At 38.0% G+C, this 64,499-nt stretch overlaps 6 protein-coding genes and 2 long non-coding RNA genes across 19 annotated transcripts; 6 read left to right on the forward strand and 2 right to left on the reverse strand.

Moving 5' to 3' along the window:
* Positions 1 to 2,496: 2,496 nt before the first annotated feature.
* Positions 2,497 to 6,833, forward strand: LOC133729895 (uncharacterized). 8 transcript variants are annotated; one of them, XR_009856539.1, is made up of 7 exons: positions 2,498 to 2,668; positions 3,159 to 3,296; positions 3,385 to 3,460; positions 4,747 to 5,204; positions 5,284 to 5,363; positions 5,776 to 5,932; positions 6,448 to 6,833. It is a non-coding gene; the product is annotated as an uncharacterized LOC133729895 (long non-coding RNA). The 8 variants fall into 8 exon arrangements; XR_009856536.1 differs by having other exon boundaries at positions 2,500 to 2,668; positions 4,747 to 5,059; XR_009856534.1 differs by having other exon boundaries at positions 2,497 to 2,668; positions 5,284 to 5,932.
* Positions 6,834 to 8,307: 1,474 nt separating this feature from the next.
* LOC133729896 (uncharacterized) lies at positions 8,308 to 13,412 on the forward strand. Of its 2 annotated transcripts, XR_009856541.1 has the most exons (9): positions 8,308 to 8,930; positions 9,175 to 9,399; positions 9,639 to 9,720; positions 9,795 to 9,902; positions 10,767 to 10,925; positions 11,048 to 11,293; positions 11,401 to 11,922; positions 12,615 to 12,700; positions 12,909 to 13,412. XR_009856541.1 is itself a non-coding variant. In XM_062157523.1 (6 exons), the coding sequence occupies exons 1-6, from the start codon at positions 8,505 to 8,507 to the stop codon at positions 11,254 to 11,256; spliced, it is 1,209 nt and encodes a 402-aa protein (XP_062013507.1). In that variant the 5' UTR covers positions 8,308 to 8,504; the 3' UTR covers positions 11,257 to 11,373. The 2 variants fall into 2 exon arrangements, 1 of the variants encoding a protein (XP_062013507.1); XM_062157523.1 differs by lacking the exons at positions 11,401 to 11,922; positions 12,615 to 12,700; positions 12,909 to 13,412 and having other exon boundaries at positions 11,048 to 11,373.
* Positions 13,413 to 22,196: 8,784 nt separating this feature from the next.
* Positions 22,197 to 23,228, forward strand: LOC133729897 (protein S40-5-like). The gene has a single exon (XM_062157524.1). It carries the CDS (start codon positions 22,362 to 22,364, stop codon positions 22,989 to 22,991), a length of 630 nt encoding a protein of 209 aa, XP_062013508.1. The 5' UTR covers positions 22,197 to 22,361; the 3' UTR covers positions 22,992 to 23,228.
* A 4,596-nt stretch (positions 23,229 to 27,824) lies between these two features.
* LOC133729898 (calcium-dependent protein kinase 21-like) lies at positions 27,825 to 31,591 on the forward strand. Its single transcript, XM_062157525.1, has 8 exons — positions 27,825 to 28,767; positions 29,289 to 29,432; positions 29,527 to 29,679; positions 30,156 to 30,271; positions 30,548 to 30,715; positions 30,831 to 30,958; positions 31,137 to 31,236; positions 31,313 to 31,591. The coding sequence occupies exons 1-8, from the start codon at positions 28,023 to 28,025 to the stop codon at positions 31,382 to 31,384; spliced, it is 1,626 nt and encodes a 541-aa protein (XP_062013509.1). The 5' UTR covers positions 27,825 to 28,022; the 3' UTR covers positions 31,385 to 31,591.
* Positions 31,592 to 35,708: 4,117 nt separating this feature from the next.
* On the forward strand, positions 35,709 to 39,879 carry LOC133733571 (uncharacterized). Of its 3 annotated transcripts, none has more exons than XM_062161197.1 (6): positions 35,709 to 36,300; positions 36,734 to 37,576; positions 37,933 to 38,123; positions 38,249 to 38,455; positions 38,677 to 38,740; positions 38,983 to 39,879. In XM_062161197.1, exons 1-6 carry the CDS (start codon positions 36,079 to 36,081, stop codon positions 39,508 to 39,510), a joined length of 2,055 nt encoding a protein of 684 aa, XP_062017181.1. In that variant the 5' UTR covers positions 35,709 to 36,078; the 3' UTR covers positions 39,511 to 39,879. The 3 variants fall into 3 exon arrangements, with proteins under 3 accessions (XP_062017181.1, XP_062017182.1, XP_062017183.1); XM_062161198.1 differs by having other exon boundaries at positions 38,986 to 39,879; XM_062161199.1 differs by having other exon boundaries at positions 36,739 to 37,576.
* Positions 39,880 to 40,158: 279 nt separating this feature from the next.
* LOC133729901 (peroxidase 42) lies at positions 40,159 to 42,014 on the reverse strand. Its single transcript, XM_062157527.1, has 4 exons — positions 41,728 to 42,014; positions 41,438 to 41,626; positions 41,154 to 41,319; positions 40,159 to 40,890 (listed from the first exon to the last, which is right to left on the reverse strand). The coding sequence occupies exons 1-4, from the start codon at positions 41,950 to 41,952 to the stop codon at positions 40,481 to 40,483; spliced, it is 990 nt and encodes a 329-aa protein (XP_062013511.1). The 5' UTR covers positions 41,953 to 42,014; the 3' UTR covers positions 40,159 to 40,480.
* A 975-nt stretch (positions 42,015 to 42,989) lies between these two features.
* On the reverse strand, positions 42,990 to 49,700 carry LOC133729899 (tRNA wybutosine-synthesizing protein 2/3/4). Of its 2 annotated transcripts, XR_009856542.1 has the most exons (10): positions 48,961 to 49,700; positions 48,416 to 48,818; positions 47,132 to 48,310; positions 46,699 to 46,828; positions 46,341 to 46,576; positions 45,695 to 45,830; positions 45,444 to 45,520; positions 45,206 to 45,312; positions 44,920 to 45,111; positions 42,990 to 43,297 (listed from the first exon to the last, which is right to left on the reverse strand). XR_009856542.1 is itself a non-coding variant. In XM_062157526.1 (9 exons), the coding sequence occupies exons 1-9, from the start codon at positions 49,640 to 49,642 to the stop codon at positions 45,005 to 45,007; spliced, it is 3,057 nt and encodes a 1,018-aa protein (XP_062013510.1). In that variant the 5' UTR covers positions 49,643 to 49,700; the 3' UTR covers positions 44,722 to 45,004. The 2 variants fall into 2 exon arrangements, 1 of the variants encoding a protein (XP_062013510.1); XM_062157526.1 differs by lacking the exon at positions 42,990 to 43,297 and having other exon boundaries at positions 44,722 to 45,111.
* Positions 49,701 to 55,684: 5,984 nt separating this feature from the next.
* On the forward strand, positions 55,685 to 59,455 carry LOC133729902 (uncharacterized). The gene is made up of 3 exons (XR_009856543.1): positions 55,685 to 56,050; positions 58,475 to 59,104; positions 59,305 to 59,455. It is a non-coding gene; the product is annotated as an uncharacterized LOC133729902 (long non-coding RNA).
* The last annotated feature ends 5,044 nt before the right edge of the window (positions 59,456 to 64,499 follow it).

A 64,499-nucleotide genomic window follows, 5' to 3' on the forward strand; every position in this document is an offset into this window, starting at 1 on the left:
CACTCGTCCGGTGGCACTCCGACTGGCAGAAAGGTTGACCTTGGTCGCGCTGCTATCATGACGGTGCTGCCGGATAGGTAATGAGTCCTATGGCTAGGCCCTTGGGTTGGCTCTGCTTGGAGGCTGGACGTGGCTCCAGTCTGGTTTCTGTTTTCGTTGCTCCGAGGCGGTGATGGATGGGAGCACTGGTTTTCGGTTCATCGTTAGGCACGCGTGGGCGGGGCTGTTTCCAAGCGGCGGTGGCAGTGCAGCAGCGTCTGCTCGTTTGGCCGCGTCAAGGTGGCTTGTGATGAGAAAATATATTCCCCGTGGGCCTGATTCAAAAAAATAATTTCCTATACTGGTTTTCCTCTCCTCGTATGTTGAGGATTAATTATTTAAGATTTTTGATTATATTTTGCTTTCCTTTTAAGGATTTTTTTTCCCTTTGGACAATATCTATTCAATAATAAGACTAGTAGACTACTCATCTCAACAGAAAAAATAATAATAATAATAATAAGACTAGGAATCAGGTAGTTATCAATTATTGACAAATCTTTCGTGTTTAATTTCCTCTTTTGGTTTTCCCCTCCTCGTATGTTGAGGGTTAATTAGTTTAGGACTATATTTTTCTTTCCTTTCTTAGACTACAAGGAATACATATTTTTTTTTTTCCTTCCCAAATTCTCAATTTAAGTGCTCTATATATAACTAAGCAGTGAGCACCACCTTAAAAGTACAATTCCCTCTAATACTCCGGTCAATCTTTCACACTTCATCATTTAAAATACGTCGTGAGTACGAAATTCATGCAATTGTTAATTTTGCATGAAACTTGTGGCTAGCTCGAATACTTTACTAATGTTAGAGAATTTTATCCTTTTGACAGATCCAAGATGGGTGGTGGGGCTTCAAAATACTCTTCGGAAGGATTAGAAAGCAGGAAATTTGAGAATACGTCACTAGCTTTGGACCATAAACTCAAAGGGACGACACTTATTGGTTTTGTTTATGAAGTGGGCATCATAGTTGGAGCTGAATCTAGGGCTTCTAATGAATATGATGAGCTTCTATATCCACTTATAAGTAAACTTGAGTGTGGTTTTTTTTTTTTTTTGATCGTCACTTTGAATGTTTTTCCATGTCTTTCAGTTCGAGACAACAGACGCAAAATGACTCCAATATCTTCCAACATGATTTACGTAGTACAAGGGGTAGAGGCTGATTGTACACAACTGAGGTTGCATATAAGTGAGAAGTTTCCGGACATGGTAAGGGCACCTATTACCATGCTCTAAGTTTTAATTACTTGAATTTGGAAAAAGAAACATACTAACCATGCCAGTTGTTTGACAGGATGAACATCTTGGCAATGCACCTACAGTTTCATGTGTAGTAGAAACGGTGTATAAGTATCTGAACAGTCTCGATGACAAGAATAAAGTATGTGGAGCCATCGTCGCTGGATGGGATGCTTCGGTAATGAAAATTCATTCACTTAGACTTTTCCTTTATTGGTTTATAATGATTTAGCTTCTAACTATTTTCTTGGTTATAGGGTCCTCAAAAAGGTTGTGCGCTAGGAAGTGGTCAAGTTCATGCTCTTCGTATCCTTAATAAAAGGTATATATATGTGCTTCTTCAATCGGGTTTGCTCAAGGTTTGTTATTTTGTCTGTAAATATTGAGTATCTTTCTACTAACCAGAACTGTTTATACTATAGTTACAACTACAATATGTCGTACTTTTTTTTTTTTTTTTTTTTTTTTTGTGTTTATCTAGTTTATCACATTAATAATTCTGGATGGGAGCCGCTACCTATCATGAATGCGTTGGAAGCTAACACAAGATATTACGACCTTCACCGTCGCTATGAATGGAAAACGCTTTTCTTGGTTGTGGATGCCGGGATCCAACCTATTTCTGCAAATGACCTTATAGAACACTTCAAGCAATTACTGTTATATATATATATATATATATATATAGGAATATGTATATAAAATTTGCGTTTTATTTTTAATTTTGACAGGCCACATTCAAAGTTATTCGCATCCCATCGTGTAGCCCTCTGTAAATTGGGAGGTGATCGCCTCTACTTCCACCGCCTTGTGTTCGAGTCTGACGATGATGCAGAAAGGGCATATGAAACTACAACTCCTCATGGTCGAACTACTCCCTCGTACCTAGAATGGTTTCCAGATCAAGTGGTCTTGGATAATAAGAATCCAAGTGTTACAGTATTTATGTGAATTGGAGCTCAAGGGATTTGCTGGAATTTGTACACGATGAATGTCAGTTATTATATAGGTAGATAGTTAATTAGCTGGATGCTTGATCACAACGCTACATAGTTGGGATTCTTATTTTTTTATTTTTTTGGTAAAGACATTTACTATATAGTAAATTCTCAACGCACTGTTCATCGGCTTATGAACAGTTCCGGCGCGAGCCGAGCCGGTCAAGGCTGAAAAGACTATTTTGTCCCGACACCTGTCTTCCTGCTTTGATCTCCCGTGTCTTTCTTCTTTGCTTCACAGTTGCTTCACAGAGAGGTAGAGAGAGTGAAGGGAATTCAATTTCTTGGACAGTTGGGTTGTTGCTCAGCAGTGTGTGTATTTCTTGCTTCGACACCTGGGGTGGTTGTCAGTGCTATCGTGTCTATGATACCTCGCTCCACCCAGAGGTAAATAGTGTTGAGGATTGTGCAATCGGTCTTTTATTTGCATTTGAGAATTTTTGGCAAGATTACTTGCAACCGATTTGCGGGTAATTTCAGTTCTGATGTTGCATGTCATGGTTGCGTCTGTGTTTCTTCGATTTAGGGTTTCTTTGTTGGCTGTTTGTTGGATTTACAGTTCGTCAAATTTGATTTGTGTTGAAAGAGTGGGTTTTGGCGATGAGTTAAATTTTGGGTTTCATGTAATCTGTTTTCTGAAGCTGATAAACACGATGTTTTTTTTTTTCTTTTTTCTCTTTGTTCTTGGCTGAGCTTTGTGTTTCTGTTGTTGATAGAGTGAAAGAGAGGGAGAGAATTCCAGAGAATATGTTCTGCATGTTCTCCGTGTGTGTGTTTTTGTGTTCTCTGATAATAGTAATAATCAAGAAACACGGAGAATGAAAGAATTTGTGGTTCTTTTTGAAAGAATTTTGATTTGGGGTTTTGGTGATGTCAGGGGTTTCTGGGTTATTGGCTTAACCTTGAGGTGGAGGTGTGTTGAGAAAGGCAGCAGAGCTGCTGAGGTGTGGCTTCAAACATCCAATTCCAGAGTTATTGTTCATGCTTGGAGACATAGATTGCTTCTACATTCAAGGTTCCTTAATTCTCCTCTCTCAATTTTGTCCATTGTAATTGTAAACTGTTCCTATTTAATGTTAAACTGTGATTGGTTTTGTATGCAGGTTTCATATGCTACTGTTGTAAGAAATTGGTCTGCAAGGTCTGAAGAGAAGGAGAAGGTTGAATCTGTAAATCAAGGTAAATGGAAGAGAATACATGTTAAGCAATTTTTGAAATCATGCTCAACTTTAAATTTTTAGAAAGTTTTTGATAAGGTTTTTTTTTTCCTGAGATTTCTAGAGGATGAATTTTTTTGAAGTTGTAACCTTTGAACATTTTAGTTCAATTTTAAAGCCATAGCCCGAGAGTAGAGTAGAAAATTGATATGAGGTGGTCTGCTGGTGTGAGATTATATGCTGTTGAGGAACTCTTCTTATGCTAGAAAGATGGTATATGAAAGAGGGTTTTGGTTAGATTGCTCTATGGGTTTGATTTCTGCATGTCTGACGATCTCCACATGATGTCCATTCTCTCTTTATCGTAAACATTAATCAGCCTTCTTTACTTGGTGATGAATGTGTCTACATTCGGGTGTGTTTTCTTTCTGCTTTCTTTGTAGCGAAATCATTCTTTATTTTCTTTTTTTGGGGCTCTGTTTTGTCATGAAGAGAGAATGAGTAGATATGTGGATTTAATCATGATTATATAGAATTGCAAACTAGGAACCCACTAAGTTTTCGTAATGTTATATAAACAATTTTGTTGATTGAATTCCTATAGCACTAAGTTAAATGATTAACTTATTGGAATTGGATTTACATAAGGGTCCGGTTTTCAAGTTACACTCTCTAACTGGTTTCTGTTTTGCTTCTTGGCTGACTGAGTTTTGTGTATTGATTGATTGGTCATTCAGTAGAGAAGGACATATTGTATGGCAGGAGTAATATTTCATGGTGTTTGAAAGGAAAAAGTATTAGGAGTATTACTTACACAATAATGAACTTTCTATTGAAGTTAGTTTTGGTAGAAGTTAATAATGAAAATGCAATCAAAGACAATGAAGAGAATAATGGTATTTAAGTAGTCAAGTGTAAATGTTTTCAGCCTTCTTAAAAGCGTGTAACCTCAGTGAAAACAAAAATCTGTAATGCAAAGAATGAGAGAAAGATTGCAAGGCTTTGCAGTGTAATTTGTGTCGTATTCTTTGTTTGTGTTGATAAACAAGTAGCAAAGTTAATACTGCAATGAACTATTTACAGATTTACAGAGAATAGTATTGTGCAATGAACTATTTAAAAAGGATATTCTATTGTGTAATGTTGTTCTAAATATACTAAATGTGTGCAATGTCATGGGTTCCTCTAGAAACCATTGCCTGGTCTTAATAAGTCAATAACACCCAGTGGCTTTATATGTTTGCAAGAGCTTCTTTTGTGCAATATGGATGCATTTCTTCCAACTGAAAAGTAGAATACCAAAAGCAGGTGAAGCTGTAAAAAATACAAGTGGATAATGTGAGAGTAGAAACTAGGTATAAAACCTGCGCGACAACAGTAGTTCTTGGTCTTTTCGATTCTTCTCTTGCACCGATCAGCACCGCCTCAGTTTGCCCTATATGCAGAGAAAGAAAAAGGTGGGGAATTCACTTTGAGAGAGAGAGAGATCAAATTTCCCGAAGAATATATCTGATCCCGTCAGAGAAAGAGAGAGATAGAGCGCTCGCAAAAGGAAGATATATCGGCCTTAACCAAAGAAATGGGAAATTGGAGAGGAGGAAGGGAGAATTTTATCAAGGCGGTATTGCTTCTTCTTGCTCTGGTCATTGGTTTTCAATTCGTTTTTTTTTTCTATTTTTTTATTATTAATTTTTTTTTGGGTTTCTTGCTTGCATGCCTACATTCCGGTTGGTCTTGCCTGAATCCTTTGGTTGGAGGTGTAGATAGTGAGTCTGGGGCCTTTTTTTCGTTTGATTCCTGATTTGGTTGTTCTCTTATGCTTTTTTTTTATTTTTTTATATGCAGGTGGTTGTTTGTGAATTTTGCAAAATGGAATAGCAGAGAAGAATTGGTGGGGAGAGTTTGGGTTGGCTGAGCTCCCAAGGGTTTGTTTGTATTTAGTTGTAATTGATTTTAAATATTTTTTTCGAATTTTCATTTTTTGTTAGTTGATTTCGTTATTTGAGAATTGAGTTGTGATTTTTCTATATTTGGTTCTTCTGCATGTGATGATTTGTATTTGGAGAGTTGAGAAAATGAAGAATTCGTGATTTCTGTTTGATGAATTGATCTATCTTTCATCATCTTTTCGTTCCCCCAATCTTTTTTAAAATTCTGTTCTTACTTAAGTTTAAGTACACCTATCTCCCTTTGTTTTTATACTTTATAGCTTCCAGAGTTCAAAGACACAGAAATTGCACCAAAGTGATTAGGCTTAGTCTAGATGACTTAGAATTAAAGGATGGTTTTGTTTCTCAGTTGAATTGCAGTAAGTTGTTTTTCCATTTGTCTATGCAGGTTTCCAAGTAGGGATTTGGGTGTATGGGACTATAATGTGCCGGTGCCTGAAAATTTTGGCATATCAATGATCAAGTGTGCATATGATAGAGGAATAACATTCTTCGATACATCTGATGTTTATGGACCACTTGCTAATGAAGTTTTTATCGGAAAGGTAAAGTGTTTTCCTTCCCAAATAGTCATGAATTGAGCATGGTTCAAGGTGTGGTTCACATGGTTATGCATGCATCGTTTTCATATTTTTGCATAATTGACAGACCATTATTACCCCATGAGAGTTTGTATATTTAAGCGGGACTGATCATGTATTCTAATCGGCTGAGTTTCTGTTCAGTTGTCTTTGGAATACATGAATAGCGTAGAATTTGGTTGTTAGCGGACCCCTTTTCTTCTTTCAGTTTGTGAAATTCTGTTTTGTGCACAGTTTCTGTTGATAAATTCTGTTATTTCCACATTTTCTTTGAAGCAAAGTCATTTGTTTTGTTTTGGCTTTTTCATAAAAAGGTTTTAGAGTGATAGTTCAAAGCTCCCGTTCTCTTCTGTAAGCCTTTCTGAAATAAATTTTTACCAGATGCTAAGAAATATTTTAGGTTCTCTAAACTTCAAATTAGTTATGTTGGCCCAGCAAAGGGATTAGATGAGTCTGACATATTACACTGGCTGAGATAGGTGAAATATAAGCAAGGTATTCTTCACCATCAACCAAAGAAAGTGAAGGAGGACTTGGTCATGAAAAACATAGATTTGGCTGGTGTTTAGAGCAATGTGATCAATAACCATGACATAGAACTCAAAGAAGAAGAAAGTGCCTTGCTGAAGGCTTGAAGATTCCAGTTTAGCCGCTTAGGCATGTGAGAGTAAAGCAGCTCCAGTTTTGTCATATCAATTTTTCTGCTTGGTGTTGTAAATATATCATTATTATTAGGTTTTCCATAAGCAAGGTTCTGATTTTTTTATACTGAACCCTGCAAGTTTGGTTAATCTATTATTGGATTTGAGATTGTAGTAGATTTGATTGAGAGCTTAATACAAATCTCAATTCTTAAGTGTGTCAATTTGTTTTTGTTACCTACAACATTCTTTCTTAGTCTACAACTAAATTAATCAACCACAAACCCCGCGGCAAAGCGCGGGTACCATTACTAGTATATAGGATTCAGACAGGAAAGCCTTTGAGCTATGTGATGTGTTGGCAGCATTCATATCTTTCGTTTTGAGCCATGTGTATCTTTTGTCCGTTAGAGAGAATCACTTCTTTACAACATCTTAATTTGAAACTAATTTGTTGTTCTATCCTTTCTCATTTTGGTTTTTGTTTCAAGACGAGCCATCTTCAGCCTTTTGCCCTTTTCAATTTTTCATTCTTGGTCTGAACCTCTTTCCCTCTTCATGAAAGTTTTTCTGCAAAATCTTAAACACAAAAGTTTTTATAACTTGGCAAAAAAATTCGAGGTAGAATAACTACCCAACCTCAAACCTAATGAATCCGCCCCTCGGTCAATAGTGAGCTTTCTCTAAGATTTGACCATCCTCTTCATTGCTCGGAATAAAGAAAAAACAAAACAAAAATAGACTCCTTCAACAATTTTTTTGTTTAATTTTAAAGAAATCAGCTCATTGCAATGATCAAAGAAATTACACATAATGATCTACTTCGATGGGGCTGTCAAAAAAATCACTACCTAAATGATTCAACTTTTTAAGATCATGAAATTCAGCCAAAGTCAACCCAGAAATGTTGTAGAAAATCAAGAGCCAAGACATTCTTAGTATTTATGGGGACAAATCTTAGAGAGAACCGACGGATTCCACCCACATAAAAAGAGGAATTCCTATAAAATAAAACAAGAAAAATAAAAACTAGAGCCCAAGCCCAATTGCATTGGCCATAAGCCCATGAATTGAGGAAAAACACTTGACCACGGACTAGCCGCCATCAGCCCCACACCATCTGCCGCGAGTTCGATGACCATCCCACCATCGCCAACGTTGACAAAGCAAGGTCTGACTACAGCTCAATGCAGAACCAGCAAGCTGCAGCAACCTTCTCCTAGCCTAAGATGTGTGACCATCCTAATCAAGCTCAATCGCGCCACCATCCTTCCAACCCGGTAACCCAAGAACTACCAAGCCCCATTCTGACCACGTCGACACTGAACTTCAGACCAAGAAGCAAAACTTGAGAACATACCCCGATCTAGTCAGAATGATACCACACGCCTCCATCGCTCTCACCTTGATAAGTTTTGAGAAGACGATGACAAGACACCCCGCCGTCCTTAGTCTCTACTATGAGGTTCTTATCTAAATTCTTGATTTTTTTTTTTTTTCCCTTTTACTTATCAGGTCAAAAGATACAAATGTAACATAAGAAAATAAAAAATAAAAATGGAAAATGGGGGTATATTTTTTTCTTTTCAGTCACGTGCGTAATTAGGACACATGTTTTCGTATTCACTCACGTGCGCAATTACTAATTCTCCATCAGTCTAGTATGAATCAAGTTCAAAGTTGGAATTTGGAAATTAGGTAGTTAATTAGTAACCATTATGAATCCAACAGCATCACTCTCTCTCTCTCTCTTAACTCCTCGTCACCTAACCCTTCCTCGAAACTCGAAACTCGAAACTCGAAACCGAACTCCTCTTAGCTCCCCTTCTCTCTAGCCTCCCACCAAATTAAGCTTTCCTTCACTAGATCAATCGATCCATCAATCGGGAGCAGAAATGCACAAGCTCCGCGGATCTAGCTCTCGCAAGTCAGAATCTTCTGGGAATAAGTGGTATTCCAAGAGAGGGAAAGGTGGTAATGATAACGAGGCAACTCAGAGAGACGAGGAAACGCCAGAGGTGACCCGGTTTATGTTTGCCGTTGTCACTACAACTGAAGGTAAAGCGGATGTCCTCCAAGTACGTCGTGTGCCAAGGCCGAAACCCAAAGCGGACGAGATGCTCGTAAAAGTGTCCAGCGCGGGGGTGAATCGACCGGACATCCACCAGAGGGAGACGAAGTTACCACCCTGGGAAGGAAGCAGCGACGGAGGAAGCAACAGAAGAAGCGACTACCTCGGACTCGAGTGTTCTGGAACCATCAGTGAGTATGGGGTGGGCATGTCCGAAAAAGATATGAAAGCCTGGAAAATAGGCGACAAGGTAATTTGGACTAGCTAGCTACTTCAGATACATACGTACATATATGCTAGCTATTAGGGTTAATTTGTCTCTTAATTAATTGATTTAATTGGACAGGAAATTGGTAAATTGTGGGTTTCGATCTAGCTATAATGTCAAGATGTGGACTTAATTTTCATCCTTTTAGGGGTACAAGGAGATTGGTAAAAAATTGCAGTTTTCTCATAAAAACGTGCTGTTGGTTAATGTGTTAAGTTGTTTGTAGGTGTGTGCTATTACCGACGGAGGAAGTTATGCACAGTATGTCGCTGTTCCAGTTGCACAATTGCTTCCTTTTCCATCTAATAGTACTAGTGTAAAGGAGGCTGCCACATTTCCTCAAGCTGCTTGTACTGTATGGTCAGAGTTGTTTATGGAGGAAAGGCTATCTGATGCGCTGCAGGAGTATGAGAAAAAAGGGGCTCGTCTTTCTTCTGGTGAAACACTTTTGGTGAGAAATCAACTTCCATATATAGTACTCTAGTATTCTGTTTGCGTTCCAGCAATTTGATACAAGAATCTGTAATGATTTGATGTATATTTGTGATGAAGTATGGAATATTTTGTTACAAGTATAATGTCTACCATACTATTAAACATTTTGCAAATACTATCATCAACTGTCTGGCATTATTTATGTTCTTATTTTTCTCTAATGCATATATAGCTTTTGACATATCTTAATTTCAGATTCATGGGGGGTCAAGTAGTATTGGAACATTTGCCATTCAAATGGCTAAACACCAGGGGGTGACTGTATTTGTCACTGCAGGTATATAAGTCAAACTTTTTGATTTACAGCATAACTCCTTTTATATATTAATAAATCTAAATCATGATGACCAGGTAGTGATGAAAAATTAGAAGCTTGTAGGAAGCTTGGAGCTAGTGTATGCATCAATTATCGTAAAGAGGCCTTTGAGAAAAGGGTACTGATGGAAACAGAAGGCAAAGGTTTGTTTTCACATTAATAACCACAAGAATGAGTAATCTTAATCACTGTTTATCTATTAATTTGGTCACAGTTAGATGATTTATTATGCATGCAAGGTGACCAAAATGCAATCTCTCTCTCTCTCTCTCTATATATATATATATATATATATATATATCATTCTAACAAAGGATCAAACACCTACCGGTTGTGCACTTATATATATATATGCAATTTCATCACCTAGTGCATATTTGATTCAGCTTATTGATCTGGTACAATTCTTGAGAGCATAGGTAAAAGATATTACTATTTGGGTTTAATTGGGTGTTCATGCCTTAAACTATGAAACATATGAATGGCTTATTTTATGTTTAATTAGAGGGAATTATCTAGTTGTGAGAGTTTTGGAATAGAATCACAGGAAGGATGCCTATGGCTGCAGTTAGGCAAGTGAGACATTACGTACTTACATATATGACATCAAATTGGCAGATGTTTTTTTTCAGCCAAAAGCTTGCCAATGGCACTATAGGGTTAGGTTAGTGAACAACTGAAGATAAGATTTTTAATTTGGAATTTAATTGATTTCTGGTTTCACCTACAATTGCAAGAGCAGGAGTAATTAATGGAAAGTATAATGACTTTAAACTGTTTCTTGTATAACCTGTGAAATGAAAGAGTTAACACCTTCCTTAATTTATAATAAGTGCACCTCTAGTATATATGCCAAATTCTGCTAAGAGATTATTACATTTCTATATATTCATGTCTCTGCAACTAATAAAGATATATAATTCGAATGAATATGATGGTACTTGTGGTGTATATTATGTGGACTTAGCTTAAGCCACACAACTAAATATTTATATTTTCAATGGCAGGTGTGAATGTTATCTTGGATTGCCGTGGGGAGGACTATTTTCAGCAAAACTGTTCTTGCTTAAGTAGTTCTGGGGGTAGGCTGGTCACCATTGGTCCTAATTGTAATACGTTTGGACAAGATTCTCACAAGGAAAGTTTGGGGCGCCACATTGTCAATGGTACATACTAAACTGGAGTATTATGTTGCTTCTCAGTATTAATACCTTGGAGATTTCATGTTATTGCCGTTTGTTAATATGTATTAGTTATAATTTATAACTCATGGTGGTTGTTCATGCAGCTTGTGCATTGCGGAACAGAACTCCAGAAATGAAAGCCTTAATTGTTAAGAAGGTGCTGAAGCATGTTTGGCCTGCAATAAGGAATGGCAGTGTGACAGCTTCCAATATCAAGACTTTCACCTTCAAGCAAGCAGCAGAGGCCCATGCACTCATGGAGTCTGGCAACTTTATTGGAAGGATTTTGCTTATTCCAGGGACATTACCATGATGGAACCAAATGAAGCTAGAATGTTAAAATTAGTTAGGTATTAGCAAGACATTTTAAGTACAATCACTATTGTAGTACAAGGATATGGTTTATTGAATTATTAACCCTCTCTCTCTCTCTCTCTCTCTCTCGATAACAAAAAAGAAAAATTGCTCCTCTCTCTCGACCAAGTTCTTAAGCTCAGGACAGATCCTCTTCTCTCACTTCGTCTTCAATTTGAGCTCAGAACCTCCTCTACTCTCAACTCTCTCTGTGAATTTTCGGATTTGAATGTGTAAACTTGTTGATGGTTATTATATGGTTCGTTGACTGAGGAAGGTCGAAGAAGGTCTCGCCAACCTTGTCGCTGGTGAAGGAAAGGACGGGGAGGGTGGCGGTTAGGGTTAGGGGTCGTCACCAGCTACTGGCTCACCCAGGTCCAGGTCGCCGGGGATCGAAATCCCGACGAGCAGTGGTCGGTTGTCGTTGCCAAGGCTGAGCCCAAGCTGGCTTCTGATTCCGGGAAGCCTCAACGTCATCGTGGAGTTTAATAACTGGCGGAAGCAGCTTGATTTGGCTGAGACCATGGCGGTGATTCGGGCCTTGGCGTCTGTTATAAGGTCCAGTGAGGCCACCACTATGATGGAGCTCAAAATTGAGCTCATGAAGGCTTCTGATTCCCTAAAGGTGACTCAATTTCTCAGCCTTAATCTGTGTTCTGATTCTTTGATTGGCAAGTAAAGTAGTTCATGTCCTAGTTCAATTTGGGAAAAGTTATTTTAGCTTGGAAATCAATGTGTAATTGAAATTTGTGGGTTCATGAATCCTCTACTGAAATTGAAATTTAGCCATGCATGTAGATGTAGTAATCTTGATTTTGAAAACAAAGCTTCGGGAACATTTTCATCAAAAGTTGAAAACCAATGCATTGTTCTAAATTGTACTGTTAGTCCTCTAGGCACTTGAAATTGTACTGTCGGTCTTAAACTTTACCGTGTCAATTAGAAGGGCCAGAAGTAAGCCGTAGCAGCATGGTAGAATCTATAAAGAAGTCATCGATGAAAATTGTGAAATTTGCCATGGCAGCGGGAAGAAGGATTTGAGGGCATTGGGTCTGAAGGTTGCGAAGAGGGGATTGTGTGTAGTTTTTGTTTTCTAGTCTATGGTAAATAAGGTTTCAATCTTCCTTCTTCCGAGATCTAATTGATTTTAACCATGGTCGTTTATCAACTATATATACTTGTACATGAATCTACCTGGATGAGCTATATTTAATCCGCACTGAGTTGTTGGAGATCTGATGCTTCTTAGCTGCATTAGTGTTGAAGTTTTGTCAAACAAGAGCGTTTGATTGGTGATGTGATTAATTTTCTGTGCAGATATCTATCTGAGCTACTCGGGGAGCGTCACAAGCTCGGTCCATTCCTCCCTGTGCTACCGAATTGCTGCAGTTTATTGAATCAAGGTCAGTTTTGAACTTTCGATTCAAGCTTGTGAATGGTTACTATAACTGCTGTTACTAGTGCATGTATAAGCTATTTTATGTTAAACTAGTTGCTGCTTAGGCTGTTGGTACCCATTGATGCAACTCTGCGAGGAATTGGTACCCATTTTTAAGTATCAGTTCTTTATTTGCTTCGTTTAGTTTGTGAAGTTGAGCTATTCAATTCCAGGAACTTCAAATTTATGTGGTTTGTGTGAGAAGATTGGAGTCACCTGTGAGTCCGGAGGATGAAGCTATTCATCATGGACACAGTAGCAGTTCTCCTCTGGCAGCAGGGGAAGATGCACCCTTCCGATGGGATCATGTTAGGGTCAAGTTGAGGAAGGAGGTATTTGTTATTGAATATGCAAACTTTAGTTGTGGAGTACATTTTCTTCTTTGTTGTGAGGTGCGCTAATTTTCTCATTACACATGCTTAAGCAGATCGTTACTCTGGGCAGATTGTTAATTGGATAATTTTAAACTGACTTAATGGACTTTGGCTCATAGCCAACCCAAGTGTCTCTTGTTTTTTTTTTTTTTGAAATCCCCAAGTGTATTTTCTTTGTTCATTTAAGATTTGACAGGATTCCCTTTCCTTGTGATTCCTCCCTTTCCTAGCTTTAACAGATACGAACTTCTGAAAATGTTGAAAAGGTACATTTATTGCTAGGATTTAGTAATTGTATGTTCACTTTTAATGGAGGAGGAATTCATCTCATTGTATCCCGTTTGGTACCCATTTTTTTGTCAAACACCTCTTTTGCTTGGATATAGGTAGCTTGATTAGTTTGACTTGGAGCAGATCTTTGTTGGTCTAAAGTTACAACACCAACTTTAACTATTGGCAGCTTACCTTCTATTAATTTGAGCCACACTTGAGCGTTACATGAATGTTCTGATTTTTTTTTTTTTTTTTTTTTATGTTCTGATTTTTCTGTGTTAGTTTTGGTAGCTAGGTGTTTAATTTGTTGGTTGGTTTGAGTTGCAGTTGCATTAGGTCTGTAGCTTTGTTCAAGTTGTTCATCATAATAGGTTTAGAGCTGGTAATGATAGATGCTCCTTAACATGTAGAGAAAGCAAATCCATTTTCTCATCTGGACATGTTATATGTATGCTGATAACCTTAATGTAAAAGCAGAGTTCTTGTGCTCTTGGTATGCTGATAACCCTAGTGTAGAATATATATATATATATATATATATATATATATATATATATATATATATATATATATATATATATATATTCTACACTAGGGTTATTTGTTTTGACTTTTATGGATTATTCATTTAGACTGATTGGAGGCCCAACTTCACTAATGCTTGTAATTGCTTGTCTTTGATGCCCAAAAAAATTTATCAAAGTAATTCAATCTCAGAATAAGCCTTCCAGACATTAAATTTTCAATTAATTGACAAACAGAACTTTACAAACTGCAAATGGAAGCATCGTGGTTCCAAGATATGCTTGTCTAGAAGGCTTATTCTGAGATTGAATTACTTTGATAAATTTTTTTCTAGTACCGAATTCTTTCTTATTGGACTAGCAGAGTGGCTTTCTTGTTGAACTCTTGAGCAAGTGTTTGAGGTTGCATACATAACAAGAACAGTATGATTTTATAGGTGACTGAATCATTTACTCACAGTTTCAGAGACAAAGACAACTGCAATCCTGTGCCTTTCATGATTGTACAGAACCCCACCTCTGTTAGATAGAGATGGATATTTGGCCACCACTATTTACAGAAACTTATCGTGGAGCAGTTCGCTGGTGATTTAACTGTCCTAGGTACTCAAACAAAGATCAACAGTTAAGAGATAAGAATTGGTTAGTGGCAAAATTACCTATCGAAAAGGACCTTGCACCGAACCATTTTACTTGCATCCTAAGTGCTTCAAGTATCAGTACATTCAAGCGAGAATTCTACCACAGTGCTCAGAGTATGGTAGATCTATAGTCGTGAAAAAGTGTATTCTTGTCACGAATATGATCCAATATGTGAAGTACAGTGTTGAGCATACAAATCTCATAGGTGTTGAACCATGTCTTGGGAGATTAGAGAAATACCTCGTATGTTTCATATGCAATACAAACCAACAGATTACAAGAATTCCAAATATCTCCAAGTAACCCAGTTTAACATACTATTTGAAGTATGTTACCAAATTTGAGGATGTCATTAGCAACCTGCTAATAAAGATGATTACCAATTTGAGTGACACTAACAGAATATAAAGATTCCAAGCAAATCAGAAAAAATCTTTCATAGTTTGCGGCCAAACAAGAGCCTCTAGTCCTTGAGTTCATGATTGTACAAACCAATTCCGACGTGATGAAGAAATGGACTTGGCAGTCGGCACAGCGCAGCATTACAACCACAAAGACTAGGCATCATGTCTTGCCGGTGGGATGAGTACATTTTACTAATAACCACAAAGTGAAAGATACACTTTCTGAAAGTACTGTCTTTGCAAAACTAGCAAAAGAGTACTCACTGCTGATGGAGACAACTACTTGGTTGTTTACTAGGATTGAAAATGACCTCACACCAATCTACATTTTCACATGTTCATAAATAGGTCAAGATCAATTCTCAATCGATTCAATTGATCATGCGATGAAATCAATACGATCTAAGGATCGTGCATTGTGATCGTCTAGCTAGGAGATACTGAAGTCGGTTCATTTAAAAGTGTGTTGTAAAATCACTTTTAGTAGAGTTTGACAGATATATATATATATATATATATGCTCACAGCGTTTGTTTGGTTAGCACTTTTTAGTAGTTTTCGAGTGCTTTCCGGAAAGCACTTGTATCTTTTACAAAAAATTTGTATATGCTCCCAACAACAGCACTTACAGAAAAAGTCTGATTGAGCAAAAGTACTTCCAACGAAACCACTATTATGTAAACCTGGAGCCAGTGGATGTACCATGCATGGTTTTCTGGATTGGTTGGTAACTCTGTGATGCGGCAATGTGCTTGAATAAATTGGAACCCTTTCAAGTTGAGAGGGATAAGATTCTCCCAAATAATTTTCAATTAATCATAGTAGCTAGAGTGATTAGAGTTGGAAGTGGAAACTATTATTGAGTAAAATATTCTCATTAGTAGCTAGCTAGAATCTTGAACGGAGAAGAGAATAATACTGACTAAAGGTGGCTTCAGGAATACTTAATTAGTGTGATTTGGTTTAGGCAAAGGATGTAGGGTGGGGGACTTCTACTTTGGCGAACAACCTCTTCCCAACTAATTGTCTAATTATATTACTTCTAATTAAAGCCAACATTTGGCAAATAAAAGCTTCCTTAAAGGAGATCGAACGTGGTAGTAGATGCAATTATCGAACTGAAGCCGTAGAGAAATAATTTACCAACGAACAAGAAGTTACGTGTGTTCTTACGGAAAATATATCATAATCATATCATCATCAATGGAGTGGAAATTGACATGCAACATGTTGCAAACCACATGTTATGGAGTAAATGATAGCAATCATAGCATGAAAGATTGAACAAGTACCAACAGTTTTATCAAATCAAACCTAAACAGTTCACTCAAAACAATTATTAATAAATGAGAGATTATTCAGAGCACCGCCATGCACTTGCACCAACATAAATGAATGGTTAGATTGCATTAAATACACTTTTTGTTTATTAAAAATAAAGTTGATAATAAATATCAAGGGTTGAGATTATTTTATAATAGTTGGGTCACTTACACCGTCGGTGCATAGAATAATTTCCATTAATAAATTAGTTTAGTTCCAAGTTTTAATCTAGATGACTACATATACAAATGAAATTTCATATTTTGGGAAACTAAATCGACCAATCCCGAAGTAGATTAGATTAGATGTGCAATTGGTACGTACATGACAGAGAAGCCAATAGGCTAGGTGACCCAATCTGATTGTAACAACTCAAAAAGAACAGAAAACGATCTATCGACCCTCTCCAATCGTTGAGCAGTGACTATTATAGAATTTTGCCTTGAAATTCTTGCGGTAGAGTACTCACTCTTTAAACGTATGACAGTGACCTCCCTAGCTATATCCTTCTATCTGGTTCTAGAAGTTAATTGTGACAGAGATTGTTGATGGTGAATATATATCTCCGAAAAACTTGGCCTCAATTATTTTGCAATATTAATCTCCACTCCTATTGGTTTTCTCACAATTACTCAAGAAATAACATTAGTGTCTCTTATTGGAGTTAAATCTCGCCGACGCTTATTGGAGTTAAATCTCAATATATTCTTGGTGACCAGGGAGAGGAAGCATTCTGACAAGATTCCCCGAGCACGGATTAGTCTCTGGGCCTAGAAAGCCTTTGAGGACACCGTGTGATTGACAAATCAAAAAAAAAAAACATTAGTGTCTCTTAAGCTTCACTTAGAGATGGGAAAATGAGTACATCAAATTTGTATACAAAAATATTAATTTGGGTTTTTAAGTTTAAGAAGAAATTGGCCAACAATATATCTCAAGTTAACATTACATACTTATAGTTTCTCGTTTCATTTATTAAATTAATCACAACCTAAATTTTACAAGCCAAGTTGAAAACGACACAAAGATGGATATTGTAAACCTAATGTTAGGATGATGTTGCTACATACAATAATTGCAGACCTATAAGAATAAGACAAGGCATGGTTTGGTTTGGGAAATTCATTTTCCATAGGACCTATGCATATTTATATATATAATTTGGTGAATTGACCAAATAAATAGACAGGTAATATATAAATGAAAATACAGAGGCATTCTAAATATATTGATTTCATGCATTCTTAATCTAACTGTATATATATCAGTGGGGAAGAAAGGGTTAACAAATTCACCAAAAAAAAAAAAGAGAGGGTTAACAACAACCAGAGACATATATAGGTTCCCCTGTGGAAATAGGGGACCCCAATCTCTGCTGCAACTACAATATATATACACAGTATCTGGTGCAAGAATATATTTGTATATATTTACATCAGATAATACATAATACATGTTATAATTCATTATTGGCGGCCAACCCAACCCTCACAACGCAACAAAAGCTCTCGATACTTCCCTTAATTCTAGTTTAACTATATTGATAGTACAAGAATCTCATGTTAAACTAGTCCTAAAAATCACGATCGAAGAAAAAAACTAATCCTTAAAGTGTGACTTTTTCAAACATAACTGCAATGAAATAATATCCCATGATGCACCCTAGTACAATCATATATTCCTCTCCCTCAACCTTGTGATTCTCTGGATCCAATTAACAAGTAAAATATATCAGCCATCATAATTATGTATCTCGAAAACCCTGATATTATAAAACGTACCCATCTGCACACCATGAAGAAATAGCAGGTGGGATTCTGATTCTGCATATTGTATACAGAGATTTGGTATAATTCGCAATACATGACGCACTTAATGAGCTTAGCTAGCTAGCTAGGGTTTCTGAATTCTGATAATGGAGATTCTTTTTTAGGATTTCTGATATAAAAAGCAGAAACAGTGGTGGGTCATTGCAGCGAGTTTTTTTTTTTTCTTCGATGAAGTCATTACAGCGTATTTAACTATTTAAGAGCTTAAAAATACCTTAAACTGTACTTGTTAACTAGTAAATATTCCCCTTGGTAAAATTGCAGTCGATTTTACAGATGCAGACAGCTTCCGATATTATTGGACTCCATCGGCGGTTTATATAGCATAGGATGCTTGATGGCAGTGAAAGTTCTATCACGTACAGGAGGCAGAGTCGGGTCCGGTACTTGGGTGTGGGTGGGTCAAGCAAAACCGAACCATTGGGATAGTGAGCCCCAGAAAAGGTCCGGTCATTGATCGCCAAGGACCTACCACAGCCCGCAGAATCCCAGAGGCCAGTGTATAAGGGAGAGAAAGAGGGGGGGGGGGCGGCTTAACTGTACAGCCACAAGATGACACTCCTTTCTTTTCCAGAAAATATGAAGTCTCCTTTCTTTTCCAGAAAATCTGAAATATCATCACCAATATTGATCCCTATCCTTTCCTTGCAGAGCTTTCAAGGTTTTATGGCGACCTAAACAGGATTACAAAAGCAAATTGTAGCTATCTTAGGACATGTGAAATTAATTGGTACTCCTTAATTAGGGTACACCCCCTCTTAAGGTTGAAGAGGATCAATGGTATATGAGAAGCAAAAAGGGGTGTGAGATGTTAATGAAGGGATGATTCAGGACTCTCCCTATTTTGAGGGATGCGACGTACGTTGAACAATTTTTATGCCACATTGATTAGTAGGTTATAATGATCACATAGATTGATTTTACATGGTCATGATCTATATCTTTTTTTTTTTTTTTAGAATAAGAAACATTTATTGATGATAACCAAAATTACATAACATGGGAATGACCGGTGGTGGACAAGAACTCCCCACTCTCCTCCCTAGAGCCTAAACCAGTTACGGGTCCGTCATCCAGAATGACCTCCTTGAGCCGAAAGGGCCCACCCCCTAACCACCTAGATCACCCAACCTCTCGGGCTACAGAGAATCCCGAGAATCTCGATACCACCTCATAGACAACCGCCATAACAACCACCCGAGAATCTCGGGCTACAGGCCTCTTCCACACCGTGTCCCAATGATACCAGACCACGTGCAAGGATCGTTTGTCAGCACATTGACCATAAGATAAGACCGAAACTAAACCAACTCGTCCCCAGGAATGACACCAAATCCATGGCACCTCAATTTGACCCAACCCTAGCTCAAAAGAGTAGGGACATACTAATGACCAGAAAAAACTAACCAAAAGCCTAACCAAAAATAATACTCTAAACAAGGCCAGAACAAAGCTATTACAATCATCTTTCCTCTCTCCAATTTCCCCGCCGACAGACCACCGCCACAAACCTTTCCCTTTGAGCTCACCTCCCCAGAGATACCCAACCAATACCGCAAGCCACACTGATTCACCTGCTTGTCGTCGGCCGGATCCAAATCTAGAAACAGATCCATTCCAATCCAAACCACCGAGAAGCAAGAAGGAAATCACCGTGCCCTTCCACCTCGAAGCGAAATAGCTCCACCCATTTGTGTCCATCCGCCTGGGAGCCCGAACCCACCTCTGCAACCATCGTCGAGCGACCCACCTCTGAGCAGAGACCAGTGCCATACGATCCATGGCATGCCGCCGCAATGATCTGGCCTCTGGCCCCTTGCTCCAAGCCTGCGCCGCCGCCGATTTCCCCATCCACGCCTGCGCCTCTACCTGAGAGTAGAGAAGACACTTGCATAGCCCAGACCAACGAAAAGTAGACAGAACCGAGAGTCCCGAGACCCCCATCTCCCGTCCGGCAACACCTGCCCGTCGTCGCTGAGACGGGAAGCCACAGCCGACTAGGTGGCGCCGTCGGACGAGCAACACACTCTTCTTCGCTTTTTCCAAAACCTAGGTTTCTCTCCTGTTTTCTCGGTTCAATATTGACGTTAGACTATTCAAGCACGAAATAACATGTGGATTTAAGAGTCGGTCATGATCTATATCTAATAGTTAAAAGACTCGATAGATCACTTGTTAGTAAAAATTATGGTAGATTTGTAATTTTTTTTTTTAACGACGGCGGAAAATTTAACCATATATTTTGAAGTATTTTATTGAACGCTCTATCTCAATCTTATATAAAATATGAATAAATAAACTAAATGGTTGTAAGGACAAAATTATTGCATGAGAGTAATGATAACTCCACTCGTCAATTGCAATATCCCACTATATGGATTACTACCATTATGTACATAGCTACATATTTAGCAATATGATCATCCTAGGAGAAAGTACGAATCAAGTCATTAACTAGTGTTATATTCATTCTGAAAATTTATCGTGAAATTCACATCAATCAAATGACCATCCGTCAAATATATTCAATTAACTTTTTGAATTTCACATTACAATTTGCACCACTCACTTGCTCCCCAACCTAGATTCGAACCCCGCAGTTGTCAAAGTAGTCAAGCACTGTGCTGCAATGCACAGTTGGAGCATTTCACATGCGCCGAAGGAGTTTATCTTAGGCCTAAGAAGCATTTGGGTTCCCCTTGACAAAGTCAAAAAAAAAAAAAAAACAATGAGTTTAGTGAGGTCATTAGTTTCTAGAACACCATATTAATTAATAAGAAGGAACCTAAGCACTAATATATTCAGTCAAAATTGCAACATATTAGTGACATGATGAGCATAAACTCCATTACAATAATATATATTCACCATTTTGGAGGTCATTTATGGACCTCCATTGAATTCTAGGATATGAACACTGGTAAAGTTTGCTTGTTTCTACTTTCACAAACGACAAGTAGTCCTGTGATGGGGACCCACCAAATGCCCACCTAAGTATTGTGGACCGCTGAATGTGCCCGGCACAATGACTTTGCTCAAAATGGGGGATTAGGGATTATATTAAACACTAAACCCCCACTGATTACATCCCTAACCATCAATTATCAACACAATTAGTTTTCTTAGTCACCATCATTAGCTTATCCCCCACAACATCCTATAACTTTTATTTTGATTGAGGAAAATTATTTCACCGGTAGCTGTTCATCCACTTGGCGTTGATCGAGACTTTGCCGGTGGGTCCCGCAGGTGTTTTGGAAGCATCCACGTGGTGGGTGCTGAGAGGATGTCAGGAGGAGTATGTGCCCACGTGGACTGAGAGAGCCTGATTGCGTTGGATCCATTTGTCAATTGACGTAGTCAAAACAAGAAGAGTGAATATGCTATTGTAATCTAATAAAAGGCGCGTGTGTAGCAATTTCTAGCATTACTTGGGCTTTAGGGTTGAGTCTATTCAACAAATATATAAATATCGGATTTTAATCATCTTCAAATTATCTATTTAACTTATCAATCGATATCTATACTTATTGAATATGCAAATTATCGTATCGAGTTGAATCGACTAACTTTGCGCATCTGTTTTAACATCTAAACGACATTAAGACTTATAAATATTAAATTCTCAACAGATTTATCGTATTTTTTTTTATGTTTGCATTATAATTATTAACTTCAACCTCATATCAAATTATTAACCACATATATACATATCATCCTTGTCGAATTATATGTTTAATTCATCTTCAATCCGTATAATATTTATAAAAATTATACGTTGAATTTGGATCAAAATTTAATCCATTCACAGATCAACTAAATAGTACACACTAATCACTATTGCATGAAGTATAGGCAAGTGGGACGCACACACAGACGGGAGCGCGTGTAATACATAAATGACCACCATCAGTTGCCCTATTTTTCACAGTATGGTGAGCTCGTTGGCGTCTTCTGTCATCACCAATCACCGTACGTCTGGTTGGAGTTCTTTATTTTCTCCATACGTTAAATGCATACAAAATGATACTCAAATTCAAATGAAATGAAGCAGTGGGTAAATCGAAAACCCTATATATACATGCCCACTCCTACAAGCTCAACTTATGCTCAAGCCCATACATAGTCAATATACATAATGGAGTTGTAACAATATACTGGGTTTCGTTCTTTCTTTTTTCTTTTTTTTTCGTTTTTCTTTCCTCAACTGGGTCCCCGGGAAGTTCAGTTTCCGTCGCCGGAATCTGATTATGCCCTATGGCAAAGGGCCGGAAACTGACGCAGAGCCGCAGCGAACGTTTCCTCGGGAGCTACAGTAGCTACAGCCACGCCCAAGAGTCGCCGGAGCTCGCCGAAGACGATGTCTGGTCGATGGTGGAGACCGTGGAGGAGCGGGACGACAACGAGGTCGATAACTCTCAAAGCGAGTGGAGTCCACGCGTCGCCGCCGAGACTAACGGAGGCTTTGCCGCGAGGGGAAGAAGCCGGCGCATTCCACAGGACGATAACAACGTTAGCGGAGGGCTGTCTTTGGCGTTTGTCGAAGACTCGGGAAAGACGGCGTCGTCGCCTCGGATCGTGCACCAGTTCCGCGGACATGACAGCGTGGCGTCTCCACGTGGCCGCCACATGGCCTCGTCACTCCCCGTGAACGTGCCGGACTGGAGCAAGATTCTCCGGGTCGACTCGGTCGACTCGCTGTACGAGTTCAACGACGGCATGGACAGCAGCAACGACCCGGAGATGATCCCCCCACATGAGTACCTGGCGCGTGAGTACACGCGAGGGGCGACGTCGGTTTTCGAGGGGGTGGGCCGGACGTTGAAGGGCCGGGACATGAGGCGGGTTAGGGATGCGGTTTGGAGCCGAACCGGGTTCGATGGTTGAGATCACTCAAGTGTGGTTAGCGTAGCAAAAATAGGAGGAGGTTTGTTTTATTGTTGAAAATGATTTGTTTTGGGGTTGAATTGGGTATTTTTGGTTTGGGCAATGAATGATTCAACTGAATTGAGTCGGTTGCGAGTGAGCCCAAACATGAATTCTGAATCTGGGATTTTAATATTTTATTGTGGTGGGTTGAATTTTGGAAATCAATTTCTTATTAAGTGGTCACTTTCTATTATCTTTACTCGTCTTAACTCGTTTACTATATTAGCTCTCGTATTTGGTAATTTTCTCGTTATTTTAGCTCATACTAGTCCCCAAAACCACAATAAAAAACAAAAAATCGAACAAAACTTAAAGTAAAAGGTCTTGGTCATTAAGATCCGAATGTAGTCATTGAAGATCCTAAATATAATCTGTTTCTTTCTTTTATGATGAGTACTTTAGGAGTAATGACTGCATAATAGGAACTATGAAGTTACCATTTATGATTTGACAACTCCAACTTCATTTCCCAGTGGAAGCATAGTTCAAGTGAAGTACATAAAAGTTCAGATTCTAAATTCGAGTGTCTTGACTCTTGACTAAAAAGAAAGAAAAAAAATTCGAGTGTCGTCATAGTAAATATGCAGGTGCTTGAAACACAATTAAAATTTATTCTTCTTAAGAGCATAAGAATTTAAGTACAACTTATGATAAAGAAAGATTTATTGTTCTTTAGTACAATTTGGCATCCCATTTGGTCGAGCACTAGTTGATTGAACTGTTCTTTGTCTAGTAGGTTATAATCTAAGATGAAATGATGATGTTTTGCAATTTCTTATTATCATATTTTAAATTGATCAAATGAGAAATTATTATTCGATCGTATAAGAGAAAAATGCAATAATTGTAAAAAATGATTCGAACTGTTATTAAAGAAAGATAATTTTATTTTTATTTTTATATATATAAGATTGATTGATTGATTAAGAATGATCTAAGAAAATAGCACGGCTTCTATTATCATACTAACTATCAAATTGGGTTGTTGGTAGATTCTCTATAAGTAATAAAGTCATTATGCCAATTCAACAAAATTAGTTTAGTTCATGCATTTCAAGATTTATGTTTATTTATGTATCTGACAACAATATAGATCATATGTAAATTTCAATACCTAAAATCGCTACAAAACAATATTTGTAACTTGTGTTTTTTCCACATAAAATAGAAATATCATCTCAAATTTATGTGGTTTGTAATATATCATCTTTCATCCCCTCTCTCTCGATCGATCGATTGCGAGATATTAATGTCATGTCGATTGTTTGAAAAGTGGGGAAAGGGAATCTAGGAGCACAAGAGAAGACCCCACTAATATCCAAAGCCTAGTGTTGAATCCAAAGTCCATTGTCTAGTCACCAAAACGTTGATTAATACCACCAAGACAAAGGAAGAAAACCAATGGCTCTCACTCTCTCTCTCTCGCTTCTTCTTCTGCGTTTTTATGAACCAACAAAAACAAAGGGAGCAGTCGCGTCCCTTTCTGGAAAAAGTTGAGCCATTAGTTTGCATATGCTGTCGATCATCCACTGGATTATAAACTAGCTCTTAATAATATGTAAACAATCATATTATGTATGGTAATACTGCACTAGCTAGCTCGATAATTATATATATGTTTGCGTGTGTCAGTGTGTGGCCATAGCATGCATGGCATTATATCGATCTCACCTTCCCACTAAATTAAGGTCACTGCTTGGACCCCTCAGTTTTTGTCCATGATTTATTGTTTTGGACTCGAGTTTTTATCCATTTATGGAATTTATTCCTTGTCTAGTGCTTATTAGGTCAAGTTTGAAAAGATAATCCATGCATGTTGTTCAAGGTTTCCACCCATTAGTACTCTCCCTAATATATCTTACATATACGAATAAGAATATTGGAGTACCATATAGTTTGTGTGAGGGTGGGGTTGTTCATTCACATTCTGAAAATGTTTGCTTTGTTCGTGTGATAGTTTGTGGTTCAGGCTCAAATACATTTAACTTGACCAAAAAAATAAAATAAAAACAAAGAAGCTCAAATACATTTACTAGTGTCTCAAAGTTCAAGCTCATAAGTTAATATATTAAACATTAACTCATTAAGGTGTATAACCAAGCCGCATGACAATATGCGTAACCTGTTTATACTTAGTAAGACTTAATTGAAATTCGAGCTCCCTTTTCAATTTCAAAGATTATAGTTTTTAAGTGATTGACTATATCTCAACTCAGTACCGTTTTAGCTCTAATTCAGTGATCCTATTTTTTTTTTTTTAGAAATATTTTTTTAATATTAAAAGTTTGAAACTGAATTAGAATAATTGAGACTTCAACATCAAGCCTTCTAAAGATCCTCACATCCGATCTAAAGTAATTAAATGAAAAACAGCTGAAGAATAGCTGTCAACTGTGTCAAGCTGAATTTTGATGGCTCGGTTTCCTCCAATGGCCAAGTTGCTTTAGGTTTTGTTATTTGTGATCATAATGGCTCCCCTCTCATTGATGGAGCTCGTAGCTTGAAATCCGCTAGTGTTCTCATTGCTGAATGTTCTGCAATCTGCACTTAAAGATGGTCTTCTTGCTGCCAGAAGATTCAACCATCCCAATGTTCTGGTTGAAGATGACTCTGCCCTAGTTATTAGTTGTGTTAAGTGTTAACAGCTCCTGCTGATATCCTTTGGAGGCTAATATCTTTGATTCGGGATATTAAGAATAGGGTGCATGCGACTATTTCCACCTTACTAAATGCTTTGTTCACCCTACAATCAAATTTTTTCTTTAAAATCCCAAAATTGTCATTAAGTACAATTATTAACAGAAAAAATAATTGTAGTTAAGCACAATTTTATGGATAAATAAAATTTTACCCAACAGACAAAGTATATTGGTGAAATATACAATCTCTCGTCAAATTACATTGGTGAAATATACAATCTTTCATCAAATCTAATTACTAATATTTCCTATATTATTGGAACCTCTGCTGTGTGAGCGATTGCTAATTTACTATTGAGGTGTATCTGCTGTTATTAGGGAGTATCTGCTTGTTTTAGGGAGCGATTGCTAATTTACTATTGAGGTGTATCTGCTGGTTTTAGGGAGCGGCTCCACTGTGATCCCAGAGCAATTGACCGAACTTAAAAGTACAAGAAGTTTAAAGTCGAGAGGAGAGGCACTAATGAGCCTGAACCCGGCAGCGACAGAGGACCCTCGGAAAGAGAGTCTTGCTTTCCCTATGCCCACTTAGCAGATCACGAGCCACTGGACTACAACGGTACAAGAAATTCGCAGTTTTATCCCAAACATCATCCAACATTTGACTTGAAGCATATATTTCCTCCAACATTTTATGGGCGTTAGCAAAGGCTTCAGCTTTGATAATAGAGAGAAGCGAGTCGGACAGCCAAACCCTCATCGGAGAAGCACCGGTACTTCTTTTGGTCCCCTACGATCTGCTCTTCGATACAACGGCAGAAGAGCTCAGCTGAATCGATCCTTCAACTTCTTAACGTCTGTTCGCCGCCGGAGGAAGGGGCAGAACGATATCGCTAATAAATCAAGAACAAGAGCACTACTTTTTCATCAATTCCAAATACCCAGAGAGAACGAACCAGCCTAATGTAACAGCCAATCTCATACAGCTAAAGAAGATCACATAGTGCGGCTCTCAGAAGAACACGAGAGAATAGCATAGTATTTATATGTTCGAACTATAAGGGGCTTATACAATTTACAAGTACACAACATTGGGCTTATAATAGCCAATTTAAATAGCCCAAAATCTAATCCAATTTCTTAGGTGGAAGTGTCGATAAGGAGAACAAGGAATCAGTGTCGATAAGGAGGACAAGGAATACCCAAAAATCTCACACTCATCTTCCGATGATAAATGATTAGTAATCATGTGATAAGGTCACCTCACTCAATATCTTTCGCTCAAGTACGTGTACAACTACAATTCTCTAGTTATAGTATATACCAAAGCTTTACTTGTTATGGTTCTCTAACGAACCGTTTGTCGGGCTCCTAAATGGGATGTGGGAACCATGCATGTAGTTGACAATTGAATTTTGTGAAGTACATGCAATTGAAAGTTGGTTTGGATGATCCTTTCTAACAGTTAGAGGCTTGCAATTCTCACTCCAAGGCATTTAATGAATATATAAATTATGAAGTGTTTTCACGACCTATACGATTTCTTTCACGCTCTTCCCTATACTCTCATTCTCTTTCAGGAATATGTGTGGCAAATTTTGATTAGAGACCTACGGCCTCAATACGGGTACATTGGATTAGGTTTGTAATAGGCAATTTGAGAAGGCTAAATTCTAAATCAATATAAATAAATCGAGAAACAAACATCTTTCAATAAAGAAAACTATACTTAAATACGCATTTTGTTGTGCTAAAAAACCTTACGTTCACCCGATGTTTCATTGAGTCATACACGTAACACTGTCACCGTACCCATGAGTTTTCAGTTGGTAAAAATATCTCTACATTCTTCAGCTATAAACCATCTGTGGAGAGTCCCAATATACGTATATTCCGGAATTTATATCCTTCACGGAAACATCTGTCCCTCATAAATTTTGTGTTACACTGCAAGCTACGCGTTTCTTTCTCTTGTACTATTTCCCTTTGTGAATTACAAAGCATCATTCTTTTGGTACCGCGTATTTCATCTCAAGACTAAACGGTAGTTTCCTAAACCCGCGTATTTACTGTGTGGCCAAGAAAAACCACCGCGTAAAACAAACGTTTCCTCTGTTCCTCCTGCGGGTCCGCCCTATATACTCTCTCTCTCTCTCTCTCTATTTCACACTCCAACACAACATTCAATTCATCTGGTATCCGCATCTTCAAGTTCACCTCCAAGTCAACCTCAAAGTTTCAAAATTTGGTCCTCAAATCTCCAAACCTCATCTGCTCATCTCCTACATTGCATTGGAGTTTTGTCTGATATCCCAAACTGGGTTTCCTCCATTGAATCTTGATTTGGAACATGGGTTGCTGTGGCAGCAAGACCAAACCCAATCCAGGTCCTAATAATGGGTATGTCTCCTCATCCATACCCATCTCTCATCACCACCCACAACAGCAACCCTTGTCTGTCTCAACCCAGCAACCTCACAAAGCTTCAGCTCCTCCAACCCATAACCCACCTCCACCACCCCAACCCCAATACCAACCACCACCACCAAAGCCACACCCACAGCCAGTGAAGCCAGCAGTGCCGCCAAACAGCATTCTTGAGAAGCCCTTTGATGACATTAAGCAGTACTACACTCTGGGGAAAGAACTGGGCAGAGGCCAATTTGGGATCACGTACTTGTGCACAGAGAAGTCTACGGGTGACACTTATGCCTGTAAGTCAATCTTGAAGCGCAAACTGGTGAGTAAAAGTGACAGGGATGATATCAAGAGGGAGATACAGATCATGCAGCACATGTCTGGGCAGCGCAACATTGTGGACATCAAGGGGGCTTATGAGGACAGGTACTCTGTGCATTTGGTGATGGAGCTCTGTGCCGGAGGGGAGCTTTTCGATAGGATCATAGCGCAGGGAGTGTATTCGGAGAGAGCTGCCGCCGCGATTGTGAGGGACATTGTGAATGTTGTGCACAGTTGTCATGTTATGGCTGTGATGCACCGTGATCTCAAGCCCGAGAATTTCTTGCTGTCTAGTAAGGGGGAAGGGGCAATGCTCAAGGTTACGGATTTCGGGTTGTCTGTTTTTATTGAGGAAGGTGAGTTTCCAAGAGTTTTATGAGCTTTTGTTCATCTTTCATGTTACAAGTTGTGGAATTGGATTTTTTATCAGTGTGATTGCTTAACTATGCTGTGGACTGTTGAAATGGCATATAGTCCCTATTCGTTTGTTTGGTTCATTATTGCTGTGAATATGTGTCCTATAGCCAATAAGAACTGATTGAAATTGGGTTTCTAATGCAGTGGTTTAAAGTTAGAAGTATTACTTTGCTGTAAATTGTTAGTGTTGTCTGTAAGCTGCAACTTAGTTGTAGATATTGTGAAGTCAAGAAGCTATCTTGTGAAGAAAGTTGTGTAATTTACTGAGAAACCAATTTGTTAGTGGTTGAGATTAAGTTGTTAGAGCCATTAGGCTGTGCCAATTTTCTAGGTGATGGAGTGTAGGTAATCAATCTATGATATATGTAAGTGAATTTTATTATTTTAAAGCTTTCTAAGTCTTTTTTTGATATGATTGTTTGGCTTGTTGAAAGTGACATTTTCTTTCCACTCATCTCAGGGAAGGTATACCGAGATATAGTAGGCAGTGCTTACTATGTTGCTCCTGAAGTGTTACGGCGTAGTTATGGAAAGGAGATAGATATTTGGAGTGCTGGAGTAATTCTGTATATTCTACTTAGTGGAGTACCTCCATTTTGGGCTGGTAAATATAGTTCATTGTTTTCTTTCTAAACACTGAATGTGCTCTGATGCGTAGTTATCTTAGACATCACTTCTCTAACTTTATACTTATGCAGAGACTGAGAGGGGCATCTTTAATGCAATATTGGAAGGTGTAGTTGACTTTGAAAGTCAACCATGGCCGTCAATATCAGACGGTGCCAAGGACCTAGTTAGAAAGATGCTGACACAGGACCCAAAAAAGAGAATTACTTCACTGAAAGTTCTTGGTAAGATATCTCCTAAAGTTACAACTAAGTAGAACATGTTCAGTATACAATCTCTAAAATATTTCCTTTGTATGATTTAGTGGCCCATTATCCTCAAACATATCTCTGTTTGAAACTTTGAAATGATTTTAGTTCCCATATGAGATTCTAGTCGTTAACCTATGAAATGATACCATTACATTACCTTTTCCTGGCATTCAAGGGTAATTAATCTGTTCTTCTTTCCAAGTAGGTTCTTTTCTTACACCAACAATCTGTCATTAGGGATCATGTTATAGTTACATAGAAACTGATCAACAAATAACTAAAAAGCATTAGTACCCTGGGTGACCAATGTGCCTTTTGGTTGTTACTCTACAGTCATAAGTAAAAGCAAATAAAATACAATGCCATTGTTTTTGTAGCATGGTCTTCTTACAGCTAGCATTTGTTTCATGGTTCTGTATCCGACTAAAATTTAATGTTCTGTATGGTAGAGCATCCCTGGCTCAGAGTAGGTGGAGAAGCATCAGACAAGCCAATAGATAGTGCAGTTCTCTCTAGAATGAAGCAGTTGAGAGCAATGAATAAGCTTAAGAAGCTTGCCTTGCAGGTAATTTATCAAACTGGGTTTTGAAGCTCCTACCTGCACTTAGTTATAAAATGAAAAGTTGCCTTTCAACTCGATTATCAGTTGCAGTCTTGAGATTTTTTCAAGTTACTGGTTAGTTTTACCATGAGAACCATTGTCTAAACCTGAAGGGAAGGAAAAAAGGGGGAAAAGCAGAACTCTTCTTATCTTACTACCTGGGTCCAGATGATTCCTTCTGTTCTTTTACCCTTATATTGCTCAATAATGTTGATGCATTTTGAAAATTCCATGAATTAGGTAATAGCGGAAAATCTATCTGAAGAAGAAATTAAAGGTCTTAAGGCAATGTTCACCAGTATGGACACCGACAAAAGTGGTACAATAACCTACGAAGAACTGAAGACAGGATTAGCTCGTATTGGGTCACGGCTATCAGAAACCGAAGTCAGGCAACTTATGGATGCTGTAAGTAACTAATGACTTGCCAGGGCTCAATCTGTTTATTGTCAGCTGTTGTGCATTGCTGTTTCAATTTTCATAAATGACTAGCACTCTTGTAACTCCTGTCTATACATTTCAGGCTGACGTTGATGGAAATGGATCAATTGACTATATTGAATTTATATCTGCTACTATGCATAGACAAAGACTAGAGAGAGATGAACACCTGTACAAAGCATTTCAGTATTTTGACAAGGATAGCAGTGGGTGAGTTGACAAATTTTAATGCAAAATCTATCAATTTCTTAATGGGTTTCTGCTTCTTATCAAGTTTTAACTACTTGATCAGCTTAGAGAAGCAAAAGTATTGTAGGGTCTATATTCTTACATCACTTCCTCATAGAGGAAAGTTAATGAATTCATCACTGTCAATTTCAACTGACAGGTATATAACAAGAGATGAATTAGAGGCTGCTATGAAGGAGCATGGAATGGGTGATGAAAACACTATCAAAGAAATAATTTCCGAGGTTGATGCAGATAATGTAAGTTATCTACAACTCTCAAATTTTCTGAGCATTTTCTTTGTTGTTTTTTATGCTGACCTATTTGTACCAATAGGACGGGAGGATCAACTACACGGAATTCTGCACAATGATGAGAAGTGGAAATCAACCCACAAGGCAGTCTTGATTATGCTCGTGTGTATTTCAGAATTTAAAAGCAGAAGTGAACTATGAACTATGAGCTGCTTTAGTGCCTTTACTGTGTTGGAAGGTATCAGAGCATGATTACTGGGTAGTGTGATGTAGACTAGGCTCTACTATACTAGACCATTGTGAATCTTAGATCCAAAAATTGTGCAGTTTGGGAATATGAAGCAGAGTTTAGAACTTTTGATTTTCTTGTGTTGTGTTTGTGACATTCTGTGCATCTATTGTTGTTTTTTTTTTTTTCAGTTCAACTTTGGTTTGGAACTTTTGCCTGAATATGGACAGTGACATTTTTCCATGAGTCCAATGACATCCATTATTCCATTCAACAAATTTTTAATGTATAATGTTATTAATGTTACATGCCGCAGAAAGAATCAAATAACTCGATCCCAAGAAATTGGCAGAACTATTCCACAAAACTAAAACATTGTATTTGTATTTGGTAAGCCACATATGAAAACATGTGTTTCATATATTCGATTGAGTTATTTGCATCTCAAGAAACACACACATGGTTATTGATTGGCATAAGTTCAAAACTTAAACAAAGTTACAGTGTCTTCCGTGGATGAAAGATAATAAACAAAAGGTAGCGTATCGACATCTATCAATCCAATCAACATACTGTTACTTTTATAACAAAAATGAAATACCAATCAAGAAAATTCCACGGATACTATTCCTCACAGACCGTTATAGGACTGCTACAAGCGAAGGCCTGGCGTAAATTAGCCTCAACTCAGTCTACAAATGTAGAAAACTAGGAAACATAGATCTAAAAGCACAGAAAAGAAAATTACTGATAGAAACTGATTGGCCTCAAATCATTTATTCAATAAGAAAATGATATGTCCAATGCAATAATTCCTAGAAAATGTTACTGAACTTTCCCTATTTCACATGTTCAATTGAAACCGGAAGTTTCTACATACATCTGTAATATAGTATGGCCCTGAATACAAATATTGAGACTAAAATGGATATTCTGGAAGGGTGGTTCCTCTAGAAAATGTTTCTTTTGCTAATAAAACAAGGGTCAAACGGTGCTCGTAAGGGTTTAAACGGCCACGGTGGCGTCTCGACCCCAAGATCTTCGACACTGTAGATTTAGCTATATATAGGAGTCCAGGCATTCCATAAGAGTCACTCTGGACAGACTTCCTGGATCCGTCACTATAGTTCACTACTTTTCTCAGTACAATTTCGATCTTGAGACGAAAATTTTTGTTCACTCGAAGGTTGTAAGCATTGGGTGAGACTAAGCTCTCTACATATTCAACACAACGAGGATGGTAACTGTCAATTATATCATCCCTAACATATATCATCCCTAGCAAAATACACAAGTGAATTTTTATTTGCATTGTAGGAAACCGGATTCCCACTTGCATACAACAGAATTTTTCCCATTTTCCATAAACCATGTCATCGGTTGTAAGATAATACGCCCTAAAGTGCCCCACATCCTTGGAATTTTGACCGTTTTGGTCCAAGACTCTAGCACCCCATACTCCTTCATCACCCAAATATAATAACCTCTATCATCGTCTTCTCTAGCAAGTAGCTTACCTCTTGAAGCCCCCACTTCTAGTTTATAACACCGAATATCAGGACGTGGTAGTGGCAGTTCCTTGTATGTCTCACTTGTTAAATCAAACGAAACAATTGCTCCAATGCAGTCAGTTTTTGCAGCACTCCAATGTAGAGCTCCACTAACAAAAGCAGAATGCTTACTAGTAAACAAGATACCAAGAGGAGAGTCCTGAGCTCCATTAGCTCCTTGAATCGTCACTATTGTAGTCGTAACCAAATCCATATATCCATTCATCATCTTTTCGTTCCACATGTACTACTCCTACTTCAGAAGTACTCGGTAACACTTTGAAGTCTCTTGTACTTGGATTCCATAGCAATATCGTACCAGTTACACCTTCTTTTAAACAAATCAAACCATCACAAGAACCCATGACACAAAAGCGATTATTGCCTCCAATTCGAATATCTATTGAAGTTTCATCGAGCACTATGGAATCATTAACTGAGTAAAATCCTAGGTCGTAAAGCAAGTTGGAAGGATTCATGATTATTCTTTGGGTATTACTGGCACATAGAGATAATTGTTTTCTGACGAATTGATGACTTGAGATTAAGGAGCACCATAACTTGCAAACAACCGTAAATTTCAACAAGCTTTTTACAGGAAGGTTTGCAAGTATTTGAGTCATTACCTTCCACACACTATTGATGATCCTTGTATCGGCTTTTCCGTAAGTGCTTCTCTTCGATGATATCTCACTTTACATCCTCTAGCAAACAAGAAAATATTTCTCTAATGTTTATTGGATTCTGAAATTTACTATCTGATAGGGTGCTACATATAATTATATATAGAGAGCACGATTCCTAAACCTAAAAACATGAAGTAAATAACCTATTCTTTGTAGAATACGATAAGCAAATCTTATTTAACTAGAAGCTTTTCTAACCTCTCTGTTGATTACCTGGTCTTGAACTTACTCTTGAATTGATAAGCTTTGCAAGAAGAAATTGATCTCCTTTCTGATTAGTCGTTTCACTAGCAGCTTATCAATTAGGAGACAAATCTATGGGCATGGAGAGATGTATTAGGGTTCTCGATGTAGATGTACAGACTATATATACTCATTTATCTTTTGAACTTCAGCACTTTTACTAGACTTGGTTTATAGTTTTAACCAACTCTAACATTGAATCATGTATCAGCGACCTCAAATATCACAAGTCTTTTAAATCTCATTTTACACACTCCACAAGAGAAACAAAATACATATACTAGACCACCCCAAACCCACTTGACACCCTTCATTTCAGTCCCTGCAGGGTTCTTAGAATACTATTTGTCTTGAAAATTAGAAAGCCAATGAATCAAGGGACTAGTGTGTGTACTCATTATAGGACTTCTTTTAATTAACCTCTCCAGCTCTGCAGCACAGTTTCCACAGAACCTGAACAAGGATTTGTTTAAGTCCATGACTTTGGCCACCCCTAAACCCCTAGTTTTTCATCATTTGAAAGACTAAGTTATTTGCCTTACGATTACATTTAGCTTCAAATGGTGGAACTAAACTAAGCAACTCTGGGTGCCCCGAATGGTGGATTAATTTTGTTTAAAATTAGAAGTAGGATGGTATCCAAGGTTTACTCACCTTCATATTCCCTGACACAAATTGTGATTAAAGAGACAAGCATTTAAGTTCCCGTTGCACGTGAGGTTGTAATTCTATATTGTATGGACGTGTGACTCACATCTATTATATACATACCTTGGAAAAGGGGTAAATGGGACTCGCTAGTCAAGACAGACCTCAAATTTTCTATCTGTTCCTTTCTGTATTGCAAACCTGATCGTTCATTTTTCATTAGTAAATCCATAGTCAGGGTAGTTCTCATAAGTATAGGACAGGTAGCAGGTTACTTAAATGCATATTTCATATCAGATATGTATTATGATGAGTTGAAAGTAATGTGTTTGATAAAATGTTTACAAGAGATTCTTGAATTTTATAAAAGACAATTAAGAAATAGTGGAACATGCGAGTTTTGTTCATATCAGATATGTATTATGATGAGTTGAAAGCAATGTGTTCGATAAAATGTCTACAAGAGATTCTTGAGTTTTATAAAAGACAATCAAGAAACATTGGAACATGCGAGTTTTTTTAGCTCAACCACAAAACGAAAAATTATTAGATCCGCACCGTTTGAAATAACCTAAGGCGAACACGACACAACACCCTTCGATTGCTAACCCTGCACTTGAGGACTTGCTGCCTATTATAATAGGTAGAGGCTGCAAAACTGAGCATAATCCACACGAGGACTGAACCATAAAAAGACTGGTTGGATCAGGTAAAGCAACGGGGGTAAGTTATTTATGTTTTTTACTTGGTGAGCAAAGTACAATCATATTATATAATTGTGTATTATATGTGAAAAGTGCCTCGGATGCTCTATTCTTAGGCTGCTGAAAAATGGGGTACCAGCTGCTTCACCACTTACATAAGAAGACAATGCAGCTGATATTAAATCACAACTGTGAGTTGTTTGTCATCAAATTGTGAGACTCAAAGCGCTTAAAGAAAAAGCTTAACAGGTGAGCTCTTGTTGGATTCTTGTTCGCTTTTAGTTCCTAGCTAATCGAAAATGAAGTATATACAAGGAGATAAAAACAATGCCAAAAATATGTGCTTCTACAAATACTACAGTGCTCAAAAGAAGTCTCATTCACACTGGATTTTAGATTTTGGTTATTGATTGGAAACCATATTTTCCAGAAATGCCTTTGGAAGGTGCACGTGGTATTGCATGTCTTTTGCCACTTATATAACTGAAGCAAGAATAATCAAGCACAAAAGCCTCCTCATATTCCGATCAGTCTCACTTCTTTTCTTGGTTTTTCTTTCTTTCTGTTTCAGTGACAACTGCAGTCTTTCATGTTAATCAGTAATCAGTAATCTGCATATGCTTTTTCTAAAAAGCCAACTTCTTTGAATGGTTTTTGTGTTCAAAGCTTAGTTACTTGAGCCATTTTGCAGTTTTTCTTCGTGGGGTATCAGGGTTTTGCTTTCATATTTTAGTTTTCTTTCAAGATTTTCATCCTGGAAGAATTTGTTTTAGGATTGCTTATTGTGTATGCTAATGGTGGAGCTGCAGTCTTGTGCCAGATTGGTCAAGGCTTCTGCATTATGCGCGATAGAGGAAGGTATGAAAGGAGACGGTGTCGATGTTATTGCAGAGATTTCAGCTGAATTAGAAAGGGAAAGACAGAAGAATGCAGAACTTATGCAGAGAATACTAATTCTTGAAGCTCGGATACAGGAAAAAGAGAATGAACCTCCTCGAACAAATGGACAGGTAGAATTGCCAATTTTTCTTTGATAGTATTTTTGTGCTTTGTTTTCTATTAATATAAGATTGAAAACTTGCAAGAATAGAGAATCAGTACCTTAAAGCATTGTACTTTGTTCAGTTAAGAGTTAGAGAATTTTTAGTGTCATAATATTTATAAGATGCATGGTTTCAGAAAGAGATTGGTTTTCACTACTTAGTTGTCTTGTTTGTACTTTCCGGCTAATCTGATTATATTTCAAGTAAATAAGGAAGTGTTATTTTTGATCAATGCATAAAGTTTTTTCTTCTTCATGTTACTATCACCGATCCTTTTTTTCATCATCATTGTGGATGTTTGGAGAACTGTGGACTTGCAGTGCTCATAGTGATGCCATACATTCATATCAAAACTGCACAATTTTTATGTTGGCCACACCCTTACCTTTTTTGGTTTCAGGGCAGTTGCTCAAATTCAATGGAAAGAAACTTGAAGAAGTTCAAGAGACAGAAGATTGAACTCACTAGTAACACAACTGAGGATGGTAGTATAACTGTTGTCCAAGCTGAAATTGCTGCACAGAAGAAGCATCATATTGAATCCTATGCCCTTGAAGATCCAATTGTAGATGACAGTCTAGTCAACTGGATGAGCATGGAGGAAACACAGGTTTTGCTTTCTGAAAAAGCTAAGGATGGTGATTCAACTGCAGATTGTGATGAAACTGATGACAGTGATGATGAAGATGAAGATTATCGTGAAGAAGATGGTATTAACAATGACCATAAAGAAGCTGATGAAACTTCAAGACTTGTTGATGAACTGATTTATGAAGTTGCTGATAAGGGTTCAGATGCAGGGTGTGCAGAAATTTTCTCAGGTGCAGGTCAGCCACTATTTGAAAATGTGAACCGAGAAACCAATGAAGAACTACCAATAGGGCCAATTTGTAATGAGATGGAAATTAGAAACCAAAACAAGACAGAACCTAAGGATTTTGGGAGTTTCAAGGTACCAACTAGTATCCCAACTTCTAAGAAGGAGTTTATTCATACAGGATCTGGGAGCCTATCACAACATAAAAAGCCTCCAAAGTTGGCATTTTGCCCAAAAGAAGTGAAGAGAATAATTGATTCAGAATCCCTTCTACAGAAAAATGCTCATTCACACACAATAAGGAAGATCATAGTTTTTGCATCTCTTGGTATAAGGCATGGTTGTGAAGATATATATGAATTAGACTTCAACCATTTTAGCATTTTAAGGAAGGGCGAGCAATACATATCTCCAACAGATCCTGGGGTAAGGAAATTAGAATTTTTAACCTGTTACTCTTAAAGTTTATCCTTAAGGTCTTATATTGTTACTAGAAGATACAAATTATTATAAATTAACAATATCTATGCTGTGTATGCTGGTCTCTTCTTTGTTGTGATTTCTGTTGCCATTACCTTGAAAAAGGGGATTTCAATACCATTTGATCATTGCATTTAAGTGATAATCAACTTTGGTGCTTTAATGATGTATTAGATCAATGATAACATTCAGCTCTTATGAGATGCCATTTCATTTTGTGATCAGGCATATAACATATGTGAATGATCTATTTATTCCTTTTCATTAGCAAACAAGATATTTAAGTCATGTTTTACCTGTAGGAGCATGTTCTGTATGAAAATCCTGGTGTTCGGAGGAAGGTATTCTATCCAAACCGAAAGAACCCTGCACTATGTCCAGTTCAAATACTTGAGGAAGAGAAGGCTATGCGTCCATCAGATCCTAGCTGCCCATCATGCTTATTTCTATGCATCAAGTATGGTGGAAGGACAAGAAACCTTCCCCAAAATGAGTAAGCTTATCTGAGTACTGATATATAAGCTTGAGAGATGAACTCCATGGTCACTTGTTCATGTCCTCTGAGGTTTATTTTCATTAGCAGACTATTTCAAAAGTGTCTGTTTTAATATGACCCAGATATGTCAGACAGCGCATGGGAAGAAACAAGCTAAAGTCTTTTGGGCCATTGATGTGTCGAATGGCAATGCTAGCTCATGTTCGCAGTGGGAGCTTCTTTTTCAAAGCCTTGGGAATCACACTTCTTTTCATGGCTGGTTTTCCTGATGACCTGGTTCAAAGGGAAACCAAATATCGGAACTTAGACTTGCTCCAGAAATATTACAGGTATACAGAACTAATAACTAAAAGGACATGAATGTTTGTTGTTTGACTAGTTTTAATACAGAATGAAGAAGTTATTTGGCTAGTTCAGGATCTAACAGTAGTAATGGATACTAATGGGTTGAACTTATATTAGTACCAATAACAGAACTAGAAGTATTAATGGGGCTTAGCAGCTTCATTTTGACCTTGTATTTAATCAAAGCATAGTTTTTTTCTTGCAGGACAGATGAGGATGCTGAAGGAGAGGAATTATTTCTTGCATATCCTATGATAGATGATGATACTGTAAGATTGCCATCTCAGTTCATATATCTGAATACTTCCTTTTTCTATTGAACATTGACAAACTCAGTTTCGAGAAGAATAAAAGTCAATTTGATTCCTAATCCCTAAAGTTTGATCAAGAAGAGATACAAGAAACTATAGTTTGGCTTTGGTTGTATAGTTGAACAGTAGCTAATGTATTTTAAAGTATGTCTATTCTGATCATGTCAATTTCTCAGTTTACGACTATCTTGCTGTCTCAGCAGGCTAGTCCAGGTTCTCAGCAGTTTTGTGGCAAGACCTCTTCAACAAAAACAAAGGGAAAGAAACAGGCTCACTCTAAGCAGAAGACTTCATTCCCAAATAGTACATTTTCAAGCTCTGCACCTCAATTTGGACTAATGAATCAAGCCTCTATTCCCCCATTAGCTGCTCCACCAATCTCAAACACTGTGATCACCAATGCTGGTACTAATATCCCCTATCATAATCCAAACCCGTATCACCTTTTTCCTCCACAACCATCAAACACTTTCATGCCTATGGTATATTGGCCTCCCCCAAACACATTTTCTCCTGGACTACCTTATCAATCTACACATGGTTACCGGTCTTACCCTTCTGCCGGAAATTACTTCATCCATCCGCAGCCTTATTACAGCCATCCATCCTGCGGTCCATTGATCCCCAAAACGATAGAAGTAGCAAAGAAAAATGGCATGGCCTCGGAGGAAGCTGCTGATAGTGATTATGATTGTAGTTCAAGCAGTATAGAGCCAAAGAAGAACTAGCAAGGTGCAATAATGATCTGCTTGTCATATTTGTCTTCCTTGTAAATTATCTTAATTACCTGGAGTCTAAATAAATTACATCATTGTGATGTATTTTTGGTCCTGAACTTCTCAGTGGGCCGGGGATGTAACTACTGCTCAAAGATACAAGCTAGCTGCCTTAATGATCCGAGCAGACATTAACTTTGGGGTTGAAGCAACCTCTCTAAACCAAAGATCGAGAAACCTCTGGTACAACTACTGCTCAAAGATCGATAGAACTTGTGAATAGTCAAATAGGACCATCACTCTACAATGCACATTGCATAAGCTCCTTTCTCACTCTGGCTTGGCATTTTGTAATTGTCCAGTTTTCTTAATAGTATGCTTTTGGAAACATTTAATAATTAATTATTGTGTGCACAAAAAGCTTTGCTTTTAGAGATAAGTTAAATCTTCTCCATTCTAAAGTCCATCTCTTGTAGGACTCACTATCTAACCCTACATCTATAGACACTCCACCTACCAGCAGATATTAATTAACAAACACCAAAGAATCTTATCCCTTCCATCTTTGTCTTTAAGTCAAGGTCCCCTTATCCTTATAAACAAGCCGTGAATCTTCAATAATCCATTTATTATTGCAATACATGTTGTTAAGAGTTGCTCTTATATAAGCATGAAGTATCAATCACCATCATCATTGAAGTCCATGCATAATACATGTTGAAACCACCCATACATACATACATTCATCCCAACATCATTACAAGAAGAACAACAAAAACAGAAGGAGAAAAACCATACATCATGGGACAGTGCACTGATGATAGCTGCCATAGAAACGAACGACTTCTAGAAAAGGAAAAACCAACTTATTATGCAAGCAGCTGTGTCACACACTCACACGAGCTAGCTACTCTTTCTCCTTTGTATAACCAAAGAAGAAAAGCACTTCTAAACAGAGCTAGCTAGGTCGCTCTTGATCGACCTAGTGGAGCTTGTTGGCCACATTGCACTGTTGCCTGATCTCGCCCTTGTCTCCGGTGAGAGGGTTGTTCTCGGAGAGAATGGTGAAGGCTCTTGTGAACTCCTTGAAGAAGTAGTCTTGGCTTTTGGCCATTTTCTTGACATAGGGCTTGGTCCTCTTGTCTGTGGCAAGCTGGTGATCCACCATCATCAAACCCTTGTTGTCCAAGATGTTCCTGTAGTAGTTGTTGTCGAAGATCATGGGGGTACCACGGTCATTTCTCACGTACTGGACTGCCTTGGGGTCAGGGATTGCATCAGGGCACTTCTTGAGCATGTGGGGGACGTGGTCTGGGTTCAGAGCTGGGTCAACTTCTGGGTACAAACGGTGCACCAGCTTCACACAGTGTGTTCTTCCAACACTGTGAGCTCCTGTATTTGGTCACACAAGAATAACAATTAGACAAAACAGTGAAAACTAGTTCACTTGGAACAAATTTGCAAAAACAGCCCAAATTTAGATCCTTTTAAGATATTTTGCCACTTGTTCTTAGAAATATAACCACTTGAGGGTTTGAGATCTTGAGCATTACTTACAGAGGGTTCGAGTGGTTATATTTCTAAAAATCGAGAAACTTGACTAATTGTATTCTTGACATGAACATCATTTGGTAAACAAATTTGACGAGTCATACCTAGAAGGGCAACAACTCCAGGGGTGTCAATGCCCATGGCAGAGAACTTCTCAAGAACAGTTGACATGCTCTCATTGTGGTCAGGAAGGTACTCCTCAAGGATCTCTGCTCTGCTCCTTCTACCATCTCTCCTTCCGGTTTTAAGAGGAATAAATGGGCCTCCTAGCTGAAAATACAACAAGATCAACATGCTTTAGTCACTTGTACTCAAATAGTGAAATTTAATCATTCCAACTTCAGATCTATGTGTCTTTATAAAAGAGATAAACAAACTAAGTCCATACCCTAACAACTCCTTCTCTGGCTGACAAAACAAGAATATCTGAGCAAGAAACAACTCCAGGGCACTCCCTCTCTATTGCTTCTTTGATCTCTTCAATGTACCTAAAATTTCTCATCCCAAAGCTTCTGTCCATTTCTTTCTCAGACAAAGACCTCCTTGTTGAGTCCAAAAGTAGTGAAGCATCACATGACTGTCACCAAAAAAATCCAAAAGCAAAATGTTACTCACAAATTAACCACCAAATAACCAAAGAAAAGAAAAATAGTGAGATTTGGACAGGAGTTTATGTACCTGGACAGCACAGTCATGGAAGATGTTTCTGAGCCAAGAGAAAGCAGTGTTCTTGTGGCGCTTGTAGAGGAGCTTGACCTGCTCTCTGACGATATCTTCAGCCTGAGGACATGAGTCACTGTAGAAGTTCATAACAAGACCTGGGTCTTCCTCATTGCTCTCAGCAAAGCAAAGCACTGCTGAGAGAGATAGCAAAGCAAAGAAGAAGAGAGCTCTGGAAGCCATTTCAGTAAAGTTGGCAGTTTCAAAACTGATGAGGCCCTGCTTTGGTTTTAGACTCTTGGATGCTTGCTTAAATAAACCAGAAGATGGACACATATGGTATTATAATAGGGACACTTGTTCCAAGTTTGGGTTATGATGACTCTGATGCTTTTCATCTTTTTTACTGCATGCATTCACTCTGAACTTGACTTTTGTGACCTTTTGTGCTGAAATTAAGTAAAGCTTTGGTAACACTTGTTGCATGTCACAGAAAATGCTCAAGAGGGGAAGTTGTAGTTTTGCATCTCAGATCTTGATTTCCACTCTCTCACTTTCAAGACTTCAACTTCAAAGCATTTGTGTAAAAAAAGATAAATGACCTCAAGTGACATTCTACTAGAATCTACTGATCTAATCTTTTAGTAATTTCCTTCCAAATCTAAACTCCCACCATCCACCAACTTCATATCTAAATTATTGAGCTTCATAATTGAGTTTCCATTTGGCAAATTTAAACTCAATATTGGCAGGCTAAAAGATGGCCTCAGCACTTGTTTAAAAGAATGGCCTCGGCAAGTCATTATCATGAATTTACAAAGACTAAAATAAGCAACATAAAGAATATCGAGCATAAAAGAAAAGGAAGTGTCTGTATCATTTCCTGTAGCGTAATTGTGTGTTTTCACTTTTCACTGTCAAACTGGGAACTAGATCAAATGCTTTTCAACCCAAATACGATAGTTTTGTGTAGCAAATCACAGAACTGATCCCTCATTTACACTGTTGCCTTGAGTTTGTAGCTTAATGCAAGCCTAAACACCATAGTTAAATGGATTCTAAAGGCAATAACATTATGACATGCATTAACAAAGAAAAGACAGAAAAAGGAAGTGGGCTTATCTTTAACTTTAAGAAAAGAAAAGCATTATTCAGTCAAATTCATTCTAAGGAAATAAAACTAGATATCTTTCTAAAGGAAAATTATTAAAGTTTAGAATCTGGATTTGAAGGATCTGAGATTAATTAAAGAATGAGAAAGTTACAGTAAGCACGTTGGAAGGAATAATTCAAATACAAGGAATAGTATCGTCAAAAAAAAAATACAAGGAATAGGATAAAATGCTAATAGCCTAATACCATTTAAGGAAAAAGTTAAAAGATCACAGCTCATTGAGGAATAGGTTAAAATACTAATACCACTAAAATCTTTTGGTAAACGAACTAATTTGCAAGGAGACTGTTGCTCTGTGACCACCGACACTTTGCATTGAGTTGAGAAACTGTACAAGCGATCTATGTGTCTCCATGCATGAATGCCATGAACTCAGAGATGATGAATGGAGCTCACCCACCAGCATTGACGTGTCTGTGAGGCATTATCATATATTAATTAATCCTTACTATTTGGAACCAAATTAGTCAACTGATATTTTATCAATCTTATAACTACGATAAATTACTGAAAATTTTATATTTAGAGTTCTTCCGCTAATTTAACAAAGAAGTAGTTAAGTCTCTAATGGTTGTTATTTGTTAGGGGTTCACTTCGGATTAGACCCAATAAGCAACGTTTCCTACTATGAAGGTTTATGCTATGTTGTTATCTCTGAATGATAACCAAGACATGGATGAAGATCTAATTCATTGACTAATTAACCAATTTGGAATTGGGAAGCCTATTGCTAGGTGTAGTTTAGAATAACCCTTAAATTGGACTATGATCTATAAGCAACCTGTTTATTCATATAAAAACTTCCAATTAGATGACTTTATGACCAATCCCTAGAGATCCACAATGTGTAGGGCAACTCATACTCATGAGCATTGAATCCCCCATTGATTGTCATGCACCCTAGAAGGTGATAAACTATTAGTCTACACCATGAATCATCAATTGGTACACATGACCTATGCATTGGAAATTGTCCTATACAAATATTTAGAGACTTGGTCTAATTTTATTTGGCTGAAGATGCTCTTAGTCATAGTGTTAATAATTTAATATATGAAAATCAGGCACCCCAATGGCCCAATTAGACCACTTATCTATTTTTTTTAATTACATTACATTGCTTTGTTAGTTTTCATGTGAATATAAGTATTAACGCAAAATAATAGAGCACATTTGATGAATTCTTCGAGCAAAAAAAAAAAACATTATTGAATTCTTAAAGGGAGAAATTTATAATAGTATTGAGTCTGACAGGGCAACAAACAAGTAGGAGCAAAAGTTTCCAGCATAAGAAACAAAGATGGGAGCAAATTTGTCATGGTGTATGTAAGAAATGCTCAAGGCCACTGCTCGATCAGATCAAAAAAAAAAAAAAAAGGGCCACTGCTCGATATTTTACTATCACCCTTCCTACCATGTGGCATGTGCATATAGAATCTGAGCAAAATGTTTGGATTGAATAGATTACATTATTACAATTGTGTCTCTACTGATGGTATTTAGAACCTGATTAACAGTATATAAGGCTCCATATTGTCCATTCTAAAGGATATAGTTTAGACTTTGGCAAGTCCAATCTATATGTAGAACGAACCTTTCTCCAAAAAAAAAAAAATCTATACGTAGAACGAACCAGTAGATAATGACACCTACTTGAACATTTGAATACTTGAGCCCATGAGCCATGCCTAATGCCTATGAGGATATGACTAAAAACCCCAAAAGAACCTCTAAACACAAGTATATATAGATGTATGTATTATGTATCTGTATACAAAAAGTAGTCAATGATAAGGTATGAATGAATCAATAATGACCAAAAACAAAAATTGATGGGGTTTATGAATCAATAAGAAGTTAAGAACCTATGCATTACTCCAAAGTTCCAGGACATACAATGCCATCTGATACAAATCATAAAATGCTTTGCTAATATCGATTTTCATTAAGAAAGGGATATATTTAGTACCCAGAAACCAAACAATCATCTTTAATATTTTTTCTCAAGCAGGCCAATCTAGTCCGAGCCAGCTTACCTACTGCATTGTGGCATCCCTAACAAAATTGATGGGTCCTGAATAATTTGTTGCCTCCAACTGATCAGGACCAGTGCCTATTTTGTTATTTCTGGGTCTGTCTACATCTTACATCTGCAACAACGTGGCGGATGTGTGGGGCGTACCATTTCACTCTCTCCAAATGTTCTATTGAAACCTCCCAACAATGACCTGCAAACAAACGTAAGTTCACTTACACCCGCTAAACTGGAAATGGTTATTGATTCTGATACATATATAGTCCAGGTGAGTCCAGAATCAATACCTTGAGATCTAGCAGTTTCAGCTATTGATTCTGTTACGTGATTGGTCCATGAATTCTCCTCTGAGTCCACCACATTCCCATGCACATGTAGCATCCCACCCTCATCCCTGCATTACCAGACTTGCAATCAATATGTGTATTTACATTGGTCCATTGAAAGAGGGTGTCGCTGAAGACGTTTAAAATGACAGAAAATGTTGAGAACACTAAATATGTAATATTGAGGACATATTATGACCTTAATGCCCTAACAGCAGTGGCCCAGCTAGATTCACTTGACGGAATGAGACCAAGGCAGACCCGATCAGCCACTCCCTGTGACAAAACAATCCATGTTATAGCAACCTCCCTTTAAATGGGGACATGTGATGCCTCAAGAATACAACATCACCAAAAGTTGGCTTCTGAAAGGCAAAAGCTAAAAAGGAGCCATCTTATCCCAAACTAATAATAGATAACCGATTATCAATATTGAAATTTCTGTCATACTGTAGGTGCCGTTGTCCGGTTATCTCCTTCAAGAATGATGCATCGATCACTGACAGAATTGGCTTGTACGTTTCTCCGGAGTGCCGCAACAGCATGAGGATTCCATTCACAAGCATAAACTAGTTTTGCCTTGGCCCTGATCAACCAACATTAAACATCTTCAGGGAGTGCAATCTTTGGAGGAGGAAAGAAACTTCAGGGTACCCCGGAAGAATAAAAATGATCAAGCAGTATGCATCTACAGTGTTTGTGCCAGCAACCATCATTTGATGGGCTAAATTGAGAAAGCATCAAAAGTCCATGCAATGAGTGCCATAAACACTTTCCTATCATACTAATCCTTGTAACATCCATAAAGTTTTCCGCCAAGAAAGAAGAGTTTGACATGCATTTTTCTCACATCTATGAAACAACTATGACTATCAACATTAGAAATTCTTAAAGAGTATGTGCCTCCCAACTTTCTTATATAAAGAAGGTAAATTACAGACTGACTGTACTTATCATTTTAATGGTTTACACATTTTAGATTCCCATAACCGAAGAAATCTCCAATTGGAGAGTAAGGTAACAAAAAGCAACTCGATAAATTTCTATTCATATAACTGAGGGGAGAGTACTGTATTGAATTCTTATAAAAACGAACCTGACAAGAAATGGCAGCATAAAATATCCAATTCCAGCAAATAAATCCACAATGATCTCATCTCTACAATCCAGAGAGCCCATGCGGAGCTTCTCAGAAAGGTTGCCCCAGGAGAACATGCACTTAGTAGCATCAAAAGAATAGAGAATTCCATTTTCACGATGATCAACCCAGCCATTATCTCCTATAAGAATCTCCAAAGTACTGTCCCTTGTACCAGTTGATGCAACTCGGCCCTGAAATATCAACACATTTAAGTCATGAATATCAGTAAACAAAGTACTAGCTAACAATCTTGTAAGTTTAATGAGCAAACCCCATATTATAAAATAGTTCTGTAGTTCTGTATATTACTTACTTGGCGAGCAAGGCGAACAGCATTTACTGATTTGGCAACAGCAGGCCAAAGCTCCTCAGCAATTGAGTCCCATAACGGATTCTTGAATGATGTCACTGGAAGCACAACAATATCTCCAAGTCGCTCCCATCTAAAATGGACAAAATGATTCTATTATCAGTATCACTAGCACACAGTCATTGTCTCTAGTTACTACCTGTGAACCCTTATCTAAATAGGCTTTTGACCAATGAAACGTGAAATTTCTAGGACAAAGTTTTTTCCTGAAGTGTTCCTCTTATAAACTACCAACCCTCCATTAAGAGAATTTCTTCTTTGACATGATCTTAGAACTAAACAAGAGTAAGCAGTGCCCAGTTAATTACCCACAGACCATTCTGAAGAAATTGATTTTCTATTCCTACTTGCAAGAAAGGATACATAAAATACAAACCTGGTTGGTAGCTCCTCCAACAGTCCTGCAGGTAGGCCTTTATCCTCTAGCAGAGACCCCACGGCATCACTCATTATTTTCAAGGGAGATTTTGCAGTTTTTCTGACTTCAACAACCTCATCTACCAGCTTCATGGCACCACATTCCTTTAGAATGTCTAAGGCTTTTGAACAGGTGACCTCATCAATCAAACATTCCCTTCCTATATCTGGCTTACAAATGTGACCACTCTGTCCTTCAAATGAATTTGCCATATGATGCTGATTTTCTTTCAATACATCAGAAAATTTTGCACTCACAGGGAAACAAATATGTAAACCACCTTCCAAGGAGTAAACCTTCCTTGCAAGATCTAACCAACCAAACTTCTTTAGTATGTCCTTCCCTATTTTCGCATACTTTCTTTCAAGTTTCAGAACCCAATATGCATCCACCTGTTGACCAATGCCATCAGCCATGGGTAATTCACTCTTAAAATTTAGGTCAGGAGCTTCGGTTAATGTTTTAACATTTTGAACCTGTGGATGTCTACTCTTTTCGCTCCTCACGATATCAATTTGGTCAGTATGCCGTTCTCTGACAAGTGGTTTATCATCTCTAAGCTTCAAGGGAAGCAAGTTGATTTTCATTGGCTTACTGAACTTTGTACCAAATGCATAACAAGATGCCCCACCACCAATCATAACAAGATCATCACCAACAACATTGGCAGTGCTACGTACAAACAAATCTTCACCAGTGGATTCTAGTTTCACATGCCTCCACATGCACAGCCGTAGATCAAGTATTGCCAACTCTTGGCAATGTTGTCTAACTGGACAACCACCAATAACTCCAAGATGATTTTTGTACACAAACATGGAGTGCGAGAACCTTGCATGGGGACTTCTCCCAGACGCCTTCACTTTTTTCCATCTACATTTAGATTTTTCAGTATCAAACCTGTACAAGTCTCCAAGTGCTTCCTCACCATCATATCCTCCAAACATATATAGCTGAGATCCCGATGGCACCATTGAGTGTGAATGTCGGGCACACGGACCTTCCCCAGTGACAACTATCTCTCTCCACTGCAGATTATCTGTATCCAGTACATGCAAGGAAGATGTGACTGCATCATTGTTAAGTCCACCAAACACATATATCTTTGATCCTACCACGGCTGCAGCATGTCGATGCCTGCATATGTACAACTAACATGTATTAAAAGACTCGAATGTGTTAACACAACATCACCAGACAAGGAAAAAAGAAAAGGCTCACTTACATCACCAGAAAGTTTACCTGGGAGGAAATACATCACCAGAACATTCGGCGAGTTTCCATTCCTTCTTCTGTATATCGAGGACCCATACATCACTCAGAATTTTCTCAGGATCAGCCCTGCCTCCAATAACAAACACACAATGTCCAACCAAAGAAGCCGTGTGGCCCAATCTCGGTGAAGGACTACTCTCTATGCTAATCCCTCTCAAACTACCAGACAATGCATCAACCAGCAAACACTGATTTCTCCTCGCATGTCTTCCAATGCCTCCGAATCCACCAAACACAAGAATCCCATTATCCACCTTCTTCTCCAACGCGCAAGCCGAATGACCCCAGAGGTAAAGATTCTCCTCATTCTCCCCGGAAACCTCTGTCGGAACAACAGACAGACTAGAGCATCCATTATCTCCCTTCAACCCTGCCAATGTTTCAAAGACTCAGACTTTTTTTGCTTTCACATTAACATCAAAGGTGTCCTGCAACACACATTTCCTCAAATTCAAAATTTTACACAAGCACACCATCAAATTCAACAGTTCAGAATCATCGGAAAAACGTACCGGAAGAGGCATTCTCGTAATTTCCACCAGCCGGAGCCAGCGCAAACCCTCCTCCGCTCTCCCCACTCTGCAGAGCCTCCAGAAAAGCCTCGGTCCTCTTCCGGTTGGCCTCGAATTTCTCGTTCGCCACGCCCACAAGGAACCTCAAATACTCGCGAGACACCATAATCTCGCGACTACTCCCCAGCGGAACCTCCAATCGTATCGAGCAGCGAATCGCGATAATCACACGCTTGTTCGAACTCGTAATGCCGGACTCTCTGAACCCGGACGCTATGGCTTTCGACACCAGAACCTGCGCCGCCGCCACGTCCCTGCACTCGACGGCGATAATCAGAGGCTCGAATCTGAAAACGACGTCGTTTTGGTCGTCTTGGAGCTCCGGCTCATTCTGATCGGAGGTGCAGAAGACGAGGTCGAGGACGGAGTCGGGATCGGCCGGGTCGTGAGAGATGTAAAGCCACGCGCCGCCGGAGGCTTTCTTCTTGGAGACCCGGCGAGCGGGCTGAGAGAGGATGGAGATTCGGCCGGAGCAGGAGCTGGTGGTGAAGTAGTCGCGGTGGCCGTTGATGACGTCGAGGAGAGGAATGATCGGAGTGTCCACCGTGCCCTTCGGCGACTTGTCCGTCACCTCCGATCTCAGTGACGTCAGCGTCGCCGCTTTTCGCTTCTCGAACTCCATTTTTGGGTCTCCGTGTGTGTGTGTGGTTTCTGCAAAAACCCTCCAAAACTCTCAGGGTGGAGGTGGTTGGAGTTAAGGGTAATTTGGACATTTTGGTTTTGTGGGACTAATAACTTAACGGTTTGGGCTACCTTGGGCTGTTATGGGTTCTTGAATGTCATTTGTTGGATTGGACATGAGTAGGGATGGCAAAAATTCTCATCGGATATCCATCAGGTATTCGACTCTAACAGGGAAAAATTCAGGGGAAATCGGGTAACGGAGATGGAGATCCCTAGTATTTGAGTTCGGGTACGGAGCGGGAATGATATTTTGATCCCCATCCCCATACCCACCCAATAAGAATTATCTGAAATATATTATTATTATTATTATTTGATATTATTTATAAATAACTATTTATGTAAACTTTATCTTTTTGTCAATATTTAAATTTTGTTAATAAACATGTTCAAAAAAAAGGAAGATTCTTTTAATAAAAGATCTTTATCAACATGTCAATTTTTTCTTGATTGAAATAAGAAATTTATTTTATTTTGATGGTTGATTTTGACTTCATATTTTACAATCTAATTTTTTGTATGAATTTTTATATAATAAAGTAGTAATATTGTTAACCGGGATTGGGGCGGGTACGGGGAGCAAATCCCCAATGGGGACTGGGACGGGGAATCCCCAGTATCTTATTACGGGGATTGGGGCGGGTAAGGGGAAGGGGATTGAAGTCGGGTATGGAGATGGTAATTTATTCCCCTTACCCCTACCCTCCCCATTCCCAGCCCTAGATATGACTAGCGGACTTGATTGACCTAATTGGAAATTCACTTGACCCGAATGAACATGATGTGCGTGTATTCACACTCGATTGAACATTTGATGAGGATTCTTCACAAACCTTGCATTTGGGAAGACTAAAATATGATACCTTTTCGTTTGAGCATTCACTATGTATTCTTTTTATGAGTCATAGTCCTATGTATAAATTTATTGAAATTTTATATGAAGCTGTGTGAACACTTTCATGAGTCACAATATTTGTTCAAATTTGTCCTATTTATAAGTTTACTGAGATCTTAGATCAAGTTACACAAAGATAATGTATGAATTTTTTTCGATAAGAGCATCATTTGATGTTATAATGTTATAGTTCTAAGATATTAGAAAAAATTAAATGATTGATGAGGAATCCTCACAAATCTTGCATTTGAGAACCTTCTTGTTTTTTTTTTTTTAACAAAACGTACCTCCTCGTTTGAGCATTCATTGTGTATTTTTTCATGAGTCATATTTGATCTATTTATAAGTTTATTGAAATTTTAGATGAAGTTGATCGAACCTACACATTAGCTGGAAAAACAATCATCATTGAAACTCGACGTATTTGCTCATATACAAACTGAAAAAATTGTTCATCTTCCCTAAAACCTCCTCACTTCTCTAAAAGAAGCAGAAGCAAATCCTCTATGCTTTGTTGTCTTGAGCCCTAAACCCAAACCCTCAAGTAACAGAAATTGAAATCTTCTCTTCCTCGCAGGGTAATATTCCTTCTTCTTCTTTACATTATTCTGAAAATTGGTACTGTAAAATTGGGGAAAGAATGGTTCTTGATTTGGTTGAGCTTTAGTTTCTTAGTTCATTCACATCCTGCTTTATCTATAATCTCATTATGTATCAAATTTTGTGTCGAATTTGTTGAGCTGACTGCCCTCTTGTGTAGGTGACTGGTGCCCAAGTACAAGTCAATTTTCTATGTAGACATGGTGGTGTGCACATGAATATATAAGAGTTTTGATTAGCATTGGGATCAATTGTTAGTTGCTAAGCGGTTTTTTCAATCTAAAATGCTTAATGCCTGGAGAGTGCTAAATCAAGTGACTGATATGAAAATTGAAGAGGAGAAAAATTGTAGGCACCTTTCGTTTCTCTAGACATGGACTTGTTTGTAACTTTCGTTTATCAAAAGGCTGTAATTTAGGTGGAACACACAAAGTTGCGGCCAGTTGCGAGTGGTCTTTTGACACCTTTTGAAGGGTTGTGTTTTCTCGGAATTAGGTGTATAGGTTCATACACTCGTTTTGTAAATGGAATTAGGTGTCGAATTTGTTATAGCAATTAGCCAATTTTATGACTAGCTCCTGTCTTTATCATGAAATTCATTTGCCATGAACGAACATGTGCCAAAATTGTGTTGTTATGTGCCAAAATTGTGTTGTTAACTTGTTATGGTAAATGATTGCTAGAGTGGTTGCCTTACTCCCCTTCCTTTCATCGTTCTTCCAAACGTTTAAATTCTCCAGCACTTTACCCCCGTGCAACAATTTCCTTGTCTACACATAAATGAAACTACTTGTATTTAAAAGTTTCATTGTTGTTTTTAGATGGTGCGCAAAGGGACAACCAATTTTGGTTTTATATATGAGGGAGGTGTAGTATTAGGAGGGATTCCAAAATCAACATTTATCATACAGATAACAATGTTGTATACGATTACGCCGGTAAGACAATTATTAGGAGTATATGATTTTTTGTTTTGTTTAATTTGAGTGAGTTTATGATCTTTTATGTTATTAACTGTATATACAGATCAAGATGACTTCAACAAAATCAGAAGGATTAGAGGTAACTTTCAAGGAAGGATTTACTGCACGCTCTCCGGTTCAGTTGACCTATGGCTTGGCTTGTACCACCACTTGAATTAAACGATAAAAAGCAAACTATATGTATATTATGTATATATGTTGATTAAATTAGTTTCACATAAAAATCTATTTAAAATTTTGTTTAGAAAACAAATGTGACCTCAATTAAAGATGTGCTGGACAAAGCTTTCGCTTTTGCTTTTCTACACCAATGCATGAGGATGAATAGAGGGCAATTAGAATACATGAAGAACGTCTTGCAAACGGAGGAAGCATTCGGAATGCTGGTCGGGGGCTATACACAAACTGACCCACAGTTCTAATTCTCAACAAAACCATGCAATAAATTTTCCCATACCTTGTAAAAACCTTCTGCACTAGCTCAATCATTATTTTGGTGCCCAGCCACCGAGTAGTGAGCGTCCTCTCCACGGCCGGCCTGCGACAACCGACCCGGAGAGTGATAGTGTGCGGACAGATAATACCAGTTTGCTCGTACACCAGAGAAGAGACGGTGACAAAATACATGGCCTGGCTGAGTGAAAGCTGATGGTGGGGAGGACAGAGTATAATGTCACTTCCATCATCTATATTGCTTGCGGTGTTATAAAAATTGACCAGACGGAAAGCTTTGCCGTATATGTGCTCGATCGGATAATCATGGTTAAGCATTATTATTGGCTTCTGCAGATTGATGGTTGCACTGCCGTTTGGAAAGTCGAGCAAAGTCACTCCAAGGAAATCAGCAGATGAGGTTGGTTGGGATATAGCAGGTAACGAGGCTGGGACTCCTTAAATTCTAAGATATTACAGTTCTAAGATATTAAAAAAATTAAATGATTGATGAGGAATCCTCACAAATCTTGCATCTAAGAAGAATAAAGTATCATACCTTCTTGTTTGAGCATTCACATTCATTATGTATTTTTTCATGGGTCATGTTTGTTGATATAATCCTACTGCGTGCAAATTTTTTTTCTCATGGTGAAATAAAAACGTATAAACAAACAAACATTATTTGTTTTTGTTTTTGTGTCATCTCTATTTCTTTCCGTGATGACCACACCGCTGTCTGAAAAATCGAACAAAAGCACTCCAAGGGTAGTCAGCAAGTGAGATTTGGCTAGGATATAGCAGGTAACGAGGCTGTAGCTCCTTAAATTCTAGTGGTAGTAGCTTAGATACATTGACATCGTCGGCGTGGTCCGAGTTGTCAGCTGATTCTTAAAAAAAGTTAAACAAAACATCAAAACGTTCAATAGAAATCTAAAAGAAAAACTAAGTGAACAAAATAAGCGAGTAGCATTGAGTTGCCGATCTAATCCCCGAGAGTATACTCCGGGATTTCATGTTGAATTGAGTTGCCGATCTAATCCCCGAGAGTATACTCCATCTCATTCTTACTGAACATTAGATTTGTAACCACAAAATCACTCTGAAATAGAATATAACACAGACCGAGCTATATCAGAGTCATGTGCTCTATGCGAAATCCCGAGCTGCATATTAAAACTCAATTATATTAATAGACGCGCAGTTTTAATTCCCAAGAAACCATGCATATTAAGTTTTCCCATACCTTAAAAAAAAAAATTTGCACTTGCTCAATTATTATATTTTTTCGGTGATTTTGGAAGCATCAGATCTTTTTTGTTGCATTCAGCATTTATACTTGGAGCAAGCTTTTGTCTTGTCAGAGTATGACGCTACAAGCCTATCATTTAAGTTTGATTTGATTTAAGTTTGAATCCCGTGAACCAAAGGCGACAAAGTCCTACCAATTTGCTTGCACTTTATAACTGTTGCTGCATAGCCACCTATAATTGTTTAATTATATGGTGCACTACTGCAGCTGCAGTGAGTCTCTATAATTTTGTTTTTTGTTTTTCTTATGGCTACTGATACCATTTGTGGGTGATCCAAATGTGCTATGGCCACCCATATATGTTACTATAGCCTTTGTTGTCTTGTTTTTTAGTCTAGAGTTGCTTTTGTTTTCTTTTTTGGGGAGAGGTTTTGGTCTAGTCCCCCTTTCCCTTTTGTAATTTTCTCTTTTCAATAAATAGAATCGGGCGTGGGGCTGAGCCTCCCAGTTAGGCTGGGTTCCAAACCCCTTAAAAAAAAAAAAAAAAAAAAATGTCCGTGCCCAGCCACCGAGAAGTGAGGATCCGCTCCATGGTCGGCATACGACGGCCGAGCCAGAGCGTGATAGTGTAGGGATAGAGAATTCTATGTTGCTCGTACATGAGAGAAGAGACCAGTACAAAGTACAAGGCCTGGGTAAGTGAACGCTATTGGTGGGGAGGACATAGTGTGATGACACTTCCATCTATGTTGCTTGAGGTGTCATAGAAATTTACCTAATGAAAAGCTTTACCGCATATACTATCGATAGGATAACCAAGGTTGAGAGTTATTATTGGCTTCTAGAGATTGATGACTGCACCGCCGTCTAGAAAATCGAGCAGAGACACTCCAAGGTAGTCAACAGGTGAGATTTGGCTAGGATCATAGTTAGTAAAAAATGGGACGTGTATAGTACGCGAAAAATACGTACGTGTATTATTCGGACATTTTATCAAATAGTTCGTTGAAAAGTTCGGCAAAATATTTTTAATTAATTAAATAATTAAAAATATTAATTTATATTCATTTTTGTTCAATAATGTGTAAAATACGAAGAAAAAAAACGTAAAAAACGTGTATAGTACGTGTATAATACTTTTGGCTTCAAAAGTACGGGAAATTTAATGAGTCTCTTTAAAAAAAAAATACGAAGTACTAAAGTATTTTTGAAAAAAATGTAAGTACGTGTTTTATTCGCACATAATACGAAAAATGACTAACTAGGGCTAGGAAGGATATAGTAGTTAATGAGGTTGTGACTCCTTAAATTGATTGAAACTTTGCATATTTGGAACTGGGAAAATGCCAAGGCCAACACCTAGAGTCGTGGATAAAGAAAGCGATGAATTTGGATCAGAGGAAATGCATTTGGTTTGTTGGTGCAGAGAAGAGGGGTTGGAGCAAATAGGAAGACATCGATCTCTCATCAGACCTGATATCAAATGGGAATCATGAGATTGAGGTGGATAACGTCAGTGAATGGCAAAATCAATTGAATTTTTTTTTTCTTTTGAATTCTAATACAAATGTCAGTGCATAATTAGCTAAGAATAAAAAGGGTGAATATGGGGGGGTTCACTCTAGGAACCCCAAGAATTATCCTAATAATTTGGATATGTCCCTGTCCAATGCGGATCAACAATTTAGTTGGGTACTCATCAATAAGATAATTTCCATTGAAAATTTGGCACAGCCAAAACCATTTTTGTTGTTGTTTGAAAAGACAACCAAAAGCTGGTCAATTTGCAAATGTTGACCAATGGAAATTGTATATATACTAATTGAGTGTTCGTCTACTGTAGCTTAGGAACAGTAATGGCTTAGTAACAGTACCAGCTCGAGCCGAGCCGGTATAGGAAAAGACGCTTTTACCCCTCTTTCCTCTTATTTTACAACGCTGCTGCCGCTCACCTGGGTATAAGAACCTATCGATCAGCCGCAGTCGGTTTTTTCTCTTTCCGCTCTCTCCTCCCCCTTCAGAAAGTGATAGCCACGGATTGCGAGAGAGAGAAAGAGGTTTTCTGTGTCTTTTGAGTCTTCTCACTATTCTGCGAAATAGAGAACGAGGGAGTGAAGGCTGATCCGAAGAAGAGGAAGAACAGGGAACGGGAAGAGGAAGAAGAATTTGATACACCAAGTTGTGGTAATGACTTTTTTCCTGAAATTTCAGTTCCTGATTGAAGGTTTGGTTTGCCATGCATGCTGGGTATATGCGAGAATTGGATTTCAGAATTTGTTTTTTCTTTTTCTCTGTTTGAGTTGAAAGCTCTGTGGGTTTTGAAGTAGTGGGTAGCTGAGATTTAAGAGCAAATAATTGAACTCAATCAAGCATGATTCGAGTTGTCTGATCCGAAATTGAAAACCCCAATCAAAAATTCAACTTGGTGCATTTAGTTCGATTCATAATGCATAGATGAACACCTGTTCTTTTTTTTTTTTTGGGAATAGATGAACACCTGTTCTGTGAAGAGCACTTCAAGTTCAATGTTCACTGGGAACTATAAATTGCATGGGAGAAAATATAAAATAACAGAAAACACATGGAATTCCAATTAGTGACTGTCATCGTTTGGCCATGTTGAGGAGGAATACCAGCCGCAATTTCAAATTGAATTCCAATTTAGTTTTGATTCAAGTCAATTCGGTGTAACTTAGGCTGTTTTAGTAGAATTAATGCGGTGTTGTGTTGATGCGAAGAGCAAAATTGCCTTTTGTTGAAATTTCACGAACTTGATAGTGTGAATTGAGAATTTAGATGCATATGAGGTCGAGTTTTTGGTTGAAATTTGGAGTCGTGGAAAGCAGAGAACTGTAATATGTGCCGAGATATCGAATGTGGGAGACAGCTTGGTCATCAACATTTTGACAAAATGTCAAAGACATACAAGTCTCATATCATTTAATTATATGTATACTTCTGTTGCTATATAAATGCATGGAATCGTGGTACCAATTGATCAGGTCATTTTGTCAAAGTGTTGATGACCAAGCTGGTGCCAATTGATCGGGTCAATTGGAAAAGGATATAGATAGATGATGCATGTATCTGCTATTAATAGTAGGTAGTGAGTCAAATGTTACATATATGTATGAGCTTTAGAATACTGTGATTTTCAGCAAGCGACAGAGAGTAAAGGATTTGAGTGGTTTTTACGATTGAGTATCCTAATAATTGATTATTCAACCATCATCTGTGTTCGATTTGCGAGAAAGATTGTATATGAATAAAGCAGCAGTAGCGTCACGAGTCGGCCTGACTAGATTTTGTTATGGCTTTGTCTAACTTAATATTTAGTTGCTTAATGTTTTGGATCATGGACATTTTATTATTTTAGATATGAAAAATGCGTAGTGGAAGCTGGGTATATATTATCCTTAACATTGTTCTTTTTCCTTGGCAAATATAGCATATGTTGTTTTCAACAGCTTTAGTTTAATTTGGTTTTTAATAGCTTTTCAATGACTTTAGTTTCTTTGGCAAATATAGCATCTGAAAGATGCATATGTTCGTTTTTTCTTGATTGAGTTTGTTGTTTCTAAATTTTGTAATACAAATGTAAATGAATGGAGATGAGATTAATGATGATTTTGCTATCAAACTGATTAAACTAGAAAGGAGTAATTGGCCATCTATTTATTGTAAATAGTTTAATCAAGCTATAAAACTATACAATAGTAACTGTGTTTTTGGGATTCAAATCACCTAACTTGGTTCTTTGGACAACTCTGAGAGGACCTGCAGACTGGCTTTTTTCACCTTGAGGCAAATTAAAGCTCCCACTAATAACTTTGATCCTGTAAACAACATTGGGGAAGGCAGTTTTGGTTGTGTCGACAAGGAACTGTAGTTTTCATTTACTATCTTTGGTTATAGGCCTTGATTTCATAATGATTGAAAATTGAATAACCTGTTCAATGCAGGGCATATTATTGGATGGCATTACAATTGCAGTTATAATGAGAAAATCATTTAATTAAACAGCAATGTTCTTTCTTTACTCAGAAATAAAGCAAATTAGAGAAAATGAGAAAGAGAGTGATTTTGGTTTTTGATTAATTAGTCAAACACAAGCTTGGCACTCCGCCTTTGAAAAAATAAATTTTGATATTGTCAGCTTTGTTGTTTCTAATTCAGCTAAGCACTATAAATGATTTGAATTAAGGTGTTTATATATGTACGGGGGATTTTGTGTTTGAGAATCCAGATGATACTTTGCAGTCATGGTACATTGATGGTTATAGTTTATTTGTTGATGGGTAAATCAACTTTTCTATTTCAAAAGTTCAGATTAACTATTTTTGCTGTTTGTTAAGTTTCTTAAACAAGATGGTTTTGATATGGACTGTATGGATAGTGGAAATTGGATACGAGCAAGCAGATTAAGATACAATTTGCAGGACACTATTTCACATTGCATTGTTTAAATAAACTCAACTATTCTTAACATGACAAATTTTTTTTGGCAAACTTCAGTAGTAGTTGTCTTAATAACCATGTGACTTATGTGTTCATGGTTCATTTTAATGTGACTTTTGACTTTTCTAATCTCAATTTGACATTTCACAGGTCTATCCAAATTCATGGACTGCAATTTACGTACCTTTGGACAATGTGGGAATGTGGAATGTGAGATATGAGAATTGGGCCCGACAGTACTTAGGCCAGCAGTTCTATCTTCGTGTATACTTCTGTATAATCACATTTCACCTATTTAATTCTAAGATTCTAAGCACACCAAGCAGCTTTTGACAGAAGATGAAACTTCAGCATTCTCAAGTCTCCAATCACTCTAAGCATCATTTACTAAACACCCAGCCACACATCTCCGTATATTTGCTTTATCGCAAGATTGCAATTACAGTTGGACTTAGAACTTTTGTGGCAAAATATAAGCACTTAATTGATTCAGTAGCATGTGTTTTTGATTAATGTTGACACTATTTTTGGAAGTTGGTTGACTACTCAGCATTTAATGACCATGGTTTCTACTGCCTTTGGCAGAATCAGAAAATGGGACAGTGCCTTGGTTATATCTAGGCTGACCAGTTTACTGTTGCAATCAGAGAAACTTTTGGGAATTTGATGATGTGCTTGAACCTGGTTGTCATTGTTTGTCTTGGTGTTTGGGTAGCGCAGTAGCTGATCATCTCTTTCTACGAGTGCAGCAATTGGATGTTCGCTGAAACAAAGACAAAGGTTTGTTTTTAATTTCTTTTGTACACAAAAGATTGACCTTCTATGCAGAGTAAGCACTGCACACACACTCTAGGTGCATCTCTTAGTTCTCTCACTAATGTAAAGTCTTTGTGTTGTTTCTCTTAATTGTCCATGTATATATTTGTCCTGTTTTGGTTTAGTTATTTAAGCTGCTAATGGTTGTTGCTTATTTTTCCCAGGTTCATGTGCTTCCGTCCATTTGGGATCTTTACTTGGGTTTTTTTCTCAGTTGTATTTTTTGACGTTGAGTGAATGATGTTCCAAGCAAAAGCGGAGACAAGAAAAAAACAACCCCGCAGCAACGCGCGGGAATGACAACTAGTTATCTTATTTGTTTTGGGTTATTCAATAGTAGAGGGAATGAAATGTGTGACCCAAATACAGGTGGACCGCAAGGCTTGCGTAGCAAACTTACCGTGATTGGATGGTCATAACGGTTGTTATTTTGTTACGACGTCGTTTTATGATCAGTGTTGGAGAATTGTTGGGTACGTAGGGGGTCTTTGCCATTTGGTAGCCCACCCAATCAGAAAGCTTCTTTTCAAAACTCGATACCAATAGTGCCCCTGATATTGAACCAGAAATACCCAAAACACCTTCAATACTTAAAAATTGAACACGCGACTGTCCTCCGTTGGGAAGTTGAGATTTTCAGTACGGCTTTCTCGTCTTCTCACGTGACTTCTCACTTCACACCCTCCTGACCTCCTCCCTACTCCGGTCAATGCGTACGTGTGCGAGTGTGCAATTCAAAAAAAATAAAATAATAAATAATAATAATAATAATGTTTTGAAGAGAAATAGTTATTTCTAAGTCGCTAAAAAATGCAATTATTGTACCCAATGCTTTGAAAACATGTAAAAATGTATGTTACACTGTAGATTTGGAATAGGATTGAATCCCGAATGATTATTATTTTTATAAGAAAAAAAGGATCGAGACTTGTTGCTGACTCAAATGCTAGGTTGAGTAATTGTCAATAGTAATATATTGTACATGTAGTTTATGAGAACTAAATAATGCAAGATAATTTGACAAACACATATTATATCTTTTAGTTTTCGTGTTATGGTGGTGAAAAAGTGTAACAAACTTAACTTTTTAATTGACTTTTACTCAAATCCGATAGGAGTTATAGTCATTCAAAAAAATCGTTGGAACTCTGTTTTTGAATTAATATTCTCAAAAAAAAAAAAAAAAAAGGTAAAAAAGAATTAGCTGCCTTTTACTCAAACCCGATGGGAATTATAGTCATTCAAAAAACCGATGGGACTCTGCCTTTGACTTAATATTCTTCCAAAAAATTATAATACTGCCACAGTGGCTGTCAGCCAGAATCGAACATGGGCAAAGTGAAAACAACTATCAAATCTCGCTGACAGGTGACCACTGCGCCAAATGCACATTTGCTTTTGGAAATGGATTGACAACTTAATTTAACTAAATTGTTTGAACGCGGGACCCGCCTGATATCCACACGGCGAGGCACCGCCATTTGACATCAGTCAATTTCCCAAACTACCCCTGTGCCCAAAAGAATTGGTTAAAAGGAGCGCGAAACCTTTAAACGGGTCTTAAGATTCTACTCTACTCTCTCTCTCTCTCTCTCAAGATTCTCTCTGTCTCTCTCTCAAGATCCATCGGAGTAATGAGGCAAGCCGTCCCCTCTTCCAGCCTCACCATTTACAGAGTCCAACACCATTTCGTGCTTTACCACGACCCGATCGACCGACCCAGCCATCTGCATCGGGCTGCCGGTCATCCAAGGAGGGTCCGGTCAGTGGACTAGCGTCGTCGACCCGAGCATCCCCATCGTCACCGTCAACTTGAGGTCGGCACCGGTCTTCTTTCATGACCGCCCAACGGAGCCGTTTTTGCGGGTCGGTCCCTTTAACGCCTCCCTGGCGGCGTCGGATGATGCTTAGACGACGTCAATCAAGATTGCCCCACCTGAGACTCTGACACACATTAACGGTGTCTACATGCTTCCTTCATCGTCCATCTTCTGGGACCCATCCGCCGTCTCCACTCCTCCGGTGCTGAAGGTTAATTCGTGTGGCTGAGCACACGCCCGCCGAGGCAAGAACCATGATGGTGAGGTGGACACCGGATGCTGCGAAGGTGACAATACAAGTGCTTTGCGACTCTTTAACAAGGTACCCCACACGCCCTGACATTTCTTTATGAGTTTTTTTTACTGTTCCTGCAAAATGACCATAAATTGATGATCTTTTTTATCCTTTTATCATAAATTGATGATTTATATACATTTTTGTTGAGTGTTTCATTTTAGGAAAAGAAAAAAAAAACTTTTATTTTGTGCATGCAAAAGTAATTATATGTTAACAGATGACATTGGAAACATATACAATCCACTAGTTCATAACTTCATACCCACTTTCGTGTAAATTAGTATGAGCCATCCTCTGCGTGATTAATTTATGAGTTTTCAAATGTTATCTTATACCATTATTCAGGTCTGCAAATATTGGCTGAGTGTAGTTGATTCCCTTTGATGAATTTGGGTGTCCAATTCATAACTAATATTGTTTTGCTTTGCAATTTGGATGGATGATGCATGTAGCTGTGGACACCCAATCGAAAGGGTTAAGCGATGTGGAGAAGGGGAAGCCAAGATTATGTTCAGGAGTCCATACTCTGTCCTTTCCATCTTATCCAGCCAGCCACATGCAGAGCTTATATTGGACGATGGCCAGTCCATCATTGTTTGTGCGCAAGAACACTTCTTCCAAGATAACAAGCAAAAGAAAAAAGTGTTTAATGTTGACAATATGCTATCTCTTACATTCGAATGAAAAAATACATAATGAATGTGAATGCTCAAACGAGAATGTATGATACTTTATTCTTCTTAGATGCAAGATTTGTGAGGATTCCTCATCAATCATTTAATTTTCTTTAATATCTTAGAACTATAACATTATAACATCAAATGATGCTCTAACACATTCATACATTATGTTTGTGTAACTTGATCTAAGATCTCAGTAAACTTATAAATAGGACAAATTTGAACAAATATTGTGACTCATGAAAGTGTTCACACAGCTTCGTCTAAAATTTCAATAAACTTATACATAGGACAAAAATGACTCATAACAAAAAATACATAATGAATGCTCAAATGAAAAGTATCATATTTTAGTCTTCCCAAATGCATTTGTGAAGAATCCTCATCAAATGTTCAATCGAATGTGAAGGCACGCACATTATGTTCATTCGGGTCAAGTGAAGCCATACCTGCAAAAATACTTTTGCAGGTCATCAACAGTCACCAGATACTCGTTGGCTGAATCAAATGTCAGGTACAGATTTTCGGGCTTGGCCAACAGAATAGTGTCATTTGAGTCACCCACATAATACTCTGCTTCCTCCTGTCCATAACTTCATACCCACTTTCGTGTAAATTAGTATGAGCCATCCTCTGCGTGATTAATTTATGAGTTTTCAAATGTTGTCTTATACCATTATTCAGGTCTGCAAATATTGGCTGAGTGTAGTTGATTCCCTTTGATGAATTTGGGTGTCCAATTCATAACTAATATTTGTTTTGCTTTGCAATTTGGATGGATGATGCATGTAGCTGTGGACACCCAATCGAAAGGGTTGAGCGATGTGGAGAAGGGGAAGCCAGGATTATTTTCAAGAGTCCATACTCTGTCCTTTCCATCTTATCCGGCCAACCACATGCAGAGCTTATATTGGACGATAGCCAGTCCATCATTGTTTGTGCGCAAGAACACTTCTTCCAAGATAACAAGCAGAAGAAAAAAGTGCTTCATGCTGACAAGATGCTATCTCTTACATTCGAATGAAAAAATACATAATGAATGTGAATGCTCAAACGAGAAGATATGATACTTTATTCTTCTTAGATGCAAGACTTGTGAGGATTCCTCATCAATCATTTAATTTTCTTTAATATCTTAGAACTATAACATTATAACATCAAATGATGCTCTAACAAATTCATACATTATGTTTGTGCAACTTGATCTAAGATCTCAGTAGACTTATAAATAGGATGGATTTGAACAAATATTGTGACTCATGAAAGTGTTCACACAACTTCGTCTAAAATTTCAATAAACTTATACATAGGACAAACATGACTCATAACAAAAAATACATAATGAATGCTCAAACGAAAAAGTATCATATTTTAGTCTTCCCAAATGCAAGGTTTGTGAAGAATCCTCATCAAATGTTCAATCGAATGTGAAGGAACGCACATTACGTTCATTCGGGTCAAGTGAAGCCATACCTGCAAAAATACTTTTGCAGGTCATCAACAGTCACCAGATACTCGTTGGCTGAATCAAATGTCAGGTACAGATTTTCGGGCTTGGCCAACAGAATAGTGCCATTTGAGTCACCCACATAATACTCTGCTTCCTCCTGTCCATACATCAGATTATGGATTGCATAATTACTCTCGAATAACAGAAATCCCAGCCCAGGCTCTAGGATCTCCACCTCTTGCAAGTTAAAGCCCGACCTGTCAAAATAGTCTCTCAAAATTTCCTCAATGACGTGTTGGTTGTACATCCACCTTGCTGTGACCATGCGCTCGATGGCGGGTCTCCTCCGCCCGAGCAGTAGAGTGACTGTGAACTGGCACATAAACAAGGCAAACCATGGGATGTAATACTTGCCCTTGTTCATTGTAAGCTTGTGTGGGGGAGCCAGAGATACCTCGCTGCAATCAAAGTTGCTGACCGAGTTGTAGAAGAGTACCTGTTGAAACGGTGTGCCGCCTATCAGATCCGGAGCAAAACCCAGATTAAAGGTGATAAGATGATGATTATTGTTAATCAATGTACACGGCCTCCCCTTTGGAGAATAGGTTAAAGGTAAATCGATATACTATGACTTGAACTGCTCATGCTGGTAGATTAGATAGTATTGTTCCTCCTTGATAAAGTGAAGCGGTACTCCGCTCGTCGGTGCCGAAGAAGAGCTCGTCGGTGCCCGTGCCAAGGAAGAGCTCGCAGCTGCCGAGGAAGAGAGTGCCGGTGCCGGTGTCGAGGAAGAGCGCACCGCGAAAATGTACGGAAAATTTCGGGAAACTCCTGACGGAAATGATATAGCATATGAATTTCGTTTCGGCACTATTACGAAAATTTCGACGGAAAATTAGGTAGTTTCGGAGAAATTTAAAACCTTAATTTGGAGGCGTAACCCTATTATTTGATATTTGTTCATTAATAAATTGTATTAGTCATACATTTAAACCCTAAACCATTATTAACATTGCAGAAGATCTTTTATAATTAAATAATCATTAGATATCAAATACTATTTGACCCTTGTTTTGAGTAATAAATAGTATTTGAGTTGTACTTAATTGAG

This window comes from Rosa rugosa, chromosome 2, assembly GCF_958449725.1.
Source record: "Rosa rugosa chromosome 2, drRosRugo1.1, whole genome shotgun sequence".
Taxonomy (NCBI): Eukaryota; Viridiplantae; Streptophyta; class Magnoliopsida; order Rosales; family Rosaceae; genus Rosa; species Rosa rugosa.

Excerpts from the sequence above, each read along its gene's own strand:
- LOC133729896 (XM_062157523.1), top strand. The coding sequence starts at position 8,505 with ATGCACAAGCTCCGCGGATCTAGCTCTCGCAAGTCAGAATCTTCTGGG. Across the intron at positions 9,400-9,638 it reads CTTCTGGTGAAACACTTTTG|ATTCATGGGGGGTCAAGTAG; the intron begins GTGAGAAATCAA and ends TCTTAATTTCAG. Across the intron at positions 9,903-10,766 it reads GATGGAAACAGAAGGCAAAG|GTGTGAATGTTATCTTGGAT; the intron begins GTTTGTTTTCAC and ends TTTCAATGGCAG.
- LOC133729897 (XM_062157524.1), top strand. The coding sequence starts at position 22,362 with ATGGCAAAGGGCCGGAAACTGACGCAGAGCCGCAGCGAACGTTTCCTC.
- LOC133729898 (XM_062157525.1), top strand. The coding sequence starts at position 28,023 with ATGGGTTGCTGTGGCAGCAAGACCAAACCCAATCCAGGTCCTAATAAT. Across the intron at positions 30,959-31,136 it reads TTTGACAAGGATAGCAGTGG|GTATATAACAAGAGATGAAT; the intron begins GTGAGTTGACAA and ends TTCAACTGACAG. Across the intron at positions 31,237-31,312 it reads CCGAGGTTGATGCAGATAAT|GACGGGAGGATCAACTACAC; the intron begins GTAAGTTATCTA and ends TTGTACCAATAG.
- LOC133733571 (XM_062161197.1), top strand. The coding sequence starts at position 36,079 with ATGCTAATGGTGGAGCTGCAGTCTTGTGCCAGATTGGTCAAGGCTTCT. Across the intron at positions 36,301-36,733 it reads CTCCTCGAACAAATGGACAG|GGCAGTTGCTCAAATTCAAT; the intron begins GTAGAATTGCCA and ends TTTTGGTTTCAG. Across the intron at positions 38,456-38,676 it reads TTGCTCCAGAAATATTACAG|GACAGATGAGGATGCTGAAG; the intron begins GTATACAGAACT and ends TTTTTCTTGCAG.
- LOC133729901 (XM_062157527.1), bottom strand. The coding sequence starts at position 41,952 with ATGGCTTCCAGAGCTCTCTTCTTCTTTGCTTTGCTATCTCTCTCAGCA. Across the intron at positions 41,627-41,727 it reads TCCATGACTGTGCTGTCCAG|TCATGTGATGCTTCACTACT; the intron begins GTACATAAACTC and ends TTTTGGTGACAG. Across the intron at positions 41,320-41,437 it reads CCAGAGAAGGAGTTGTTAGG|CTAGGAGGCCCATTTATTCC; the intron begins GTATGGACTTAG and ends TTGTATTTTCAG.
- LOC133729899 (XM_062157526.1), bottom strand. The coding sequence starts at position 49,642 with ATGGAGTTCGAGAAGCGAAAAGCGGCGACGCTGACGTCACTGAGATCG. Across the intron at positions 45,521-45,694 it reads ACCGGACAACGGCACCTACA|GGAGTGGCTGATCGGGTCTG; the intron begins GTATGACAGAAA and ends GTTTTGTCACAG. Across the intron at positions 45,313-45,443 it reads ACTGCTGTTAGGGCATTAAG|GGATGAGGGTGGGATGCTAC; the intron begins GTCATAATATGT and ends CTGGTAATGCAG.